Source organism: Lotus japonicus, chromosome 5, assembly GCF_012489685.1.
Source record: "Lotus japonicus ecotype B-129 chromosome 5, LjGifu_v1.2".
NCBI lineage: Eukaryota > Viridiplantae > Streptophyta > Magnoliopsida > Fabales > Fabaceae > Lotus > Lotus japonicus.
The window spans coordinates 972,928-1,033,875 of record NC_080045.1 but is presented as its reverse complement, the minus strand read 5'-3'; the positions used below and the strand labels follow the sequence as shown (position 1 = coordinate 1,033,875).

The window sequence follows — 60,948 nt, the reverse complement described above, 5'->3', positions numbered from 1 at the left end:
AATTAATTTAATGTTAATTATTAAAATTAAAATTAACATTAAATAATATATATAATTATAATTTATAATTGTATAAAGTTATACAGTTGGTAATTAGAGGCATTAAGTTTACCCATTTTAAAATTTGATGGAATGAAATTAAAGATGATATATTTTATCTGAAAAAATTATTTAAAAAAATTATTAGAAAAATTTTAAATTACAACAATTTTAATTTTATCATAATTAAAACCATTCTTAAACATATTAGTCAAACATATATAATAATAAATATTATTCAAAGATATAATTTGAATTCCACTTTTAACTTGTGGGGCCGATATTAGTTGGTAAGATCATGTAAAGCTTAATACTAGAGAATTAGAAAAAAGTTATAAAAAAAAGGAATCTTCTGTTTAATTCTCTTCGGCCTTTCTACAAAAGGATTTTGATTTTTGACCATTGATTTAGATTTTAAATGGTAATGATTATTTTAAGTAAAAATAGATAATTATTATAAAAATACTTTATTCGTTTATACCCGGTTGAATTATCTCTCACCAATTCCCTCTAGCATTTCTACAGCTTATTTCTCATGAGTCGGGATCCTCTCAAGTGTAAAAAAACTTGAGAGTGTCAAGTTTTACCATCTCACCATTAACTTTTGTGTAGATATTAAATGAAAAATAAAATAAAATAAAATTAATGGTGAGATGATGAAACTTGACACTCTCAAGTTTTTTTACACATGAGAGGATCCAAACCCGGTTACTATAACTTTTTTTAATTTATTTTCTTTACTTGAACAAATGGATATATAAGAACAAAGTATTTGCTTATAAATAGACAAAGTTGTAAGAAAATCATTAGGGAAGTGAAAATGGATCACTTATTGTCGGAGAGAACGTTAGTGACAGTTGTTTTGGTTTTCTTTGCTAATAGAGTTCGCAATGCAGAAGCTGTTAATGCCACATATCCTGCATTGTTTGCATTTGGAGACTCAATTCTTGATACAGGAAATAACAACGGTCTTGGGACCTTTTCTAAGTGCAATTTTCCTCCATATGGAGGAGACTTTGGAGAACCTACAGGAAGGTTTTGCAATGGAAAAATTCCAACAGATTTGATAGGTAACTATAACTGTACCGATCATATTGGATATACAATTTTGAATTAAAATAAATAAATATTTTTTATCTCCACTCTAACCAGAGACCATTTCTATCGTTATTAATTTAAATATGAATTGTTTTATGCAGCGGGAGATTTGGGAATCAAGCAAACTGTTCCAGCATATCTATCTGACAATTTATCGGTTGACGACCTTCTAACGGGTGTAAGCTTTGCTTCAGGTGGCTCAGGAAATGATAACCTCACAGCTACCACTTTGGTACGTAGCAGTTCATATACAATATTATTATTGAGTACCTCATCAATTTAGTGTTTTTACAAGATCAATTTAAATATAAAGATATTAAATTAATCGCTTTTTCGTATTTGAGAAATAATAAAATAGTTTTTTATTAGACACTGACGTAAGTAGATGCTCCGATATCTTTCTGTAATTAACCAAAATGATGGGTTACTTTATTATCACTCTCTATTTTTCTATACTCTCTCAAATATTTATATTTCGAATGCTAGTCCGTCATTTAATTTCTTATGTGTTGTTGTCTTTATCAGCAAGTTTTAACATTATCGGACCAACTACAAAATTTCAAAGATTACATACAAAAGTTGAATGCGTCTGTTGGACCACAAAAAGCAGCTTCCATCGTGTCCAACGGCTTGTACCTTTTTTCAGCAGGGAACAATGATATTGCACTTACCTACACTTTGAACTTTGCCGGTAGCACGTCGCAAAATTTCACTAGCTATGCTGATAGCTTAGTTGGCTGGGGTTCAAATTTCCTCAATGTTAGTGAGTAATAGTATCATTCAATTAATTAATCAGTTAATTTTTATCATTCATATTTAGTTTTCATGGAATTAATAATTGATCTTAATTGTTAATCACAACGTGAAGAATTTGTATCAACTCGGAGCACGACATGTGTGGGTTTTAAGCACATTGCCCCTAGGATGCTTGCCCGGACCTAGATCTGTAAAAGGTGGACTTTTTAGAGTGTGCTCAAATGACATCAATGATGAAGCGCAATTCTTCAATACCAAGTTAAAGGAAGAGGTTTCCACATTGAAAAATCAACCCAACCTTCCGAATTTCGATGTTACGTTCATTGATGTCTATAATCCTATGATGAACCTCATACAAAATCCTTCAAGTCAAGGTCATTTTCATTTTTTAATTCTCCATTACTTTAATTTTAATTAAAATAGTTAACAAAGATATTGGTGATTAATATGTTATTTTTGTAATAATTTTCAGGGTTTACAAACATAGACAGCGGGTGTTGTGGGACTGGGTTATTGGAAACCGCATTGCTATGTAACGCGTTGAGCGTTTTATGTCAAAATACATCAGAATACTTATTCTGGGATTCTGCCCATCCAACTCAGAGAGCTTATGAGCTTATTGTCGATGATATACTAAAAGCAAACAATATTCCAAGGTTCTTGGCTGATTCTCGTGCAAATTCTACCTAGCAAGTGGATGCTTTTCGTTTCAAATAAAGCATTGATGCTTTTGTGACTTTTACTAGATGAAAATTTTCCTTCTGTTTGGTGCACTATTTATTACAAAGTGGAAAATCAGGGTAAGGGAACATTATGATAGACAATCAAAATAGTTTAGAGAAGTTACTTTTGTCTATTGTGATTTTGATTTTGACGTGATTTTAAACCATGCATTAACATGCATATATGTTAATGCATGTATTCCTTGTACTAGTCGTTTATAAACACACAAAGTCACAAATAAATAATATTTTTTATGACCTTTTCTAGATGTGTTTTTCTTTCCTTTCATTCTTCTCTCTTATATCTTATCTCTTGTTATAATCTGAGCTAAGTTTTAATCTGAACTTCTTATTTTCTCTCTTATATCTTGTTATCACTTGATTCTAATTCTCAAAAAGGGAAATCTTGAATAGTACATTTAATTGATAAACGCTCCCCATGAGAAATCATGAATAAACTATACTAGCATGTGACTAGTGAATCATGAAGAAGAAAGACCATAATAAATGAACAAACCATAAACCTGTACACACATTATCTCTTTATAGTCTAAGCATTCTTCCATAAGTAATAGATTAAGTTAATACATAATTTCTTCTTTATAAAGAAGAGAGGTGAAATTTCTTTTAGTTTTAATATGATAGGGATATAATAGGGGTTTGCATTCTATAGATTTGTCTCCACTTGAGGATTTTGGATCAAGAAAAAAGATGTTATAGAGTACATCTAAGTATCCAATGGAAATGTGCATACTCTTATATAGCGTTTAGTAGACACATCTGAACAGGAACGAGACATATGAGTTACATTCCACGTTTGTCATGTTTTTTAGATAGAACAAAACATGACAAAAAGCTTATGGAACGGGACACTTTGATTCTGTAGAAAAAAGTGGAACGAAAGAGAACAAAACGGAACACCTTATTAAATATTTTAGAAAGACAAAATTACCTTGAAATATTATCCTATTTCCTTATCTTTACCCTTCCCTCTTCTCTTCTCTGTTACTCATCAAGCCATCTCTTACGTCTGTTTTCCTTTTTTTTCTTATGTATTCTAAAATAGTATGCTCAATGTATTATTTTTTCTGACAAAAACAAATCACATTTTTGTACATCAGATCTCAGAATCTCTCTATCTTCCATTTTTTCCTAAATACTCCATTGTTGTGAATTTGTTCAATCATGGGCACAATCAAAATTCATGGATACCCAGTTACGGGGCATCGAAGCAGACAAAAGAGGGATGAGAGAGAAAGACGAAGAAAGAGACAAGAGAGAGGGACGAGAGGTGGAGGAAGAGATCTAGAGGGGCAGCAGTGACACGCTAATTCACGATGTGGCTCCGTTCGCGGTGGCCTGTGTGAGATTTCCTCTAAGTACATCACCTCTGGGATGCTTGGCTGGAAGAACAATAGCGAGTGGACCTTTTAGGTTGTATTCAAATAAAGTCAATGGAGAAGCGCAAGTGTTCAATACAAAGTTAAAAACAAGGGTTTATACTTTGAAAAATCAAACCAATCTTCCCAATTTTAATGTTACACTCATTGATGTCTATAATCTTATGCTTATACTCATACAAAATCCTTCAAATTCAGGTTAGTTTCATTTTTCAATGCTCTATTACTTTAATTTAAATGCTAGTGTAAGAAGATTAATTAATAGAGAAAATTATTGATTTTTTTAAAAAATTTCAGAGTTTATAAACGTGGCAAACAGGTGTTGTGGTACTGGTTTGATCGAAATTGGAGCGTTATGTAACGTGTTTAGTGGCTTATGTCCAGATGCTTTAAAGTTCATTTTTTGGGATTCTGGTCATCCAACTCAGAAAGCTTATGGGCTCATTGTCGATGTTATAGAAACATAAAACAATATTACAGGCTCTTTTGTTGATTCTCCTGCAAATTCTACCTAAAATTGTAATGAATATGACCTTTACAAAATGCAAGAATTGTTGAAAAATTCTGATTGGACAAATTACAACTTCGTTAAGACTCTTGCATCATGTCATTTTGTTGTAGCGAAGAAACTCTTCTCTTGTTATCACCATCTTATGGTGGTTGTAGAAGTGGAGAAATAACAGCGTGTTTGATTCTCGTGTATGACACTTGAACTTTACCTTGCGACATATCCTTTGTATTGTGTGAGGGTGGACTTGTTGGGTCGCAACACCTAGTAGTTGTGTGCATGCTACCATGGTGGCCCAAGCAGTGACTTGATGGAGGAAATGGTTGAAATCTATGTTGATCATAGTTGAATACGAGGTCAGGATATCATAGGTGTTGGAGGCGTTATTCGTGACCTTACGAGAAGGTGGTTGTATGGATTCTCTGACTGCTTCGGCAAGGGGGATTCCTTTCACGTGGAGCTACTTGCCATAGAGAGATATCTCCCTCTTGCGTTGGAGTTGAGATACATGAAAGTTGTTTGCGCTTTTGATTATAAGCTAATGATATCGTGGATATCATGAGTGATAGTATACAAATAACCATTGGTTGAGAAATGCTACATTCAAGCATATTCCTAGTGATCACAACACAGTGGCAGGTGTTTTAGCTTGCCAGGCTTCACAGGACGGATATGCTATGCAGATTTGGAAGTTTGGATCTTCTTTTATCATTTATTTTATGTGTCAAGACTTACTTAGATATCTCGCGTCTTGGTTTTAAAAGTGTAACAAAAATGATCAAAATCAAATTGCAAAGACCTATTTCCATTTTTTAAAAGAAAAACAAATGAAATCCAAAATTCATTGTGAGAGAGAAGAAATAATAAGTACTAGGTTTATGTCACTTGGTTTGGGTTAGCTGAGTGGTAAAAGGGGGAGAAATAAATAAACAGGTTAACAAAACAGTAACAGAAAGGGAGGAGGGAGAGATCGCAGTTTTTGTGCTGGGAGGAGTCGTTTCTTCCCAAACTAAGATCCGTGTTGTACCCAGAGAAACCCCAAATTCATATTCATAATTATTATTCCATGTTTTTAATTTACTGATTTCTTTATATTTATTTTTTCATGTCTTTGGTTCTATACTGATCCTTCTCTGCAGTTTGTTTCTCACTAGAAAGTAGAAACCCTAATTATCAATGATTACCGCTGCTAAATCTTCCTCCAATCATCACTCGCCAACCACTGCTCCGTCACCGGTGCCGTCTGGGCCGCGAAAAAACCTTCCCTCCCCGTGGGCTCAGGTCGTTCGCGGCGGCGACACGGACTTCACTGCCGCCGTCGGCATTCATGAATCGCCACCATCGTCATCGTCCTCTTCCTCGTCCCTTGCTACCGGCGCTGCTGAACAAGCGCCTGCCGCCTCTGAACCAGCGCAGTCATCATCCCCGAAGGTGGTTCCTGCCTCGCCGCCGCCAGTGCATAATTCTAATACCATCGCTGTTGTAGATAGCTCTGATACTGGTGATGGCAATGCGGTTTGTTCTAAGAAGCCAGTGTGGAACAAGCCCTCAAATGGCGTCGTTGAGGTCGGTCCTGTGATGGGTGCTGAATCATGGCCAGCTTTGTCTAAACCCACCAAAGCTTCTGGTAAATTGCCAGCTGAATCCTCTTCCAAGACTGCTGTTGATGGATCACTCTCCACTTCCATGGTTTGGTTCAGATACATTCCCTAATTATCTTATTAGTGTTTTTATTTTAATTTTTAGAGGTAGATTTTCTGTTCAGTTAATATTTTTTCATAATTAACTAGAAAGTATGAAAGGGTCGTAAGATGAGTCCCCTGTTATCTGCTATTACTCAATCCAGGAACATTGTAGTCAGTGTGCTATTGCAAAATGTGTTTCTGTAGACTTGGGTTTACGTTAAATCCCGTTCATTGTAACATATTATGGAGTGTGTTTATGATTAAATTACATATATGAATATGATATATGACAATATTATGCTATCCAGTTTGTGCATAAAGTGGTATTTATTTATGTCCAGCATTATGCAATTATCGAACAGGGGAGATCATTATAAGGAAGGATTTGTATTTTTTTTTTAATAAGCGGGTGAATCTTATCTCGTTGTTTGACTTTTGCGTTATTTTGTAGGGGCCTCGAACTTTGCACTCCCCTCAGAAACAAGGGGCGAGCAATATAAAACCTAATTCTGCCACAAATCACAATGTGCCTAATAGACAAAGACCGATGAGGCGGACGGGGGGCAGCAACATTGGATCTGGCCCTGATCAGAGCAGCTACTCCAACCCTCCCCCACCACCGCCACCACCTCCATTTCCTGTATATCAGCTCCCTCCAGTTAGTTATGCTAATATGGTACCAAGTATCCCTGACCCTTCTCGGCGAGATCATTACCGGAACAATAACTGGGATGCAAGACCATTAGTTGGGGGTTTTGTTCCAAGGATGAATGAACAGCGGGGATCCTCTCGCAGGGGTAATTTTGGGGCCCATCCACGAGGGGACAGTTCCTATCATAATAATCATGGTGGCAGGCGTGATCAGGATCGTGAAAGTTATGTGAATCCTAGAGATGCTCATGTACCTCAGCCAAGGATGCCTCCAAGAGGATTATTAAGGCACCCACCACCTAGTACTGCTGCATTTGGGGGTCCTCAGCCCATTGCGCCTTTTCCAAATCCCATTGGTTTTCCTGGTTAGTTTATTTCTCTTTTTCCCCAATTGTGTTTCTATGAAATAAAATATAATTAATGCTTCTTCTTTTCGATTTTTAGAGTTTTATTACTTTCCAGCAGTGCCATTGGAGCACTTTAGGGGTATGCCATTCTTCTCCCAAAACCCTTCTCCTGCAACATTTTTCCCAGCTTCAGAACCTCCTCTTCCCAATATGATAGTCAAGCAAATTGATTATTATTTTAGGTAAACTTAATTTGTTGCATGTTATTTTGTTAGTTAACGAATCTTTGACAATTGAATTCGCTATTTATTCCTTATTTGTTTTTTGACAGTGATCTTAATTTAGTGAAAGATGAGTATTTAAGGTCCAACATGGATGAACAGGGTTGGGTTCCAATTACGTTGATAGCAAACTTTCCTCGGGTGAGTTAATTGTTCTTTGATTAAGCAAACTTTTCTGTTGTACCTTTGATTATGTTATACTTTTCTGTTGTACCTTTGATTATGTTATACTTCTTTGTTGCTTTTATTTAATCGTGGATTGTGCTAATCACTTACTTGCAGTGCATATATATAATATATAGATAGTTGCTATTGAGGATTTTCATTTACATAGCTGACCCTAAAGCTTATGTAGAAGTAGTTATAGTCAAGATTGTCAAATTTGAGATTTTAAGAAAAGTCCGGAGTGTCCAAAAACTCGACTAGTAAACTCATAAAAGTTTAAATCATGCAAAAACAATATTTAGAAAACCACAATAATAGATCACAGTATTTTACCATGATAGATTGTTGTAAATCTCATGCTTAAAGCTTTGAAATTTGTTGTTTAACTTGCAACACTTTTCTAATCATGCTGTGCAAAATTTCGGTTTTTAAGTTTTTTCATTATCCATTGCTTCAGTGAGATTTAGACAGTGTTTAAGATTGTTCCGCGTCAAAGTCTTTTTTTTCAGGATTACTTTGTTCTTGTAGTTTTTCTCCTCACTGTCACAATTTCATTGTCATTGACCTTGAAATCTTCATATTCAATATATGGATTGCTGACACTATGGATTGCAGAAAGCCTGAAAGGAACTGGTCCAGAATGGTTATGTGCTTGAGTGAGCTTTAGATATTGTGTTTGTTTTGCAATTTATTCGTGGAGATCTTTTACACTCCTTGTGATGTTCAATTCAAATGCATTGGACTTGTGCTATAAGAATTTATGCTACTTTGAACTTGCAACACCACATGGATAGTCTAGTGCAACTATTCCCAGTGATGTGATGATGGCTGTAGCAAAATAGTGAGCACAGTTGTTACAAACATGCACACACAATATTAATGTTACTAGAACTCTGGCTTGACTGCACTTTTTTTAGTAGAACTGAAATAATGTAGTTATTATTCTTCTACTCCCATTCAAAACATCATGGTATGTGTACACCATTATATCATTGTTTCAATGCGCAACTGTATTTATGATTTAGTCTCTACTTGTCTATTTGTGTGCTTAACCAAACCTCCCCGCACCTCACCATGCATGCACCAAAAAAAATATGGTACCTTTGATCAACATCTAATTTATTGCCAATGCTCCGCATAAAATAGTTATAAGAGTACACTATGAGTTGTAAAGTGTTATTGACCATTTTCTACTGATTTTGCTCTTGTAATCCATCAATAGTCAGATTTTTCTATAGGGATGACATTTGTATATTTATAACTCCTGAGCACCTAAGTTTGTTGTTTTCTTTATAATATCTTTTTGCAGGTTAGGAGTTTGACAAGCAACATCCAGTTAATATTGGATTCGTTAAGAACTTCTACTGTTGTGGAAGTGCAGGTTAGTTCTCATATGACAGTATTTTTCATGGATCAATCTTTCATATCTTACACTTCGCACGCTTTCTGTACATGTCTTACACTTCGCACGCTTTCTGTACATGAATCACATCACATCAGTTCCATGGCATGTTGTGAAATAGCAATGATACATTGGCTAAGTTTGAAGTCTGAAAACTAATGCTAATATTTCTTACTTTGCTGCTGGCCGCAGGGTGACCTGTTGAGGAGGCGTAATGACTGGATGAGATGGCTTCCCTCTGCTCAGCTTCGGGCTGATTCTAGTTCTTTAGCTCCGGGTAGATCAAGATATGCTAACTTGGAAGCTGATTTCCAAACTCTCTCCGTGGAAGAAACAACTAATGATGAAGGTCCAAAGACTTTTAGTCAGTCTCAACTCCCAAATGGCAGTGATGCTGCAGGGAACAACAACTAAAACTCTACTGACATAATCTTCTCCCTGAATTTACTTAGCCTTGTCTAGTGTTCAGTATTTGGCCCTGCGTGATTCATAATTTTGAGAGTTTTTCTTCCCTCTTTTTTGGAGGTGATGGGGTGATGGGAATAGAGGCTGTGTGGAAGTTCCTTCTTTCTACAGTCATGAGCTCAATTTTGATAGTAATTGAGTCAAGTAGTGCAAACAAATAAGAATTTTTTGCTATTATTTTGGTCTACAAATAGGAGAAATTAACAACAAAATTTCGGAATTTTGGTTGAAATGGATTTTTTTGAGATTATTGGTTTGTATAGCTTATTTTTTTGCTCTTGGTGAATTTTCTTTTGATGGTTTGTGGTGGCATGTGGTTGTTATTGAATAATTGGCTATATATAAAGGTTCTAGGTTATATTATTGATAGTGTTGTTTCTACTTTTGACCTTGTGTTTGGAGTACTCCTGGTCTCAGTTCTGTGCAGGCAACAATTCAAAAAAAAAAATTGCAAATTCAAGGTTTGTCAGCAACCATGAGAACATGCAAGAAAACTTGCAAAATTCAAGGTACCCATCCACGTCAGATCGTATACGTCCAAAACTACCCCATTTTGCTACATAAAATTTTTTTTCACCCCTTTTTGCTAATTAATTTTTTTAACATTATTTAGAAAAAAACCTAAATATGTTTGAGGTCCCTTCATTTTAGGGCACTTTTGGTTTAGGCCTGCAGAAGTATTTTTTTTTACATTCTTAAATGAAAAATAATAGTATGCTTTTAGTCCCTGTCGTCAAAGTCCGTTGGAAAAAATTTGACTCAACAAACGGAGGTTGACGTGAACACTTGACACCTCATCAGGTGGGTCCACTAGGTGCTCACATGGAAATGTGAAGAGAAATTTGAAAATGTCCAAAATTAGTTTTGTTACGGAATATGGACGGAAATCCAAAACTGCAAAAGACAATAAATATGAGACTAAAATTGGGATTTTCAAAGTTTTGGGACCTCATTTAAACAATCACGTAAAGTGGGGTACCAAAAGTGAAATTAAGCAAATTATGAACGTATATGGGCGGGGTTAAGCTTTGGCCGGGAGTTTTTAGAGTTTTTGGATATTTTGTATTTGATGTATCCTCAGTTCCTCACCTATGGCTGAGATGTTTTTCTCATGTTCATTGTTGAATGAAATTGTTGAGTTTCAAAAAAAAATGTATAATTTATTTTAATTATTTTCAAATATAAATAAGAGGCATTTTCTTTTCATGTGAAGATCTTATAACAGTGTTTTGTTCCGTTCTCTTGTGTTCCATGCATCTTTTTTTCACGGAACCAAAGTGTATCATTCAAAGAGTCTTAACTTGTTATTATGTGTCATGTTCCAACCTTTCTGCCAAACAATACATAATACCTAAGTTATAATACAAGTCATGTCTGATTGCATCATTGGGTATTTGAGGGTCTTTTTCGATTTATTTACACATTAGTTTCTCTTTCATCTCATTCTTAATTTTTATATTTATCATGTCTTTTTATATCACATCATCTTTATATTTTTCATTTTTATACTTTTTCTTCTTATCTCTCAAATTAAAGTGTGGATGGAAATTGATGAGTGAATAACAATTTATTGTTTTTTTTTTTGGTCAAAACAATTTATTGTTTGAAGATATCATATTTGTTTTCACATAGGACGTGTACGGTAGAGAGGATAATAATATCTTAATTTAAAATATTTTTGTCTTGTGAATTCAAATATTGCAAAACGTCCATTCATACCGAGTTATATTCTATTATAAAAAAACCTCATTGACTGTGTGTTCATACTTCATACTCCACACTTCACACCCATAGAAAAATAAAGAAGACCTAGAAATCACATAAAACAAAACAACAATGCCTTGAAATTTCTGGAGTGACTTTGACCGATCGAGTAGGACCAGCAACTTCAAGTCTTCAACAACCTAAAAATGTTGTGTGTGTCATGATAAAAACTAAAAAGTAAGGATATATATAGGGAGGGGAGATCCTGGATAAAGTAACCAATTTTCAACAACTTCAAGTAGCCAATTTTGAATTATATATTGCTACATAAGAAACCATTTATAACTTCTCATTTTAAATATATTTCATATTTAAATTTCTATAAGGTCTATTGACTAAGTTTTTTGTACTTCACTTTTCAACAACTACTGGGTAGTTAGCGCCTAGCGGTATAGTCTGGAGACATACACAAATCAACCTTTTATACCCTCTTATACACTATGTTTGATAGAGAAGAGAGAGTAGAGAAAAAAGACGAAGAGTAAAGAGAAATAAATTAATATAGTAGTAGTTTTTATAAGTTGTTTGGTATGATATAAAGACAAGAGAGATAATGATTATGAATCTCTCTCTTCTCATTTGATTGAATAGAGAATGAAAATAGAGAAGATTGATTTTGTGCAAAAATAAAATTTTACCCACACATATATAGATATTTGTACTGTTAATAATAGGGGTATCATGGAAAATGTTAAAAAGTTGATGCACCGGCTGACTTTCTTCTCAATTTAGAGATGATTCAATAAAGTAGTGGGACCCATATTTTAAGTTTTATGTCTCATCTATAGTGTTTACGAATTGGGTCGTTAAATGAGACTTTTTTATCTAGATGGTGTAATTTGGAAAATTTATTACTAAAATGGAGCAACTTTTTTTTATTTACAGGTTTAGTGTAAATCGTCAATCTCATTGGTGATATCATCTTTTTTTTCTTTTGCTTTTTGTGAAATCGCCACTACCAGTGGCGACACCCTATAATTTTTTTATTTTTTTTTACTTTATTTGTTAGTGACGGAATTGTATCCGTCACAAAATCCTAATATAATATAAAAGGTATTGGTGACCCAATGTGAAGAGAGATAGCATTCGTCACAAAATGTCTAGCGACGGAATTCTATTTGCGACGAAGTATATTTCGTCTCAAAATCCCAGTGAATAATGAAAAAGAAGTTAGCGACGAAAATTGAAGTGTGAATACATCCGCTGCAAAAGTTTTAGCGACGGAATTTGTGACGGACACATTTCCGTCACTAATAAACAAAGTCAAAAAAAAAAATTTGGTGTCGCCACTGGTATTGGCGATTTCATAAAAAAAAATTAAAAAAAAAAGAGATATCGCCACTTCAAGTGGCGATTTACACTACTTTTGTAATTAAAACAAAAGTTGCACTAGTTTGGTAATTTTCTTTGAAAATTGTACTAACCATGTAAAAAAGTCGTTAAATGATTTAAGGCACCCGAGCATCTCCAATGCTAGTTCTTAATTGTTAGTTCTTAGCACTATTTATGTGAGCCCGTATTGCCACATGTGCTTAAGTAATTCTCAAACAATTTTGCTTCAACCATGAGTTCTTAGTTCTTAGTTTTTACCATTATTCATTTGGTCTCACCAACCACATTATTTATAGTTTTTATTTTCATAAAGTAATAAAACAAAATTCATAAAGTAATAAAGTAATTTAGATGAGAGAGAAAAAATAATTTTTCATGCTAAGAACTAAAAAAGTAAAACTCCTTATATAAGAACTGAGTTCTTATTTAAGAACTAAGAACTTCATGTCAGCACCTCCAATGGTTAAGAACTCAGTTCTTAGTTCTTAACTCAAAAATAAGAACTAAGAACATTGCATTGTAGATGCTTTAAGGTCCTGATGCACATTTCATTCCAATGGTTTGGGATCTTAGGTCGGACCCACAATAGCCAATATATTTATATTATTTATTTTTACATAATATTAAATTAAATTTAGTTATTAATTCAATACAACTTAATTAATATTTAAAAAGATATAATATAATTAAAAAGAAAAAAACAATTAAATGGACCCAATAGGGACAAAAATCTGGAAAAAAATGCTGTTTTTTTGGGGAAAAAAGACCCAAATGGGCAAAAAACAACTGGCTCAGCCAGTCACACAAGGCCCAACAGTCTGGTCTGTTACCGGCTGAGCCGGTCAAAGTAAATAAATATATATGGGTCCTTCACCAAAACCGGACAAACCCATCATTCTTCTCTTTCTCTCTTCCTTCACCCTCTGATACTTTCTCTCATCTTCACACACAAACCTTAAATTCCAAACGACACCTCCTTCAAAACCGGCGCCGCCGCCCCACTCCTCTACCACCGCACCTCCACTCTTTATGCTCCCTTCCTCTTCCCCTTCCTCTGTTCACCCAAAACGCAATTCGCACTATGTTCCTCTCTCCACCGCGACCTCTTCTCCTCCACCATCGTACATCCACCTCTGATCTCCGACGATGAAGCCACAGTGAGGATACGGTGAAGCCAGCCAGTCAGCCACAGTGAGGAGAAGATGGCATACACAGTGAGGATAGATCTAGGGTTCAATTTTAATTTTAATTTTTAGGGTTTTTTTTTTCATTTCCTAATCTTTGTAATCTGATCTTTGTAATATGATGTTTGTAATTTGTATATCATTCTTTGTTAATGAAATTGATTCAGTTTCTTTCCCTCCCTATTTTTCACTTTGATTCTGGTATTGAAGGAGAGAGAAAAAATATTATTATATTTAAGATCTCATATTTGAGAGTACCTGAGCTAAGGCACGATTCTTAGCTTTTGTTAAGATCTCATGTCATGTAGGATAGCTCCAATGGTGGGATCTTACAAGATCCGGATCTTATTTTAAGTTTTCAAAATAAGGACTCCATTGTAGATGCTCTAACAAACACTGCGATAGTGTGGAAGTGAGAACTACCATTCTATTTATAATAAAAAGGCTTAAATAAGATTTTTCATCCTGCACGTTACATCATATTTGGTTTTAGTCCTTCGTCGAGTAAATGTGGGGACCCTAATGTTTGAGAACATGGTTGCTTTTAGTCCCTGTCACCGGCATGATTAACGCTGGAGCTCCGTTGATCCCATTGTGTATGCCACATCAATTAATGAGCCCAGTTGGAATTTTTAGCTTAAATTAGTTTTTTGTCCCTATATTGTACAAAAACATTGGTTTTCGTCTTCTCGTTTTTAATCACCTTTAGGTCATGTAAAATTATTTTAGTTGGCCTGCTATAATATTTTTTTGGTTTAAATATGTTAATGTACTTACATAAAGGTCAAATTCAAATAGGTTACATAAAGGTCAAATTCAAATAGGATTTTAGAAGAAAAAAAAAATCTGTTCTTAGCAATTTTATTAAGAATAAGTGAGTTATGGTGCTTATAGATCCACGTAGATTTTCAACATAATTTTTGATATTTTTCCTCCCACAACCACTATCCAAAGCGCAAGATGTTGTGAGAGGCAATGACATTTCAATGGTGGGTGAGTGATCAGGATGACCAAGCTACCCGGTGAGAAGGGGTAGCAGAGAGAAGCGGGGGACTAGTGAGTCGGCGAGCTGGACGTTCCCGGGAGGGGCTCCTGCAAGAGACTCCTATGCTAAAGTAAGTAGAGGTATGAGGAATGACTAAGTGAAGAAGTGAAGAGAATGAGTTACCTTAACATGGAGGAGGAGCCCTCCTTATATATATGAAGGGAAATTAGGGTTGGAGCCATGCAACGTCAAGCATGGCCCGTACTTGGTTCCTCCTGGGTCGTTGGATCCTCTGTTGCTCCCTGCCGCAAAGCAGTGATCCAATGGTCTAGGGTTCCTTGAGATTCGTGCCTCCAACCACTGGTACCGTAGGGTGGTTGAGATAGGTCAACCCTTACATGGTGGGCCCGGTGATTGTCTTGTACTCAAAATGGAAGTCTCCCACGTCCCAAGCGGGCTGGGAGGAGGTAGCGATCGTTTAGTGGGTGATCGTCCCATTAGGTCCACTCTGGTCGTCTGTGCCAGAGTTTCCTAGAGTGGTGATCGTCCACAGGCGGTGGTGGCCGTTCCAATAGGTTTTCGCCTTGGGCCCGCTCTGGTCGTCCGTGCTAGGGCTTCCTAGAACAGTAGTCCCCCAGCTCTGGTCCACTGCCACAGTGGAGCATGAGCTTTAAGGGCGGCGTTCTCGCGGAGGAGTTACTGGGGTTCCTGGAACAGTCATACATGTCCTGTACGCGGGTGGCTCCCAGTCGTTTGATCCTCTGTCATTCTTGCGGCGCCAGTGAGATCTCACGGTCCAGGATTCCCCGTGTGGTAGGTTCAGTCCCTTGCTTTCCAGGGTGGTTGAGGGAATTCAACTCCTATGTCCTGGGTCCTACCGTTGTCCTTTGTGGGAGTGTGAGACCGGACCTAGGTATTTCCCAAGTTCCTAGAACACTAGTCCCCCAGCTCTTGCCCAATGATTCAGTGGGGCATGAGCTTAAGGGTGATCTTCCCACCCGATCTCCCTACAACTTGTGATGTGGGTCTATGGGTGGACGGTTGTGCGGTATGCGCGCTCCTTCCCTCCCCTTCCTTCTGGTCTAGACCAGGTCATAGAAATAGGGAGCGTAGAGTTAGAAGACGACTTCCTTTAGATTCGATCCCGTTTTAGGGCGGTGCCTTTGTGGAGCTTGAGCTACGAGATTGGGCTGATCGTCCTCGGGGGACAGTCAGTATTGGAGGCTCCCAGAACAGTAGTCCCCTAGCTCTGGTCCACAAGGGTTGTGGAGCTTGAGCTACAAGAGTTTAGAGGTCAGGAAAGGAGTTGGCGCCTGATACGAGGGTGGTGTGACCCGATTGCAGATTCAGGGCTGAACTCGGTTGGCCTTCAACCTGATCGCTCGTGCGGTATGGAGTGGGAATAATGTGATTGCTTAGGCGGTCAGGGTTGATCGTCCTTAGTCTTGGTCGGGTGAGGAGACAGTGTGATCGACCCAGGGAGTGATCGGCTGGAGCATCTCCCAGAACAGTGTTGTGTAGTCCCCTAGCTCTGGTCCACAAGGGTTGTGGGGCTTTGAGCTATGAGAATCTAGAGTTCAGGTTACGAGGGCGGTGTGACCCGATTGCGGATACATGGCTGAACCCGGTTGGACCCCAACCCGATCGCTCGTGCGGTATGGAGCGGAAATGCTTTGACACTCGATTGTTTCGAGATAGTTGAGTTTCTGAATCTTTTGGGACCCGACCTAAATGCTTGGTTTTAGTGGGATGATCGGTCTCGGCTAAGCACTTTGACACTTAGGGTTTTTAGTATTTTCGTTATCCGCTCGATGAGGAATTTGAGTCTTCAGGGATTCTCCCTATCTTTTCTTCGTCTTCGTTGTCTTCTCCTTCTTAGTTCCTTTTTATCCGCTCGACGAGGCATTCGCGTGCTCAGAGGGATTTCTCGGCAATCATCCTCGGCTAAGCGTTTTGAAGCTTAGGGGTTATGTTCGTCCTCAAGTAAGTGTCCGAACACTTGGAAATTTGTCTTTGTTTCCGTTCTTGCCGAGTATTAAGACACTCGAGGGGGATTTAACTTCATGTTCTCTCCCTCTGTGCATTGACACACTCGAGGGGATTTGGTCTTCACATCCTCCCCCGCCAAATGTTGAGACATTCGGGGGAGGGATTTTGTCTTCATCCAATCCGCTCTCGTCGAGCGTTAGAACACTCGAGGGGATCTTATCTTCATATCCTTTCTCACTGACGTTGAGACGCTCGGGGGGATTTTATCTTCATATCCCTCTCGCCAAGCATTGAGATGCTCGGAGAGGATTTCTTCTTCATCTCCCTGTCGCCGAGCATTGCGATGCTCGGGGATGATTTTTTCTTCATCACCCTCTCATCGAGCAATGCGACGCTCGAGGGAATTTCTTCTTCATCTACCCTTCGTCGAGCGTTGCGATGCTCGGGGATGATTTTTTCTTTGTCTCCCTCTCGTCGAGCAATGCGATGCTCGGGGGAATCTCTTCTTCATATCCCCTTCGACGAGCGTTGCGATGCTCGGGGAAGATTGCTTCTTTATTTCCCTTTCATCGAGCGTTGAGGCACTCGGAGGGGACTTTCAACTCTCTGTTGCCTCAACTAGTTTATTAGTCTCAATAGGTCTCTTCGTGCCCGACCTGGTTTATGCTCGGCAAGACTTTTAGTTCTTCGGTCCCTCAACCAATTAATTAGTTTGAAGAGGTCTTTATCGTGTCCGGTTGGGTCTTTTATTTCTTCGGTGCCTCAACCAATTAATTGGTTTGAAGAGGTCTTTATCGTGCCCGGTTGGGTCTTTTATTTCTTCGGTGCCTCAACCAATTAATTGGTTTGAAGAGTTCTTTATCGTGCCCGGTTGGCTCTTTTTTTTCTTCAGTGCCTCAACCAATTAATTGGTTTGAAGAGGTCTTTATCGTGCCCGGTTGGGTCTTTTATTTCTTTGGTGCTTCTTCGGTTGATCAAGTTGTTGTTAAAAATCTCCAGATCTGATGCTCCATCTTCTTCTTTCACCCGATCCGCATAGTCTCCTCGATGGTTGCTTTTGTTGTGAAGCTGTCTTGCTGCCAGCGGAGTGGTAGTGAGCTTTTTCCAAAATGTGGTGAAGGAGAAGTTTTAACGGTCCCCACAGACGGCGCCAATTGATCAGGATGACCAAGCTACCCGGTGAGAAGGGGTAGCGGAGAGAAGCGGGGGACTAGTGAGTCGGCGAGCTGGACGTTCCCGGGAGGGGCTCCTGCAAGAGACTCCTATGCTAAAGTAAGTAGAGGTATGAGGAATGACTAAGTGAAGAAGTGAAGAGAATGAGTTACCTTAACATGGAGGAGGAGCCCTCCTTATATATATGAAGGGAAATTAGGGTTGGAGCCATGCAACGTCAAGCATGGCCCGTACTTGGTTCCTCCTGGGTCGTTGGATCCTCTGTTGCTCCCTGCCGCAAAGCAGTGATCCAATGGTCCAGGGTTCCTTGGGATCCGTGCCTCCAACCACTAGTACCGTAGGGTGGTTGAGATAGGTCAACCCCTACATGGTGGGCCCGGTGATTGTCTTGTACTCAAAATTGAAGTCTCCCCCGTCCCAAGCGGGCCAGGAGGTGGTAGCGATCGTTTAGTAGGTGATCGTCCCATTAGGTCCACTCTGGTCGTCCGTGCCAGAGTTTCCTAGAGTGGTGATCGTCCACAGGCGGTGGTGGCCGTTCCAATAGGTTTCCGCCCTGGGCCCGCTCTGGTCGTCCGTGCCGGGGTTTCCCAGTGAGAAGTGAGAACATCCATCATAAAAAGAAATAAGAAAAATCCTTTTTTAATCTGCAGAGTCAGGATTCCTACTTATTTTTAATTTCTTTGTATTTTATTATGCAATTGGCTCGTTTGCAGTGAAGAAGTCACTTTAATTTTAAAAAATAAAGTATGTCACCGATCACGTACCAAACTCTGTCTATAAATATGAAGGTTCATAACTCACTTTGCTCCAACCCAGCCTAATCCTACATATCGAGAAATTGTTGTTTGTGCAATAACTATTCTATCAGCCACTCTGCATCATGGCTCAGACTACACCAAATCACACACAAACCGTGTCTGGTTGGGCAGCTCATGATACTTCTGGCAAGATTACTCCATTCACATTCAAAAGAAGGTAATATATAATTTGAAATTTCTTCTTTCTTCTTTGATAAAATGCAAACAATGATGTTTTTATAACCACACTATCTTTGATGGACACATATGCAGGGAGAACGGGGTTAACGATGTGACCTTCAAGATCTTGTACTGTGGGATTTGCCACACTGACCTCCACTATGCCAAAAATGAATGGGGTATCACTAATTACCCTGTTGTACCCGGGTAAGTAGTTAGCATAGATTAAATTGCACAACCAAGTCATATTAATATATAGAAATGTGCAATTAAGTATTTATCTTGATTAATGTATTTCTGTACATGTGTGTAGGCACGAGATGATTGGGGTGATAACCAAGGTGGGAAGTGCTGTGAAGGGGTTCAAGGAAGGAGACAGAGTAGGGGTGGGGTGTTTGGCAGCAACTTGTTTGGATTGTGAGCACTGCAACGATGACCAAGAGAATTACTGTGAAAAGTTGCAGTTTAGTTACAATGGAGTTTTCTGGGATGGCAGCATCACCTATGGTGGTTACTCCTCCATGATGGTTGCAGATTACAGGTTCAATTCATTATTCATCATTTCAATATATCAATTGAAGTAATACCTATAAAGAAGATAGTGAGTCAAATTAAAGTAATACCTATGAAGAAGATGTGGTCCCTGGTCCATGTGATGTCTGAAGCATATTAAAGTCCTTGTTTTTCTTTTGTCCACACATATATTGAAGTCATCTTCAATGCACCAACACATGTTGTGCAAAAATATGAAAAATAATGAAGGGTCATTCTCAGAGTGAAAGCAGTGTTAGATAGTGGAAATTTATGACAAGCAATACTATAATTCACAGTTTGTCTAATTTACTGTAATTCATATTTGGTGAACCAATGTCCAATACTATTAAAATGACAAACCTAGTGCTATAAAGCTGAAGTAACGTGGTTCATGGAGGGGCTGAACCCACTTTGTGATCGCAATTTCACTTGGTAGGAACCTTACTGTTACTCCGAGGCTCACTCACACCCTCGGTGAACCAACAGTATAATCAATAAAAAATCATGTAAAAATTTAATGTAAAAATTTAATTAGTGTGATTTTTTAGTTCCACTTTTGGGTGTTTTTAAGATCTCTTTTCCCCTCTAAAGATTACTATTTTTGATGTGAAGGTATGTGGTACACATTCCGGAAAACCTGCCAATGGACGCAGCAGCTCCTCTACTGTGCGCAGGAATAACAGTGTTTAGTCCCTTGAAAGACCATGACTTGGTATCATCACCAGGGAAAAAGATTGGGGTGGTTGGTTTGGGAGGCCTTGGACACATAGCCGTCAAATTTGGAAAAGCATTTGGCCACCATGTTACTGTCATCAGCACTTCTCCTTCCAAAGAAGCTGAAGCTAAGCAGCGTTTGGGTGCTGATGATTTCATACTCAGCACCAACCAACAACACTTGCAGGTTCCAATCTTATGCCCAATGCATCTACATAGTTTTAGGCTAAGGTTTTTTTTCCGTTGTCATTATATAATTGATTGATTTGTAGGGGTGTAACTGTACCCGGCCCAGTCCATTAATTCATTCTGGTCCAACTCCATTAAACCGCACTTTTTCGGGATTATTCGGATCTAGAGATAACTTCTGGTTTAAAAAATTGTCCCGATCAATATTTAGGATAGACTGAAAACAAGCGTAACTTATTCCACAAACACCCTAAATTGATCTTTGTGTCTCCTACTTCAGTCCACTGAAATATTTGTTGATGCATTTCGACTTTGTCTAATGGGCCAGAAATATTTGGACCAAATTAAGCTCATTTAGTTAATTTCCTTGTTGACAGAGTGCAAGGAGAAGCCTTGATTTCGTTTTGGACACTGTATCAGCAGAGCATTCTCTGTTGCCTCTATTGGAATTGCTCAAAGTGAACGGGACTTTGTTTATTGTGGGTGCACCGGACAAGCCACTTCAGTTACCTGCTTTCCCATTGATATTTGGTAACATTTTCTAATTAATCAATCAATCACCTTTGGTTTGTCAAGTTAGAAGATTAATTAATTACCAAGAAAAAAAAAGAAGAATAAATTTAGTGACGGTATAGTTGATTGACATTTGTGAGTGATAATTAACAGGGAAGAGATCAGTGAAAGGTGGCATCATCGGAGGAATTAAAGAGACGCAGGAAATGTTGGATGTTTGTGGGAAGCACAATATAACATGTGACATTGAGTTGATCACACCAGATAGAATCAATGAGGCTATGGAGCGTCTTGCTAAGAATGATGTCCGCTACCGTTTTGTCATTGACATTGCCGGCAGCTCAAATAATTGATAAGACTAGTTGTCCCACCCCTACCAATGTTTACGGTTTTAGACTAGCTACTAGTTTTGTTGTTGAGAATGTGAATCTAATCTTTGTTAGAGTTTATATGGTTTAGTGCATGTTTGGGATTCCGTTGGAAACGTGGTGTTTGAATTAACGTGATTTCAGGCAACGTGATTTTAGTATTAATGTGTTTGAATAAACATGATTTATGTTTGGATGATTTGTAACAAACGTGATTGTGAAAAAATGAATATTGTTTGGATGAATGAATCAAATTCACGTTTGGAATTATAATAAGAAAAGAAATTAATGAATGTCAAAATTAATGAATTTTGTCATATGTTTTAACAAAAAAACAAATAGCAACAGCTTTTTCAAAAACAAAACAATAAAAGAGAATAAAAGAGGAAAACAAATTTTACCAGAATTGTTTAAAAAAATAAATTACTAGAACGAACAGAGAAACTGAGAAAGGATCCATTTAATAAAAAAAAAAAATCAGCATGCGAGATCTGAGGAGAAACAAAGGTGAGCGAGGTGCGAACAAAGGAAATCAACACCAGAGGTTCCCCAATGGCAGGGACACCAGCTCCATGGGAAAGGAGGAGCAAGAACGGTAGTCCAGTAGAAGGTTGAGCGCGAACGGCAGAGCTGAACGGCGGACGGAGTGGCACAGATCTGACCAGAGGCCCGTCAACGGCGTGAGTAGCAGCCGCCAAAGCACGGATCTGATGAGATGAGAGGTAAAATGGTGAGAGCGAAAATCAACCCCAAACGCTCAACGCCCAACGCAAAAGCTCAAATTTATCAATTCTAGAAAAACGCGATTATCATGCATATGAGCGTTGGTGCGTTTGAAAAAACGCTGATCCAAACGGTGAACCAAAGCAGATAATTCACGTTGATTGCAACGCAACGCACGTTTGGCCTCCGAAACGCCAATCCAAACAGGCCCTTAATGGTAGAATTCCTACAATTATGAAGCAGTTTTTTTTTTGAAATGATTATGAGCATTGTTTTTTTAGCCATGTTAGTGGTAATAGTGGAGAGGTATGAGCTGTTATATTTTCTTTTGGTGCCTGCTGTTGGTACCTTAATTTAAATGAGGGTATGATACTTTAAATGATGGAAAACCTCTTTATCTCCAATTTTTTTAACTTCAAAAATCTCTAGCACCATCGTTCATGAGCATTTTAGTAGATTATCTCATTATCTTGTCGTTTGCCAGACACCAATTTCCATATCTCACCTTTACTGTGGTCAATAACTCTCTTGTTCTTACATCGCATACATTTCCACTTCCACCACTAGATTCTGGCTTAAAAAGAGATGCAACAACTGGCATGACGTCTAAGATTCCAAGAAAAGTTAAAAGGTCTAATATTCTCTGTTTCTCTGCCCTTCAATTTCACAATTTTATCTAGTCGGGGTACCGTACCCAAAAAAAATTCAGGGTACCACAGAATTTGCCTTTTCTTTTTAGTATTTACCTTTGTTATAGAATTTTAATAAATTGTCAGTTATCATGAGTTTCATGTATTTAAGTGATTTGTATCAATAAAAAAATTGAGTTTCAATTCACCTCTCTCAATTTCCAACATATATCATTTATGATATGTGTAATAAGAGTATTTTCATCTTAGTATCTTAAGCTTAAGTTCTTAATATGTGGGTCCAAACTCCAAAGTGCCACATAAAGTTTAAGCAACGCAAATAATTGATGCAAGTTTTGCTTCAATCTCGAGTTCTTATTTTAATTTCTTTGCACTATTCTTCTGGTCCCAGAACATCACATATATTTATATTTTTCATTTGCATGTAATTTTGATTTAAATTTAACTACTGTTAAATCTCTAAAGCAGAGGAAAAAATGATTTTAATCTAAGACCTAAATAAAGTAAAACGCCTTGTGGAAGAAATTGTATCTTAATTTCAGGAATTAAGAGCTCCACATTAGCCTTCTCTAATAGGTTAAAAACCCAAGATCTTGTTTTTAACTTAAGAATCAAACCTAAGAACCTGGGTTTGAGATGCTCTAACACTATTTGGTTTTTTTTATTTAGTCCCTAATTTTTTAGAAACAACCTAGTTTTAGTCTCTGTCGGAAAAATGAACTCAGGTGACCTAGCCAAGAGTAGGATGGTGTTGATGGGCACGCCGCGTATTTTGATGAGTGAGGGACCTAATCTAAATTTCTTAATTAAAAAAATTGAAAAAATTTCTTAAACTAAAATTCTTAATCCAAAATTCTTAATCCCTAATCCCCGATCCCGCTTCATCTCCATCTTCATTTTCATCATCATCATCATAAACACATAAATTGATCTCATCCCAACATCATCTTCTTCATCTAAGGACTTTGCCTTCATGGCATTTTGCCATCACTTCCAGGCTTCCAACACTAATCTTGTACATAGAAACCACAAGCTCCAAGCACCTTCACCAACTTGTTACTTGTCACACTCCCTTTTCACAAAGCTCGAAGCACCCTACGATCCCGTCACCATCTCCATGCAGCCTTTCCTTTTCCCCGTGTCCTTCCCATTCCCACAAAATCCTACATCCAAAATTCCTCAAAGATGCATCCTTTTCCCTTCCCCCTCTCTTCATGAAGCTTCCATTTTCACAAGAACGGAGAATACAAAGAATAAGGAGCGCTTATGCTGGTGCTGCAGGAACTTCAAAAATCGGGATTGCTCCGAACATGGACAATGTGACCGAAGCGTTGTCTAGGCAGTACTAGGTAAGTTTTGTCTATTGGTGAAATACACTACTACAACTGTTGTTATTTTTTATAATTAATTGAAATTAAGTTGTGAAATAAGAAATTTTTGAGTAGGGGAAGATGAGTTTCAATATGCAGAAGAAACTGGCAGGAGTGTAAGGGAAATAAATTTTGAAGTTAGTAGTGAAGAACCTAAGATTCTGAGTAGATCATACCAACATTTAGTGGCTGTGGAACAAGCATATGAGGCACATATTTTATTTGCTCAACTTTCCTTATAAGCTTCTCTCTACCAAAGCTACATTTTCACAAACCCTACCTTTCTGTATTCTCTTACTCTGCCATCTCCCTCCCCATCCGCTCCTCCACTCAACCCTCATGTGTCGTGTCGCGACTCACCACCACCCCAATCACTACTGCCACTTCTCCCCAAACCCTCCTCCGTCGTGCCTCACCATTACCATCGCTCCTCCCCCAAACCTTCCTCTGTCGGGCCACCCTACCCTTACTGTCGCTTCTCCCTGAACCCTCTTATGCTGCCATGAGCTGCAGACGTCCCTCTTTCTTCTCCATTGTCACCCTCCCTTTGCCGCCATCGCTCGTCCTCCTCCAACACCCTTACCCCTCCCTTGGTCACCAAATCCGACTTTCGCGACATCTCCTTCTCTGGTCGCATCACCCCTGTTACTCCATTACTGTGTCGCCGCCCCAATATCGTCACTCCATTGTCGCACTTTTACTGGATGTACTACATTGTACCGTATTTTATGTTTATGCTATTATGATCTGATTTGTTGTGTATCATATTTGTGTGTTTTGATTTGCTGACTTTTCTTAGTTATATTTTGCTAAACAAAACTCACAAATGAGATTAAAATACCACCATACATGTTCTAAGTCTCTCTTGTTGTCTCCTTTTTGATCCTGAATTTCATTTTGTCAAACCAATTTATAGCATATTCTATTCGATACATCTATCTATTGTAAACAGACACAACCTAGTGAATAAAACACATAACTGGTTCTTTTTCCTTTCTTGTGTATTGGGTTGAAATACCCCTCATATTTCCTTTTCAATGCATAATTATTTGGCATGCCCAAAATAATAAGTCTATAAAAAATAAGTGAAAATGAAATGGAAGAGAAAGTAAAGTATGAATAAATTAAAACCGTTTAATATAAAGAATCTTTTCAATGAATTCGTGGCCTGTGTTCAATTTAGAAGAATCTTTCTCCTGGATCAAATTAGCACGGGACATCTGTAATCATTAAGCAGTCCTACGTGGAAAGACATATCTATCAATTGGGTAGTGTAGGACACCACGTTAATATCTTCCATTAGTGCCATCTGTGTTTCATATCTTACACACAAACGCGTTCGTTATCAATTATTAATTAATACATGATATTTTGACATTTATCCACAATCCAATAATCTAGGGAAGCATAACCCTCCTTCAAAGATCAATCCCTGCGTGCATGAAACATTGGAGGAGTATTAAGCAATATTCATTTTTGTTTTTATGCTAATAAATGTATATAATTATAACAAGTAGGCCTTAATTAGCCGTAATTTGAGTAATTTCAGGTATTTTGCATTTGATCCTCTTAAATCATCGAATCTATGATAAATTTTAGGTAACAATGTCGACAGAAATTTGACTAGATACAATGCCCATTCGTTCTCAGAGTCCAATTTGAAAACGGAGGTCCACTCCAAAGCTCTTGAGTCTTGACATAAAAAATAAAAATAAAATCTTATTCCATATGAATCAACATTTTTTGTAATTTTCGGGGCAAAAGCCCATGAATCAATATATATTACAAGAGGTAGTAATTTTTCATATTAATACATTTTTCAACATTATAATTGAATTAACTAATGATATCAAATGGAGTAATATGGTAGAAGAGTGGTAATGATTAAATTCCCTAGTTATATATATATAATTTCATGGTACCATATTATATTGAGGTTAATTAAGGGAGGAGGTGAGTGGTGTCGATGTGGGAGTACACACCGTGTCAGGTACGCTAACGTGGGAGCAAAGCTACTACATTAAGCTTTTGTGGCTATGCTAACTGCCAACTCGGATTTCTTGTCTTTCTCTTGTGGACTTCTCCCAAAGCTAGCTAGAAACACACAACATAAATCCCTCTCTCTCTAGTCTCTTTCTCTCCAATCTCTCTCTATATATATCGGTTCGATTATTCCTTCATCCATTTAATCAGACTTCGTGCCCAAGAAAGAAACAAAAAAAAAAAATCAGATATCATTGTCTTCAACCTTTTCCATGAGATCCATGACATGCACCGGGTGGTTTTGTTCTCTGAGAAGACCAGGCGAGTTTATTTCTACAACTCTTCTCCTAACTATGTGTTTAGATACTAATTGAATCCATATGAAAAGTTGTTTTCACTTATTTTAATTTAATAGATGATGAATAGCATTCATTAATTTTGTTTTGTGCAAATAAACAAGGTGCAGGTAGATCACAGAAAGAATGTGACGTGGAAAGGAAGCTAAACGTGAACGAAGAATATCGTGAAGCATTCAGAACAAAGTCTTACATCGAAATATGCAACAAAGCACAAGGCCAGTTAGGGAATACAAGTACCAAAATACCCTCTTCCTCAACACCTTCTTCTTCAGTTCCTTTATGCACGACGCATCTCACTGAGTTTTTGCTTGAACCTCGACAAGAGATTATAACAAACATGAAGGTGCACCGTCTTGTGGTGGACTACTTCGAAGCAAGCTTAGAAGCATGTCGTTGTTGTGACACCATTCTTGAAGCAATCCAATCGACGCGACAAGCTTATCGAAGTCTCACACGTGTTGTTAAGCTAAGCAAAGGAGCCCACCTCGATTGCAAAGCCCAGAAGAATGATGATCATGATATTGATATTGATATCTATAAAGATATTGCTTCCTTTGCCTTGCAAAACAATCCTCTGTCCAACGTTGTTAGCGCCGTGCAGTTCCGTGAAATCCGTGACGGACACATGGCGCTCATGCATAGGCTGATATTGAAAAGAGGGAGAATCAGAAGAAGGTTAAATGTGAAGAGAGTTGGGAAAAACGTTGGAGGAATCGTTCTTGTGACATCACATGGCGTTGTTCTGATTATTCTCTTAGTATTTTGTTTCCACAGCGTGGTTGGGTTGGTGGTCGCACCGAGCATCGTGTGTGGATTAGTTGGTTTGTTCATGAAGAGAATTAGTAAAGCACGTGGTAATAATGAAAAAGTAATTACCACGCGCTCTTCTAATTCTAATTCTGATGAGAGGTTGTGCGAGCAACTTGATGTTGCTGCGAAAGGGGTTTATATTGTGATCAATGATTTGGACACTATGAGCAGGATGGTGAAGAGGTTGCATGATGAGGTGGAGCATAGGAAAACAGTTGCTGGTGTTTGTGTGAGGAATAATGGGAAGTGGGAGATTTTGAAGCGGGTGGTGTGTGAGTTTCGTGACCGGGAGTCTAGCTTTTTGGAGCAGCTGGGAGAGCTTGAGGAACATGTTTACTTGTGCTTTCTCACCATCAACAGGTCCAGGAGGCTCGTTATGCAAGAAATTACGGACACGAAACTCTAAGAGTTATTCAAGTTTTTAATTTTCCTTCCTAGAAAATCTTTCTCGGGCGGGCATGAGTTAAGTTTCATGTGAAGCTTCTGAGAAGTCCAGGGTGGATGGCTTAATTAATTTTCTTCTTTCTATATATGGCTAGCTAGGTGCTTTTGATGAGTGCTCATTATTTCAAATTAAATTGTTTCTGGTTCTTCAATTTTCATACTGTAAAAAGAGATAGGATAAAGTACAAATTTTTTTTTTATTTTTTTTGGTACATTAGAAAGATAAATTACACCCGTCAGGAATTAAATCATGGACTTTCTTCTACCCAACCCATATGTCTCTCAACTATACTACTTAAGCTATTATGACGTCAATTTTTTATTATTCTATTAATAACTTATTTCTTGATCTCCTGCTTAATCATATAATGTGTGAAAATCTTAGTAGTTAAAGAGGAGTGTTATATATTTTTATAATATTTCTGTACGAGCCTATTAGAAAAATGGACTCGGCCATCATGTGTTTATTTTCACCTACGCATCAACACTTTTATGAATTTAAGTACACTTTCGCTTGCTTATTATTTATATATATGAATGATCTTAATGATTTAACATATCAGCATGCAGTCTATTTAGTATGATGATGTTCTTTTTTTATCTCCATCAATAACTTACTAGGAAGGATTATGTTTTGCTACGACTTCGGCCTCAAAACAGATGTATGTTAGGCAAGAGTAGCAAAAATTAGGGTGGTATCTATTGGGCCGAAAAGTGGAGATGATTTTAAAATTCGGGATAAAACTCCACATTTGAGTAAAGAGCAAATTACAAGTGAGTTGGACATTACATCATTCACCCAAAACCTTAAGATATTAGGTGTATGTGTCATCTCACTTATAAACCAATCAAAGTTATCATTATTTTCCAATGTGGGGTTACTCACACCCAATGTGGGGTTACTCACACTTGATATCATAACAATCTTCCCCTCAAATGTGAGTCTATCTCAAATGAAAGCCCAAATACTTGGGTCTCTAAATACTTGCACTGTCATTGACTGATCAACGGGACTCGCCGCATGGTCATAACATAGCCAGGAAGACTTCCGACACAAGGAGTCGATCACCATGGTCAAACAACCATCGACTCTGATACCCCTGTTGGACCAAACAAAGGAGTTGATTTTAAAACTCGAGGATAAAACTCCACATTTGGTTAAAGAGCAAACCACAAGAGAGTTGAACACCACATCTTTCACCCAAAACCTTAAGGCATTAGGTGTATGAGTCATCTCACTTATAAGTCGTTCAAAGTTATCTTTATCTTCCAATGTAAGACTTACTCACACTTGATATCACAATAAAGGTATCCTCATCCAGGAAGATTCGCACGAACCAACACAATATCATTTCACCCCACACTACTACAAAAACACTGTTTTGGGACGGACGAATCCGTCGCACAACAGTTGAAATTTCCGTCCCTAAATAATTTTGGGACGGAATGTGCGACTAAAATATTTCGTCGCAATTTGGCTCGTCGCAAAGCTTTTGGGACGGAATTTATTATTCCGTCTCGCTTTTGGGACGGAAATAAGGACGGAATATAATAAATGCGTGATGGAATTGGCGACGGAAGAAATAAACTTTTTGGGACGGATCATATTAATCCGTCCCAAGTTTGGGACGGAATATAATTACTTATATTTTTTTAATAATAATTTCGTGACAGAGTTGGTGACAAAAATAATGATTTTTATTATGACGGAAATAAAAATAACAAATCTGTCCCAAATTTTGCGACGGTTTTGGTTTTGGTGACGGAAATATTAATTTTTGTTACGACAGAAATGAAAATAAGATAGTCCGTCCCAAATATTGCGACGGATATATTCCGTCACTGATTTGTGACGATTTGAAAAAAAATTCTGGTACTAGTTGGGGACGAAATTGCTCCAACGCAAATGTATAATTTTGGTACGGAAATCTCAAATGAGATTTCATTACAAATATATTTACAAATTCCAATGAATATCATAAATTTTAAAACAAAAATGAGCTGAACCATAAAACAATTATCATATTCAAATAATTTCATCAATAGATACAATATCCAACTTAAACATATCTATCTTGTCATAAGTATAATTAAGTATCAAAATGATTTAAAATATAAAATAATTCATCAATACATAAACCATGATCTATAATAATATCTATCCATTTAGCCATCAAATTTGTTCATCACTTCCTGGAACATCATGAGGAGTAGATGAAACAAAAACCTGCTATCGTGTTGATATGACATATGAGCACTTTAACAAAGGCATTTGCAGAGGAGCAGACGAAATACTATCTACAGGCAAGTTGTATGCTCAGTGCACCTTAAGTGTAATGGTATAGTAGTGAAACAAAGCTCTGGTCATGGTTGGAAATCTATCAGATCTAATAACGACGATGGTCTCTACATATGTTAAAAATTTGTCAAGTATGTGTAAAAGATAAATTTGGTAATATGATCATGGTTGTCACTCAACATCATTTGCTGGATAGTGGAAACACAGACTTCTAGCCTTCTGTATGTTGTTTTACTAAGGTTGTGGAAGGATGCATATGGAGTGTATAAGTGTATAACTAGTGGAATTGTGCATTCTAGGATCCTGTAAGAATAAAATCTTGTCTTGGTCAAGCCACTTGCAAAAAACCATGAAATACATTTGATTTCTAAAAAAGAACTAATGAAGAGCATGTATCAGGAAGCATACTAGTGATAATGAAACTAGCTTAGAAAAGGTACCACTATCTACCCTTAGATATTATCTATCAATAGACAGTTAAAAATATTAGCAAAATTCAAATTCGAAACCGAAGTACAAAGCCTACAAATCAACCTGTATTCCTTCTCCAATGTAACACCCCTAGCTTGAAACCTCACTAGACATAATGTTGCTTATTAGTGAAACAATAGCCTTATTCTATCCAGTTCAAAATTTGACCTTTCATCCAAAATGTGGGAGGAAAGCTAAGAATCCTATGATATACCAAAAAATAATCAATTCGTGACATCAAGAAAATACAAGTCAGATCCCTCCAACTGATTTACAACATTTTTAGCAGTTCTTGATTTTTGCTCTGAGCCACAACCAAGACTTAAATTATCATAGCAAGGGATAAATTCACTATTTGATTTTGATTTTGTGTTTATATCAGTGCTATATATTTCGTTGAGGAAGGAGAAAAGAAAAAAGAAAAGACAAACCTGACGAGAGAGAACGAATTGAGATTAAGGAACCAGGAAATAAAGCACCGCCTCAGTGAGGGACAGGGTGTGCTCCACAAAGAGGTCTTCAGCCTTTCTTTTGAATTTGGGGTGTTCCTTCAACTGAAGCACAAACACGATATCCCCAGTAATTGGATCTGGTGCTTCATCAGCTTCACCAGGGAATGTAATCTTCTACCCGTTCTGCATTCCCTTCTCCACGAAAACTTAAAGTACTTTCTTCTCTTGGGAAACCTTACCACCCTTGCACTGTGGGCAGCGGTCCCTATCATTTATAGTTTCACCAGTACCCTTACATTCATTGCAAGGATGCTGCATCATTTGCTGAATCATTGATGGACCAAGGTGTCTTATAGAAACCTTCATGCCAGATCCTTGACAACACAACACAACACTACAGCACCACACTACTCCAAACCCCACCACGAAAAATTGGATTTTTCGACAAATTTCAACCCTAAATCGATGAAAAACATCCAATTTTGTTATAGACAAGCTAAATTAACCAAAGAAAACCCAAAATCAAACAATTCAGAATTACAAAACGAGGTGAGTAAAGTAATTAATCATTCCTACAACTAAAAATAATCAAAAACGAAGAAAATTAAGAAAAGGAAAACATGAGAAAGCAACCTTTTCAGGATCACCACCCTTATCGGTGTGATTCTTAATGGCGGCTTTCTTGTAAGCTTTCTTCAAATCATCTTGCGAAGCGGTCTTGGAGACACCTAAGATGTCATATTACCTGGTGATGTCGCTCTTCTTCGGCGGCGCTCTGCCACCAAACATCTTTTTCGTCGCCGCACGGATTGATGATCGGAAACCCTAGTTATTCGAATAGAAGAGTTACGTTCTATTTTTTTTAAGGGAATTTTTGTTTCCCATTTGCTCGGAGAGAAAGAAGGGGGTTTGGGGGTTAAGGAAATAAGGGAATTTTTGTTTAGGAGCCTAAGAGTTCCTTTTTTTATATTTTATGTTGTTAAGAGATTTTTTTTAAAGCTCATAAAGAAAAAAGAAAACAAGAGAATCGAAAACTAAGGCCTCAAGGACGCGACTCCTGACACATCAGCAAGCAACAACAAGCTCATGCCATCTAGAGGAGCCTCCACTCACTTGAACGCTTCATCTTGAAGGTTCCTCAACCAGACCTCTGCATTCTCACCACAAAACAGGGGACTACTGATGTCAAACCCGCGGCACTGCCAAATGGCCCTGGCCTGAGCGTAGTCGCGGAGGCTGTGATAGATTGATTCAGGACCATCATGACAGATAACGCACTCTCCCGACGAAGCCACGCCGAAATCGGAGATCATTCGTCGCCACTCGATTCACTATGATCCACTCATACCCAGAAGCCGTAGAATAAACACTAGAGAAGTTCCCTTCCATCTGTACCCATCTTGAACGCGATCATTGTGGCGAGCCTTAAAGAACACCATGAATCCCAATAAGGTTAGATGAGTCTCTAAAATCAACACGAAATATAATTAGGGCAAACAAACCTTCAAGGTCAACATGAAGCTTTATTGGGCCTGATGGTTATTGGATATCAACTAGATATCTCATCTTAATTGAGCTTGAAATAAAAATCTGATCAAATAAGATAGAACATTTTGAGAAATAAAAAAAGTTATCTTATTTTTCTGGATCAAAATAGTAAAGTATGAGCTTATATTTATTGATCAAATACATATTTATTTGTGGACCGACCCGAGGCCCATATACCCACCTATAATAAAATGTGCAGTATATTGATTATAAAATAATTAAGTTTAGTAAATAACATTTTAAATAAAAATCACCAAAATGATTATTTTATTTTTCAATAGCATATGTGATGAAAAATTATTGCTATGCCCGTCAGAATTCGGTACCGAATAATTTTATAATTTCATCCTAATGTTTGCGCAATGATTCTCTTCAATTATAAATGTTCAAGTGGGGACGAAATATCAAATTTCGTCCCAATACTGCAACGGATAATTTCAAACCGTCCCTAAATTGTGACAAAATGTACATTTTGTCCTAAATTAGTACATATATAGTTAAATAACCCTTATGACGGAATCCTATTGCAAATGTTGTCACAAGTTGGGACGAAATAATTACGAAACTCTGTCACAAAATTTAGCGCCATGATTCCCACAAAAAATTAATAAAACAATTGGGACGGTATTTATATTCCATCCCTGAATCGCGACAAACAGTATATTTCCGTCCCAAGATTTCGACATAATTAAAATTTCGTCCCGCAATAACAAATATATTTTAAATATTATTTGTGACAGAATGTAATCATTTATTCCGTCACACATTGGGACGGAATAATTAAACAATTTCGTCCCTAATGTTGGCGCCTAGGTTTCCCACCAAAGCTAAATATTCAAATTGGGACGGAAAATAAATGTCGTCTCAACATTGTGAAGGTTTCTCTAAATTTCGTCCCGCAAAAAAATATATTTTTTAAATATCATTTGTGACGGAAATTATTGCTAACTCTGTCACAAATTGGGATGAAATAACTAAATTATTGCGTCCCTAAAGTTGGCGCCTTGCTTCCCTCCAAAAAAAATACTCCAATTGGGACGGAAATGTATTGTCCGTCGCAAATTTGCGACGAGTTACAAAATTCTGTCCCTAAATTGTGACGAAATTTATATTTTGTCCCAAAATGTTAAATTAATGTTTTAAAAGATCTTAGCGACAAGAAAATGTCGCTAAATCCGTCACGAATTAATTATTTTGGGACGGAATTTGTTTCCGTCGCAAAATTCCGTCGTAATTTGAGTATTTTCTAGTAGTGCCACCACAGGAAATCACAGCCATGAGGACTTGAGCATCTGGCACCTTTAAAACCTTTGTCCAAACATAATGAGCAAGGGAATTATACGTAGAGGATGAAGACGAAGGTACCAACATTTGGGTAACATATTTTATCAACATTTCTCTATCTGCTCGTGAAAGAGCCTGCTTCCTCCATCCAATTTTGAGTCATTGATTTACCAGTAATGATAGGCAGACCGAAATAATTATTATAATTTTCTAATGTCGTAGCACCAAAAAGCTCAATCAACTCATCAATTCAGAAACTAAGCGCATTTCGACTTGTCAATGAAACATTTTTTTATTTGCTCACATTTATGTTGTCTTCGATTATTAATAGGTTTGTTTAAATGACTCATGTGGGTTACTACGCCACAACTCAATGAATCAATATGATTTTTTATAAATAAAATATAGAAATTCTAACTCACTTATCTTCAATATGATTCAACGATGAGTTATTTAACTCAAATTTTCTCATTGATCATTTAGACAACCCTTATGAATAACAAAACGATAGAAAAAATTCTTTTTCATTAAATGGAACATGAAGAGAGTGACAATTATACAACAATTATAAGCATGTCAATTAATTACAACAATCAAATAACTGAAATAAGTACACTTTCAAGTTTTAACCCATTGTGGAATTGTAAGAAAAGATGATATGTAACACTTATACACACACTTTGATAAGGATCATCAATCATCTAACGAATTTACAGTCGAGCCTGATCTCTCCTCCTCCACCGTTGACGATGCTGCTCATCTTGATCATGGACGTAACAAAGGCTCTGTTAAATTCCTCTTGGGAATGAGCAAACTTGGAAACCAATGCTTTCGTGTGAGGATGAGTGAGCAGTGCCTGATCAGAAGAGAATATGCTTTTTCCTTGGAGGAGTTGCTTGAAATAAGCATTGTCAAAGCAACTGGAGCTAGAATCCAAAGGGGACCCTGCATTTCTTACATTGTTGTGAGAGGGACATATTTTTCGGAGGCTGTTTGCGAATGATGGGTTCATGGATGGGTCAATGCTCTGTTTGGTGCTGAACTTGTGTATTCTGTTCTGAAAGGATGAACAGTGAGCGAACCCAAGTGTGTGACCCCCTGCACATAGCATAATATAACTGTTGGGAATTCAAGTGTGAGTAAAGAAGTCCCACATTGGAAGATTAGAAGAGTGAGGAACACTTTATAAGTGAGAGGACTCATATACCTAGGCCCAGTTTGGAAGAGCTTATTTGAGCTTATCTGACAGCATAAGCTCTTATGCCAGTGTTTGGGAGGGCTTATGCAAACAGCTTATGGCCTGCCATAAGCTATTTTCAGCTTATTTTCATAAGCTACTCAGGATAGCTTATGAAAAACAGTTTATCCTTATATACAGCTTATTTTTAATTTATTTCAATAAATTTTTAAAAATAGCTTATGAATAAGCGCTTATGTCATAAGCGCTTATGACCATAAGTGCTTAATTAAGCTGTTTTTTCCAAACGGGGCTAATGCCTTAAGGTTTTGGGTGAAAGATGTAGTGTCCAATCCACTTTGGTGTGCTCATGTAAGCCCAATGTGATGATTCCCGGTTTATCCTCTTGCGGCCCAACAATAACATGAATCAAATTAATACCAATTACATAACTATTGACTGCCATTTTATATAGTTCAATGATTAGTGATTTGATTTGAATTTAGTTTTGCTCCAAAAATACTAACATTGATCATCAGCACCTATTTTCTCAGCAGCTCTCTGCTGCACAAGTTCTTAACCCTTGATTTTTATATTAAATAGTTCAATTGATTGGTAAAAAATTGAATTGGTAAAAAAATTTAAACATTTGTCAATTTGCTGCAGATACAGCTGCAGAGTATAGCAAGTTAGCAACACAATTAATGATAGTATATTATTTAAATAGTACTTTCAATAATTGTTCAATTTTGGAAAAGGTCAATTTAAAGGAGTAGTACCTGAGAGGGCTACGAGATCTTCCAAGGAAAGGCCTCTTTGAGAAAAGCTTTGTTGCAATTGGGAGATGTTGAAAGTAGGAGCTGGCAATTGTCTGGTTTCAGTGGCCTTTGATATTCTACCATCCTTTCTTCCTTTTGGTACTTCCCAAGTGGGCCCTCCAGACTAAAGCCACCCATAGCCAAGCAAAAAAGTTTAGTTAATTAAATTCTTATAATTTGTTATACCCAAAATCAGAAGTATCAAATTACCCACTAATTGGAATTAAAAAAAAATGTTGCCAGATTGGGTATCTACTATCAGCAGCCATGACTAATTTTCTTATCGTGAATACTTAACTAAGCGGTAAACATGATTGGTCACAAAATATATGGGAAAAAAAAATTCTGAATCTAATTTGACCCAATTCAAAATGGACAGGCTTATATTTGACAGGTTTGATGTCACTATTTTGTGACTACTGACCAGTGTAACAGCGTCCCTAGCAGCAAGAGCCACAATATCAGCACAAGATACAACACCAGGGCAAACAGCTTCTACTGCTTTCTTAGCATTGTCAATGACATAGAATGCATGCAAAGAAATGTTAGGAGGCCCATCTTTTTCTGCTTTGTTCTTTCCCTTTGATTCCAGCAGAACAGAGGCATCACAACCCTTCAAATTCAGGACCAAATATATATATGATCAGTTAGTAATAACAAAAGATTATAAGAATTAAGAAGGAATAACAAACAAAATGCATATATTCATACCCTTATGAAGCAATCATGAAAATGCATGCGAAGCAGAGCAGCAGGGACAGTTTTGTCATTGGTGGTTGCTTTATGTACAGCACTGGAGACGATGGAGTCTACATGAGGGCACGTGTGGTCATAGTAATTCGAACTTAGTCCACTCGCTAGAGAAGTGAAGGACACAGTACTTATGATTAGCATGATCATCACTGTAGCAATAGCTTCCATGTTTCAAAACTCAAAACTTTAATTTGCTTCTGAATTGTGAGAAGCATTAACAAGAATTATGGTATTTATAGATGACGCAGGGAAGGAACTAGGAGTTGTTAAACTTAAACACATTTGGTGATCTTCTACCCTGTTTGTGGAGCAGAGCTTCAAGGCATCTTCTATTAAATAAACAAAAGTTGCATTTGGTACAGTTGCTTTTAAAAGCAAACATTATTTGGAAAGCAAACATACATATAGACTCAAATTTTCGTTACTAATTCCACTTTGTGTTTGATTTTAAAAATGTTTTTCTTTTGGTAAACATGATGAAGAGAATATGAAAAAATACATGACAAAGGAATAAGTTCTAAGGAGAGGATTACTTTTAAACTTTTGGACTTTATCATCGTATTATTTAGGGCAACCAGCTTCAACATTTTTACCTGCCTTTAAATTAAACTCTTCCTCTTTCCTCTAATCTCTCTAATTAAAGTTTACAACTAAAAAATATAACAAAAAGTAAGGGCAGTAGAGATGTTAATTAAAGATTGAGATGTTTATTTTTTCTATTTTTAAGTTGGAGTAGGTTCGACTCTCATATGTATATGTATATGATAATTAAAAATAACATTCTTTTATTTGTTTTCTTCCTTTATTTTTATTTGTTCATGTTGTGAAAAAGGTTTAGGGACCAAATCTCGAATCCCCTCTAAAATTATGATTCTTAGCCTAGTTGTCTCTCTTTGTATTCAAGTGAACATCCAATTATAACAAAGACTTTCCCATTTTATATGGGCGCATAACCTTAACCCTAATCTGATGTCACGTCTTACACGTGTCTAATACAAGTAGTGTTTTATAGAGGGAAAATGGTGGGCTTAGTCTCTATGTATCTCATATATGGGCCTCCATACTAAGATTCTCATGTACAAAGTGAATCCCTCATATGAAGTTGCAAAATTTGTCCTCTAGCCATGAGGCCTCAATATGATCGACATAAGGCTTTAGTTACCATTAGTCGCCTAATACTCCTCCGCGTGAGGGCCCAACGGAGGTGACCAACATACTGGATCGCCCTAGTATGAAAACTAGCTTGGGTGACCCTTAGGCTGTCACCTCGATCCAGTTCACTATTGGTGATGACTAAAGTTATATTCTTATTAAAAAGAAAGAAAATAACTGCATTTTTTCTCTTATGTTATTACTACTTAACTGATTCCCTCTCATAGTTATAAATAATTCTTTTTTCTTGGGTTAAATATCTTTTTAGCCCTTGTAATATAAGGGTGAGCGTAAATTGTTCCATAACATGTCACTATCCGTAACTAAATGACGAATAGTGTCGAAGGGCACATGGTGATGCTGTTTCAAACTATCAACACTCAACAGTAGTCACATTGGCGAATAATATTTAGTTGACATGTCAATTTCACCTCCATCTTGTGAGATTAAGTAGAAATGAGAGAGAAATGAATGATATGATTTGTGATGCATGTGACAGGAAATATAGAGAGATAGGAAGAAAAATATGTGGAAATAAGATGGAAGAGAAAGTGAAGTGTGTATATATCATTACTCATGACAGTAATGATACAATTTCAACAAATGTAGCTAAGAGCTAGCCAATGTTTTTATAATTTGTGATTTGGAAAACTTAATTGTAAGGTTTGCTAAATTTATAGAAATTTCGATGAAATCTATATACTTTATAAAATAAAATCGTTATCCACTATTTTATAACACATGTCACTCTAAGAATTACTCCCCTCAAATTCATCTCTCTGGCTGACAAGTGTCACAGCCAGAGAGCATTTCGCACATTTAATTCACACATTAATATACCCATTTAATAATTTCTAGAGAAAACAATTTCAAAAAATTAAAATGTCAGATTTGAAAATTGAGATGGAACATGAAAAATTAGTAATGAATGCTTGACTATATGAAATTACGTTACTATTGTTTTGCTGCTTGACATTTTTAAGTTACTATTGTTTTGGTAACAAATTCTTGACTTCACAATTCCATTCGGCCCATTCACTTGATTGACATAATTTTTTCCTAACATTCAATGGACAATTCCATTCGGCCCATTCAATGCCAGAAGTTATGTATGACTTTTTAAGAAACTATGTATGAATTCAAGTTAAATGCTTTTGTATGAATTCAAGTTAAATGATATATTAATATTTCAACCATAAATGCTTGATTTGGTCCAAACATAACTTTTAATAAATGCTTGACTTCACAATTCCATTCGGCCCATTTACTTGATTGACATAATTTTTGCCTAACATGCAATGGACAATTCCATTCGACCCATTCAATGCCAGAAATTATGAGTGATGACGAGGCTATAATTCCATTCACTCATATATTTCCATTCACGAGGCTATAATTTCATATAATTTTTTAGAGTGATGACGAGGCTATGACAATTCAATTCGGCCCATTCAATTGCGTATCATGTCATAATAGGAAATTATTTGACCCGTGCGTTTAATACTGATCAATCATAGGGAAATAATTCAATTTCATAAACCCTTCATTCAGACTATATATACACCCCTCATGTGACATTTCTCCTCCATCATTCCCAACATTTTCCATCATTCCTTGCATATTTCAACTTAACCTCCTTTTTGATGGCTTCAAGGATCGACGATCTGGCAAAGGTGGATGCCTCCAAAGAAACCTGGACAATTGTTGCCAAAGTCAGTCATCTATGGCTTAGTCCGAGCCTATATGGCTCAAAGCTACCCTTTTCAATGGACGTGATACTGATGGATGACAAGGTATACTATTTTTTGATTATTTAAACTTTTTTCCCCTATTTTTCTTATGCATACCTAAATTGCTTAGTTTGTTTATTTTTGAAATGTCAGGGCTACAAGATTCATGCTACTGTTAGGAAGACTTTGATATATCGATTTCAGTCTTCGCTAACTGAGGGAAAAGTATACCAGATTTCCTACTTTGGTGTGGGCGAGAGCGGACGTGATTTTCGCCCGACCGATCATCCATTCAAGATCAACTTTGATATTCAGACTTCTGTACGACTACTACCTAACAAGGCTATCAACATAACGCCGTACTCTTTCGTTCCACTTGCTGACATTATGTATAAGGACCTTGATACATCATTCCTTATAGGTATTTACTCTTCTGCAACATCTTGATCTTTTCAAAAAAAGTAATTAATTTCTCTTACAATTCTTTAATACTTTTTTTCACCAGATGTAATTGGAATTCTGACGGGCGCAAGTGGAGAACAGGAGTTCGAAAAAGATGGTACTAAACAGAAGAGGATAACTATAGAACTTGATCAAGATGGGTACACCTCATGTTCTTTATTTATTCAAAAGATCGATCCTAATTTTACCATAATGAAAGTTAAATGAGTAAACTATTTTTGTGATTAGGGTTCGTGTTGAATGTACTTTTTTCGGGAAATATGTTTCTGAGGTCATTGGTTATCTTTCATCAGTTGATGCAACCAATACTGTCGTGGTTGTACAGTGTTGTAAGATCAAGCCATTCAAAGGTATTAATTAATTTTTCAGATTTTTCTAAGATTTGAATTATTTAAACGTGGTTTATTTTTAATTTTAATTACTTTTTTACAGGTAAGACTAGCATTCAAAACGTTTATGGTGCTACTAGGGTTCTTTTTAATCCTCAGATTCAAGAAGCTGCCCCTCTCCGTGCTAGGTAAATTATATTCTGAAATAGTTATCACAAATATTGTTGATTTATTTTAACAATTTTTTTTATAGTTAAGTTATCACAAGATATAATTAAGTGTTATCTCCAATTTGCATTGGAATTACTATTTTGAAATAAACTGGGCATCGATTTTAAAATGGTCAGAATTGAATTATGGCCGAAAGTTAAGTCTAACTTTTAATTTCAAACTTAATGTTGTTGATTTTTTTAACCCTAAAACAAGAAACATTAACTACACATTTCTTTTCAATATGTCTTGGTAATGAAACGACTTAATAAACTTTACCAATATGTCTTGGTAATGAAATTGAAATTAACTATTATATTTGTGCTTTCATTCAGATCTGCATATAGATGATGAAGAATTAAAGAACCTATGTTTGATAGAGATTGAATTTTTTTTTCAAGGAAATGTAAGGTCACTGAAGGAATTTCCATGTTTGCCATATCCTAAATTTACTGAAGCACATAATTTTGAAAATAGATTCGTTGCAGATGAGTTGAAGTACAATAAAGATGAAATGCTTAAGATTCATGAAGAATTGGTTTGTTGCCTTACTTCAGAGCAAGAGGGAGTTTATAAAAATGTTTTGAATGCTGTATTATCTAATAATGGGGGGTTTTTTTTCTATATGGTTTTGGAGGAACTGGGAAAACATATGTTTCGAACACCTTATCTGCTGCTTTGCGTTCAAGGGGCCTTATTGTGTTAAATGTCGCATCCAGCGGAATTGCATCGCTGTTGTTACCCGGAGGTAGAACTGCTCATTCCAGGTTCTCTATTCCTATTTCAATAAATGAGATATCAACATGTAATCTCCGTCAAGGTTCCCCAAAAGCTGAATTATTGAAAAAAGCAAGCCTAATTATTTGGGATGAGACACCTATGTTGAACAAACATTGCTTTGAAGCTTTGGACATATCTCTAAATGACATTATGAAAACTAGATCTACTTATGGTCATGACATTCCATTCGGAGGGAAAGTTGTGGTACTAGGAGGCGACTTTAGACAAATACTCCTAGTTATTTCCAAAGGAAGCCGTTCGGAGATTGTGGGTTCTGCTATCAATTCTTCATATCTATGGAAGCATTGCAAGGTAATGAAGTTGACTGTTAATATGAGATTGCAGAATGCTAACTCATCTTCTTCAGCAGCAGAAATTAAAGAGTTTGCTGATGAAGCCGAATCACTCATTGAGATTCCTCCAGATCTTCTTATTGAACCGTGTAAGGATCCATTACTTGAAATAGTAAATTTTTCATATCCGAAACTTTTGATGAATTTGGAAAAAAATTCATTATTCCAAGAAAGAGCAATCCTTGCACCAACACTTGAAAGTGTAGAGGAAATAAACAACTTTATGTTAGCTATGATTCCTGGGGAGGAAACTGTAAGACCCAAGTTTTTAAGATTAGAAATAAGTGGAAGAGATTTCCATTTACGATTAGGCTTGATGTATCGTGAAGGGAAACCTGAACAAAAGTTTATTAGATGAAATATATTTATGAAGGAGAAAGTTCAGGAAAAGTCTGAGGATCGTATCGAAGTCGATAAAAGTTATAGCACGATCGTTATACGCTTAAACCTAGGTCAGAAACCCTAATATATAGCTAATTTTCATTTATAGGCACGATGGAAGTTAATTCCAAAAATCTTCAGAGAAATGTTAGAACTTCTCTTTTTCCATATATCACAATCGTTTCAAGGCGAAACTCTAGGATCTACGAACGTCCGATTCCAATCATCGGAAGTTTGCCGAAACCGAATCCCTGGTATTTCAAAACCCTAGAATCAACCGACAATGAAGACTTTTCTATTCAGAGCTTCAAATGAATATTCTACACGCGTACACCCATTTCTCTTGATGATTTCAATCTTTCTTCAGAAGGAAGTTTTCCATTCCGACATTCGATGCAAAAAGCAACTTATCGGGTAAAATAGTTTTACACCGACTTTGCACCGACTTTGCATTAGTTGCCAAAAATACAAGGAGACATCTTCTTAGCTTAGGAATTCCTTTGCCAAAACCTATCTTAGAATTCATGGAGAATGATGCCGGAAAAATCAGATTCGCGAAACTTTCATTTGACCGCGAATTTCCACCTTCTATATATAGCAAATAAAGGAAGAAAAAACACAATTTTCCTCCATTTTCTCTCCTCTAAACCGCGGCCAAGAACAAGGAAGAAGGAAGAAGAGTTTTTCTTCATCGTTTGCTTGATCGTTGATCCGTTAGTTGCTACTTCAAGGTTTCGAGGTATAGTCGCTAATCCTTACCTCTGATCGCTTTTTCCATAGCTTTTCTGTAGAGTTTTCTGAGGGGATAGTTTATGGGTTTTTGCAAAACTATCCTGAATCTTTCATTTCTGATTCTAAACCTCTTCTATATGTGCCCAAGATCACTTCTGCCGGATTAGATTTTCCGTTATGTCGCCGGAATTCCGCCGGAATCAATTCTAGCCTAAAATACCCATTTATGTAGTTTTTGAGTAAAGTTCCAACCTTTAGGCTGAAAACTATCGCCTTAGCTTAGTGCTAGTAGGATTAGTTGTCATAAACGCCATTGGTGACGTCCCTGCAAAATTTTATTTTTGGGATTTCAGTTTTGAAAATCCTAAGTTAAAAATCATGACCAAAATACCCCTGCGACAGTTTTTGATCCGATAATTTTTCCGAGTTCAGAATACCCTTAGTTACGGCTTATGAAAGCATAGGAACCAAGTTTGATCGAAGAAAAATCGAGCCCCTTAATTGTGAAAAGTGGCCGAGCCCTATTAAGGGGGAGGAAGAAATTTCCTTTTTCCGAAAACTTGTCTTTCGCGCTAGATTATCGTACCTTAGAGTATAGATTACTTCGAGTAACCTTAGTAAGTATCGATAGCTTAGTTTTCGATAGATTCTTATAGTATTCTGTGATTTTGTTGTAAAGGTGCTTTTGAGGATTTCTCTGAGGACCAACACTTTGAGTACGAGGAAGCTCTAGGCAATCATTCTGGAGAACCTTCAGGTGAGGGCTTCCCACTGAATCTCTAGTTAATGCTTAGGGTCGATGTTTCGACATTGTTTACTGTTTATGCACTGGATTGTGTGTGATTGAAAATGTTTTCTGAGGCTTCGGCTGACAATGTAGATGATTCATCTACTGAATGTTTTTGAAGATTGACTTACATGCTTTGTGCTATGTGGGTAATCTAGGATGTGTGGTGCATGCTTTATATGCTAAGTGCTAAGTGTTAATGTTGAGATTTCTTGATATATGACATGTTGTTGATTGGGATGATTTAAATATGCTTTACACTGGAATCTGAGATTCTGAATGGTGAGAATAGCGGGCAGGTCATGCCGATTTTATTTTGAGAGTTTTGAGAAAGTTTGATAGGACGAACGAGGTTCGGGCCTTGATTTTTGTTTAGTGGATCGAGACATCCTCTGGAAGCGACTTGGGATTGGTAGATCCTGCAAATGTATAAGACTTGCGATAAGACAAAATGGAATCTATTTTATAAAGAAAATTCATAAGACCTTAAATAACCTCTAAATCTTAAAGTAATGATAACAACCTCGAAGGAAGGCATTGGAAGTGAAATCTTAATTCTGGAAAACGAGGAGTGTCGTCGGATCCAAGTGTTGAGTATGTCGTTGTTGTGCTGTTGGAGCAGCGTTTGACGTCGTGCTGTTGGAGCAGCGTTTGTTGTTGTGCTGTTGGAGCAGCTATTGTGGTTGTGCTGTTGGAGCAGCTATGTTGTTGGGCGTATCTTCGACTTTGCGGCGCGAATCCGTATATTCAATCCGATGGATTGGATCGATTCGGCGGCAGTCACTCAGGCTCGCGTGAATCCGTATGTTCAATCCGAGGGATTGGATCGATTCAGCGATAACCTTTTCGACTCGCGTGAATCCGTATGTTCAATCCGAGGGATTGGATCGATTCAGCGACAACTTTTCGACACGCGCGAATCCGTATATTCAATCCGATGGATTGGATCGATTCGGCGGTAGTCACTCAGGCACGCGTGAATCCGTATGTTCAATCCGAGGGATTGGATCGATTCAGCGATAACCTTTCGACTCGCGCGGATCCGTATGTTCAATCCGATGGATTGGATCGATTCGGCGATAGTCATTGGACACGCGCAATGTCCGTATGTTCGACTCTTTTGAGTGAACCGACTTGGCGTTGTCATCTGTTGCGTGTGCGAGTCCGTATGTTCAACCCAGGGGGTTGGATCGACTTGACATGCCTAATTGTTGGGCTATCCTGGGGATAAGTCCGGGAAACCGGGAGTTTCCGAGTATGTGATACTCTTTGCTCGTTGAGCAGTTGTGACCATCGGATTGAGATGAGTCGGATGATCCGGAGATCATCACGAGTTACTATGTGGATGTGAAGAAGTGTCTTTTGTCGCAGAATCGACTTTACCTTAGGGTAAGCTTTTAGAGACTTTAATTTACCTAGAACACGTGGCGACGTGTCGAGAGAGAGTCGGAGACGTTGTTTGACTAATCATCCTGCATTCATGCATACTGATTTAGTTGTCGAGTGTGATTGTTATTTGTTAATCCTATTTGGAACATGTTAATTGTTATTATTGCTGTTAAGTTCATTATGGAAAATGCAACCCTAGGATGTTATCCCTAGCTATAAGCCTAAGTGGCTATTCTCTTATCTATATCTATTGGTGCTATTATTTATGTAATTCTTTGGAGTTGACCCTCGCGTCTTCTGTGTGTGCTTTGGCGGACAAACACCCTTTGTCAGATGTCTTTGGCGGGCCGGTTCATGACGGTTCACCCTTCGGGGGAGACTAGAGTGGAGAAGCTGGAACAGGAGCGCATCGCGGTAGCGAGAGGAGGACGGATGGTGTACATAGACTAGGTCGTTCTGGATTCAGATTCGGGCGACGATCATGCTAGTATGTAGGTTTTAGTGTTGGTGTGAGCTCCTCGAGATGGGATTAGTGTAGGAGTAGAGTCTTAGCTCTGAACATCATTTGTTTTCTTTGGGGACAGGGTAGTTTCCCACCTATAGCTTTTTGTGTGGTTCTTTACGAGAATCACAGAGAGTTGGTTGGACTTAGGAGGTCTTGCTTCAGGCCGATGGGCCAGCTTATTCTCAGTTATGAGGGATAGTGTTGCGGACACTTACCTTTAGATTTGGTTTGTACATTTTGCCTTCGGGCGTTACAGTTTTCTTTCCGTCACTGGAGGTTTACTCGTGACGAGGTTACTTACAGCGGAGGCTGTTTATATATTGTATATTAGTTCTGATTATTGTTATTGTTGGGTTTTATTTAATTCAGTCTTGTCTTAGTTATTATCAAAAAAAAAATATTCACGTTTTCCGCATTAAGTTTACTTTTGGTTACTAAAGTGACGCCACCGAAATCGGGGTGTCACAGAAACAGAGTACTTGAGTTGTGATACTCCATGCAAGTCCGATGAAGATTCGGGTGTCAATGCGGAATGGTTTACATCTGAATTCTTAAATGATTACAAATGCTCCGAAATCCCAAACCATCAGATTAAACTAAAAGTCGGTGTTCCTATCATGCTCATTCGAAACATTGACCAAGCTGCAGGATTGTGTAATGGCACTCGAATGATAGTCAACGCTTTGACTAAATATATAATTGTTGCTACTGTTCTAAACGGAAACACGATGGGAGAAACAGCCTTTATTCCAGGGATGAGCTTAACTCCATCTAATTCTGATATTCCATTCAAATTCCAGCGCAGATAATTCTCTGTTACTTTATGTTTTGCAATGGCTATAAATAAAAGTCAAGGACAGTCTTTATCTCATGTTGGACTGTATTTGCCAAGGCCTGTCTTTACTCATGGACAATTATATGTTGCACTATCAAGGGTTAAATCTAGAAAATGTTTGAAGATACTAATCCTAGATGACCAAGGAGTAGTTTCTAACACTACCCGCAATGTTGTCTACCAAGAAGTCTTTGAAAATATTTGATATGTAAGTGCTGTTTTTTACTATAATTTTGTTGGGTTTATATTTTTTTAAATACCAAATCTGATAGTGTATTTGTTTTAATTGTTGACAGTAAAAATAAAAGTAAAGCAGCTTATTGACCATCTAACTTGAAGGATAATTCATTTGCTACAAGGTTTGTTTTTTATTTTCAAATGATATATCAAGTTCATCTTTGTATTGCTTACTAATTATTATTGGTATATCTACTTTTTCCATTGTAGGTTATGTTGTTCAAATATTGAATTGGTTGCAAAATGGAACATCTAGGACGAAGTCATTATCACTGAACATGGTCAGCAAGTTCTATTAAGCGATCATGATGTTGACATTTTTGTCATTTGTTAATTTGTTAGATTTTGCAACGCATTCTGTAAAAACCTGGATTTATAATATTGTTGTTTTCCTGTTAGCCGTTTGCTGTTTTCTGCGATTGCTGTTGCTGTTGTAGATTCCTGCTTTGTTGTTGCTGAAGCTGCTGTTGCTGTTCCTCTGGTCCGGTTTGCTGTTTTGCTGTCTGTTGGTTGCTGTTTGGGTTTGCTGGATGCTGTTTTGCGGATTGTTGTTGCTGCTGTTTCGTATGGTTGCTGTTTCTATTAGCTGTTTTGATGATACATAGATTGGAATATTGTTGTTTTTACTGTACACGAATTTCCAGTTGCTTTTTGGGCTATTTCTCATGTTTTATAGTTGCATGGTGGCTTTCCCAAGTTGGTGGTACTCTTTTTCCTTGCTGGATTTTTTTCCCAATGAGTTTTTCTCAGTAAGGTTTTAACGAGGCTCCTTCTTGGGAACATGTTAGAAGCCATCATGCGGGTTGGTGGTGGGTTTGGTGCACTGTTAAGCACTTGGTTTTGTCATGAATCATTATGTTTCAGATTGTACGTTACTCTTGCCTTAAGTTATTTTGCCTCAAGCATTTTCTTACTAATATTCATTTCGCTTTAAAAAAAAATATTGTTCATGTGTTGACATCGGTAGGTCATACAACGAAGTCTATTTAAAATTTTTACGTTGGTCTATTCACATACATGATTAAACCTACTCTCTGTTATTTGGTATTCTACAAATATATCTACAAAATAAACTTAATCGTCGTGCAACGCACGAGTGAAAATGACTAGTTAAGTACAGAATAACAATTATTTAATTTTGATGTTCTCCTCTAAACATGTGTCGCTGTCTCGATACAATACAATTTATGTGAGGCTTCAGCTAAGAATGTGTCAATTAAAGATCGCTACTCGCTCGTGACTCTCACTTTCTTAACTCATGTTATGTTTGGAGTTGTCTTCTAACTTACACCAAATCTCAAAGAAAACTTAATTAAGTGTATTAAAATTTGCATTCACTTCTAGATCATGTTGTATACTTGATCTTCTATTAAACAATAAAACTAGTAGATTCCATGCAAGCTATGAGAAGAGCATCTATATCCAAGTTAAGCGATGTCTTGCAACATCATGTAATTTTTCTGGTTTCAAAAGCTTGATGGAATTAATAATACCCAAATTTGACAACACTATATTGGAAATTTGAGGGAATTATTATTTTCCTAACTCCCGGGATACAACTACAACAATAGTATTCAATTCATATCATTACAATAATATATAGTGTAAATATAAATTAACTGAAAAAGATGCATATATAATTATTTCTACATATCCTTGAGCTTGAGCTTCCGAAAAATATTGTAATTGATAACAAACAAAGTATCAATAATGCATGCCGTGTGGAGTTGATGAGTTTGGTCCCCCAGAAGATTGTCCAAACCAGAGTAGGGGTGGCGGGCTGCTCCAGTAATAAAATAAGAAAGCACGCCTCAGCCGTACGTTCTGGTCATGGCAAAATCTAAAATCCAAAACCCAAAGCCCATAACTCCAACTTATGGGCTTAATTAGAATTGGACTTTGCTAGAGAAAGTCTGGCCAAAAGCCCAGTTTCCTGGAACAACATCTGGGAAGACTCTGGTTTCTCCATCAGTGGTTGTGATCCTGAATGACAAAGATTGGCCATTCAAGAAAGCATTGGATTGCCAATTTGCACCCCAGTTTCTTGACATGGACAGCCACCCAGTCTTGGAGCCTTTGATGGACACAGATTGGATGGATCCAGCACCAGCCACATTGCTGATCATAACAAGCTCAAAGTAGTCTCTCCCATTCACACTGAACCTCACCCCTCCATGCTTTTTGCATGGAACCCTGCATCAATATTGAAATAATCAATCTCATTGGTCAATGATATTGATCTCATGTATGATACCAAGATCCATTACACAACAAATTCAGTGTACATCTGGAACAGCGTTTTGTCACTATATAAAATTGATTTTATTAAAATTGAGTTAATAGTTAAATGATTTATGTTTAGATATATACATTATTAAAAAGTGATTTATGCTGGATGGGGTTAATGTCATGTAATTCTGCAACCACATATTCGAGTTGTGAAATTAATTTCTTACAAAATTACAAGTAATGTTGCCTTCGATTTATAGCACCCGTTTGCATTTTTAATGTGTGAAGTTCAGTTGTAAAATTTCACAATTTATTATATTCGACACAAACTTTCTCTAACTTCAATCAAGATTTATTTTATCCAAAATGACTGAAACATTAATATTTTCATTAAAAATTGAAAATCTTTCTTGTATTTTAAAGTCAAAATCATTTCTTATAATGTGAGTAGCATTTTGTGTGCAGGAATTGATTATGTGGAATGAGAAATTGATACAGAGAAGCTATCAAACCTTTGGAACAACACAGGCACTATTCCTCCTCTGTAAATTCCAATCTTCTCCCATGCGGGTTGAGCCATGTCAAAATGCTTGAGAGGTGGGTTGCACCATCCTCCGTTGTTGTTGGGAAGAGCAAAATTGGGAGGGCAGAAGTTCGTGGCGGTTATGGTAATAGATCTTCCTTTTATGCACCATCTGGCGTCAGTTTTATAGTCACATATGATTTTGTAGCACTCTCCACATGAAGCTCCATCATTGAATAAGGCAGTGCTCAAAGCTGCAGTTCTAGTCCCATACCCTGTTGAATACAGATTCCCATACCCACAAGCTCCTCCTGCACTCATAGTCATTCATACATACATGAAAATCCAATCTTTGCACTAGTAAGGTAGGGAAAGGTAAAGGAGCTATAATGTCAAAAGCTACAACTGCATATTTGGAAATCCTTTTGCAAAGTTTATTCTATTGAAAAAATTAATTCTATGAGTAGCTTCTGAGTTTTAAATAAATTCTGAAGAAAAAACTGATCCAAACATATTATAATTACGAACATGTTTTGAAATCTTCAACAAGAAAAATCAACTATGCGGAAAACTTTGATGTGTTAGAATTAATTTGATACAAACATGATATTTGCTTACCCATTGTTCCTGAGGCATCGCTACCCCCATAAAAGGTGGCATGGCCATTGGTCCATCCAGAAGGAGTGAAGGCATAGGTATTGATTGTGAAGCAGCATAATCCAATGAGGCTTGCCAAAACAAACATAACTCTGGCCATTATGTTGTGAATACCCAAGTGAAGAGAAGATCCAAAATAATGAGAGTGAATTAGGATCATACAAGACCAGAATTTGTATTTACAAGTGTTGTCATTTCCAAGCACAAAGCTATGTATTTAAATAAGGTACTGAACTGGCTAAGCCAAGGTTGGCACATGTGAGGTTCTGCAAGATGAGAGAGCTCAAGAAACAAATTTTTATTATTTTTATTAAAATTAAAATTTGATCTGTGCAAAGTCTGCAGAGATGTGAAACTCATTCAATTATTCCCACGTTCTCTCTTCAGACCCACATGCCCATCCCAACGTAAGAGCCGTGAATGTATCATAACCCACAACCCCATTTGGTGTTCTATATAATTATTTTAATTTTAAGTCCATCCAAATCCCAATGTGTACTTGTTTCGTCCCATATGATTTGAAATTATTTTATGTGTGGATGGATAAAATGACAGAGGATAGTTTTATCATATGAGATGGAACAAACGGCGTAGATCACGGTCACATGGAAATGCTTGGCAATGTCGTTTTTTGTGAGCTACATCCACATGTCCCATTTTAGCTACATACATTGTCATTTGTCTGTTTGCAAGCAACTCTTAAATAACCACCGATTATTTCAATCTTAGATCACATGGCATATGCATATTTGACATCCAAATTTTCCCGAGTAATAAATTGCCCAATTGGAAAATTCATTTATTTATTTTTCATGTTGTTCTTGTTTATTAAATGAAGTATTCGTAACATTGAAGCCTCCATTCTATGCTGTGATAGCACCGTCAAGGAAACTGAAATCACAAGGAAGTTCACCAAGCAATGTTTGATTTGTCAGTGTGCCTCACTATATATATATATAATGATCTACTTTCCTCACAATATAACTGTAAAAAGAAAGCTCTAGAATCTCACTCAACAAATCTCGTGCGTCACAAGAAAGGAGCGGTGCATAAAATTATTCCTGTACCCATATTTGTTATGTATATTAATATTTTTATTACCTGAAAACATCACGAATATATCTGATAACCAGTCACAATAAAATGGGTGCCTTAACCATACATTGGGATGAAAATTTGATGATTTACAGTCATGTATAAACCAATATTTCTCAAATTACGGGTATAGATGAAGTAACTGTTGATAGAACCCAACTGACAGAACAACAAAGAACAGTGTTGAGAACCTCAACAAAGGAAACCAAAGAAATGCACAGATTGAACTAAAAATGTATTTGATTGCTTATTAATGGATTTGGGAACTACAGAAAGGGAGTAATATCTCCTGAATCTGACCAGAGCTAGGCTCCTATAGGAAGCTCAAAGCTTCCTATTCATTTCTATGCACTAGATTACATAAGATACTCTCTCTACCTTATACTCTGGGATTACAATCAGCTCTCACCCTCTCTCTCAACAGCTGGCTGTTAGTTAGTTATCCCTTAGCCCTATTTCCCCCTTTACCCCTTCTAGAATATACTCTCCATATCTTGGGTCCACTCCCCTCTTGAGCCAGTGATTCCCTTGGGCCTGCGATTGGGTCATCGGTCCTAACAATGCCACCTTCTGAAACCACAACCTTGTCCTCAAGGTTGAAGTGAGGGAATTGACTTTGAATGGTGATCGCATCCTCCCAAGTAGCATCCTCAGCAGACTTCCCTTGCCACTTAATCAGTAGCTGCTGTACAGAATCGTCATGGAGCTTCACCACGCGAGCCGCTAAGATTGTTTCCGGTTGCACCATCTCAGGGCCCTCTCCTTCCAATTGATCAGGAAGAGTCGCATCCTCTGAGTAATTTCCCACAGCCTTCTTGAGGAGCGACACATGAAAGACCGGGTGAACGCGCGAGCCTTCTGGTAATTGCAGCTTATAGGCCACTGCACCGATTCGTGCCACGATGGGGAAAGGGCCAAAGTAACGGGCCGCGAGCTTGGCATGAATACGAGTGACCACCGATTGTTGACGGTGTGCGCGAAGCTTGACAAAAACCCATTCTCCCACAGCGAAAGACTTCTCCACTCTCTTGGCATCAGCCATAGTTTTCATTCGATCCTGGGCACGCAACAATTGTTCCTTAAGTTGTCGGAGTGTTTCATCTCTGTCACTCAATTCTCTTTGCACAGCCTCAACCCGCGTTTCCCCAAGTCCCCAACGAGTTATCACAGGAGGTTTGCGACCGTAGACCACCTCGAAAGGGGTTCGATTTGTGGCAGAGTGAAATGTCGTGTTGAACCAATATTCAGCCCAATGTACCCAAGTGACCCACGTTTTGGGCTGATCGGAGGAAAAACAACGCAAGTAAGTCTCCAAACAGCGGTTGACTACTTCCGTTTGCCCATCTGACTCCGGGTGATAAGCCGAACTCATTTTCAGTTGAGTACCTTGCAATCTGAAAAGCTCCTTCCAAAAGTGACTCATAAACACGGGATCTCGGTCACTTACAATCGATGAAGGAATGCCGTGCAAGCGAATCACTTCCTTGGTAAACAATTCTGCTATGCTCTTCGCGGTGTAGGGATGTTTCAGCGGAACAAAGTGGCAATACTTTGACAACCGATCGACTACCACCAGAACTGCTTCGTATCCCTTAGACTTAGGCAACCCCGTGATGAAGTCAATTGACAAATCTTCCCACACTTGCTCAGGTATGGGTAACGGCTGCAAAAGGCCCGCCGGAGAAGATGCTAAGTATTTCTGCCGCTGACAAGTGTCGCAGCTGCAGACAAATTCCTGTACCGCACTCTTCATTCCTGGCCAATATAGGTTAGCTGCTAGGCGACGGTACGTCCGGAGGAACCCGGAATGCCCACCGTGTGGTGTCGTGTGAAACTCATGAAGCATTCGGGGAATTAAGGAAGAATTATGGGTCAGGACTAGCCTACCTTGATATAACAGTACCCCTTGGTGATAACTGTAGTCGGGATGTGTTGCCGGGTCAGCTTGCAGGTCTGCAATCAATTGCTGGAGCTTCTCATCTCTCTGGTTTTCCTCTGCCACCAATTTATGTTCTGCCCACAGAGGATAAGTAACCATAGCCCGATTTTCGCCATATTCTTCCAGCCGCGATAGAGCATCTGCCCCCTTGTTCAACTTACCCGGTTTGTAAATTATATCAAAATTATACCCCAATAACTTAGCAGCCCAGTTCTGTTGATCACCAGTTACAATCTTCTGGTGAAGTAATTCCTTAAGGCTTTTCTGGTCAGTAGACACAAGGAATTTCCGACCCAACAAGTAAGGTCTCCAATGTTGAATTGCTAATGCGACCGCCATCAATTCTTTCTCATAAGCGGATTTAGCCAAGTTTCGTGTTCCTAGAGCCTTGCTAAAATAAGCTATTGGATTCTTGCCTTGCATAAGGATGGCTCCCAACCCACTCCCCGAAGCATCACACTCTATCAGAAACTCTTTACCAAAATCTGGTAAGGCTAAAACAAGGGTTGTTGTTAGCTTCTCCTTCAATGCCTCAAAAGCTTGTTGAGCAGCAGGTCCCCACTGAAATGCTTCCTTCTTGGTGAGCTCTGTGAGAGGTTTTGCGATTTTACCATAGTCTCGGATGAACTTCCTGTAATAACCCGTTAAACCGAGGAAACCCCTCACGCCTTTAACATTCTTTGGTACTGGCCATTTCGTGACACTAACCACCTTATTTGGGTCCACTGCTACTCCCCGTTCAGATATTATATGCCCCAAATATTCCACCGACCGCTGTGCAAATTGACATTTTTTCCGATTAGCCGTCAAACTCTGCTGTTGTAGGAGCTGCAGCACCTTATCCAAGTGAGCCAAGTGTGTTTCCCAATTGTTGCTATAGACAAGTATATCATCGAAGAAGACTAAAACTCCTTTCCTCAACATGGATCGAAATACCTCGTTCATCAAGCTTTGAAACGTTGACGGGGCATTCATGAGTCCGAATGGCATTACCATGAATTCGTAATGCCCTTCGTGTGTTCTGAATGCAGTCTTATGCACATCCTCCGCCTTCACACGAACTTGGTGGTACCCTGATTTCAAATCAAGTTTTGAGAAATATCTTGCACCGTTCAATTCATCTAGGAGCTCCTCAATGACCGGGATCGGAAACTTGTCTGGAATCCTTGCCTTGTTCAGAGCGCGATAGTCTACACACATGCGCCAGGTCTGATCCTTTTTCTTTACTAAAATCACCGGGCTGGAATACGCACTGGAGCTGTGACGAATAATTCCCGTTGCCAACATCTCTTGCACTTGCTTTTCAATCTCGTTTTTGTGCAAGTGGGGATAGCGATACGGTCTTACATTCACTGGCCCATAACCCTCCTTAATGTTGATGCAGTGTTCCTTGTCCCTGCTTGGTGGAAGACCCTGTTTGGATTCAAATACCTCAGCATATTTACTTAGCATATTCTGTAATTCTTCTTGTTGCGTAGCCGACAACTGTGGTAGGTCAATTTCAGTAGGGTGTGCTTGACCTATGGATCTCAGCGCTCCGGAACCCATCCTCCCAGTCTTGCTTAACATACTCTGCAAAGCTACCGTGGGGTCTTTACCAGAACTCACCCCTTGTAGCCTGACCCACTGTATGCCGCTCCAGAAACTCAAGGTATGCTTGCTCCAATTTGCAATGGTATCCCCAAGAGTTTTGAGCCATTCTATTCCCAGCACAACGTCTGGCCCTCCTAAATCAAAGAGGTGAGGAGAGCAAATGAGCCGATATTCTCCCATCTCGAGCTCGATCCGCTTGCAGCGTCCTCTGGTGTGGGACTGGAAACCATCTCCTAACTTGATTGACAAGCGGGGTGTGTCTTCCACCTCCCACCCCATCCTCTGAACCACCTTCTGATCAATGAAGTTGTGAGTGGCCCCACTATCGACCAAGACTAGGACGGGGACACCATTAATCTTCCCCTGCAACCTCATTGTTTGTGGTTGCTCACGGTTTCCGTCGGCGAGGTTGTACAGACACATCACACTCAGCTCGCCGTCGATCTCCTCTTCTTCCTCGTTCATCTCAACAGCAAGAATGTTCCCTTCTGAAGCGTCTTCGTCACCGTCTTCTACCAGCAACACCCTAAGTTGCTTGTCCGGACATTGATGCATTGGATGGTATGAGCCACCGCATTTGAAGCATTGGCCCTTTTTCTTCCGTTCCAATAATTCTTGGTAAGTGAGGTGTGAAAAACCCCGGTCTCGTGGGCCCGAGCGTCTTTGTTCCGCTGCTGGTTTTTGGTCTGGCTTTGGGCTATTAAAAACAGGCTTGTTGTTTAGCGGCCCATTATCCTTCATGCCTTTCACCATGACCCAATCGGTGCCTCCGGGTCGACCCGAACCTCCAGCCCCAGATCTGAAACCTGTTCCACCAAAACGGGAACTCCGAGCGTAGCCCGACCCGCTATCTCCTTTCACCTCCTTCTCAACAGCTCGAGCGATCAAGAGCAACTTCGATCGGGTTACTCCGCCCATCGCCGCCAAGCTCCGCACCTTTCCCCTTATCTCTTCCCTCAACCCATGCAGGAAGTATCCCTGAAATTGCTTATCGGGCAATTTAGGGATTTGGGCTGTGAGGTACTCGAATTCAGTAATATATTCCTCAACCGTGCCCTTTTGACGCAGCGCCGTCAGTTGCTAGTATACGTCACCATCGCCATGACCGCCGTAGCGTTCCAACAAGGCACCGCAGAGCTTCTCCCAAGTCAGTGGGTCTTCAGCTTCGAACAAGGCATTGAAGAAGTGGATGGTGGATCCCTCCATGCTTAGTTGTGCCAAGCTCACCCTCACTTCTGGTGACGTCTCCTGTACCCTGAAGTACACCTCCGCACGCGAGATCCAACCAGCTGGATCACGACCATCGAAGAGTGGCAGCTCCACCTTCTTCACCGATTGGCGGAACTCAGTCAGTGCGTCTCCGTGCAAGTGGTGATTCCTCCGTTCACTCACAGTTTCCCCTGTCGTTGCCGGAGTTCCTCCTCCGGAGCCTTCTCCTTTTTCCTGGTTACCACTCGCTCCCTCCATTTGTAAGGATTTTCCCAAGGATCGTTCCAGCATCGCCACAAGTGACGTTGGAAGATCTTTGACTGCCGTCGTCACCGCTGCTAAAGACGAACGCATCACCGCGAGCTCTCCCTCTAGTGCATCGATCTTCGCCTCCATCTGAATCGTCGTGTGTTTGGATTTTCTGGGTGGCATTCACTGGTTCACCGGCGTAGCGATCCGGCAGGTCGGACCAATTTTGTTGAGAACCTTAACAAAGGAAACCAAAGAAATGCACAGATTGAACTAAAAATGTATTTGATTGCTTATTAATGGATTTGGGAACTACAGAAAGGGAGTAATATCTCCTGAATCTGACCAGAGCTAGGCTCCTATAGGAAGCTCAAAGCTTCCTATTCATTTCTATGCACTAGATTACATAAGATACTCTCTCTACCTTCCTCAACGTCCCTTATACTCTGGGATTACAATCAGCTCTCACCCTCTCTCTCAACAGCTGGCTGTTAGTTAGTTATCCCTTAGCCCTATTTCCCCCTTTACCCCTTCTAGAATATACTCTCCATATCTTGGGTCCACTCCCCTCTTGAGCCAGTGATTCCCTTGGGCCTGCGATTGGGTCATCGGTCCTAACAAACAGAGAAATAGAGTATTATATTAATGAATCACTGAGAATACTCAGCTCAGGTTTTAGGGAAAATACAAGAAAACTGGGAAAGAAAAGGTACAAGGGAAAAGAAAAGATTCCAGCAATTTCGAGGATGCTGCTAGCCTCCAATATCCAATACTGATCTTGCCTACCTACTCATTCTCTGACCCTTCTTTAATAGCCAGATTCCTCACCTCACACTCTCTCTAACACCTCTAACACCTCAGCACCAAAAGTGAGCACTAGTGAGAATTCTCACTAATTCCCTTCTTGCCCCTTCTAGAGTATACTTGTACTATCTTGGGCCTTAAGTTACCAGGGCTTTTGGGTGGGTTCTCATCATCTCTACCCCCTTCAAAAAGCTCCTTGCCCTCAAGGAGGATATCTGGAAAATGCTCTTCCACCCAAGTCACTGGTTCCAAGAATTCTCAAAGTCTGGTAGGGTCTTCCATTTGATGAACACCTCTTGGCCCCCTGCAGGAGATTCTCTTACTGCTAGGACTTGTTCTGGTTCCTGCTGAAGTTCCCACTCCTCACTCATGCAGGCTGGCAAGGATTGGGTTAGGGTTTTAGCTTTCATGGATTTCTTAAGTAGAGAAATGTGGAACACAGGGTGAACCTTGCTCTCTTCACGGAGTAATAGTTTGTAAGCCACATGACTGATTTTCTCTATAATCTCAAAGGGCCCATAGAACCTTGGGCTTAGCTTTTGGTTAACCCTCTTTGCTAAGTTCTTTAGTTTGTAGGGTTGGATCTTCAGGTAAACCTTGTCCCCTATCTCAAATTGGATGTCCCTCCTTCTCTTGTCTGCTTGCTGCTTCATTCTGTTATGAGCTTGAGCCAATTGGGCCTGTAATTCCTCAATCAGCTGGTTCCTCTCAGCAGTAAGCCTGCTAGGTCAGACTTGAGAAATCTATCATCGGGGCAAGAATTCTCAAATTTTGACATGAGAGCTCCCGGATGCACCTTGGCATAGGGAAACCATTTGGGCAACGGGGTGTGCCATGGTAAACCAAGCCTCCGTTCCAACTTGATACGTTCCCTTGAAAACTCATTTTCCACCCAAATTTGCATAGGTTAGCCTTGGGAAGATCATCCTTGGGGCAAGAATTCTCAAATTTTGACATGGGAGCTCACAAGAGAACCTTGGCATAGGGAAACCATTTGAGCAACGAGGTATGCCATGGCAAACCAAGTCTCTCTTCCAACTTAATATTTTCCTGTAAAAACTCATTTTCCACCCAAATTTGCATAGGTTAGCCTTGAGAAATCCATCATCGGGGCAAGAATTCTCAAATTTTAACATGGGAGCTAATGGGGGCACCTTGGCATAGGGAAACCATTTGGGCAACGAGGCATGCCATGAAAAACAAAGTTTCCCTTCTAAATTGAGATTTTCCCTTGAAAACTCATTTTCCACCCAAATTTGCATAGGTTAGCCTTTGGAAATCCATCCTCGGGGGAAGAATTCTCAAATTATGACATGGGAGCTCACGGGGGCACCTTGACATAAAGAAACCATTTGGGCAACGAGGCATGCAGTGACAAACCATGTTTCCCTTCCAACTTGAGATTTTCCCTTGAAAACTCATTTTCCACCCAAATTCGCATAAGTTAGCCTTGGGCTAGGAAGCACAGACACTTCAAAACAGAGGCATGTCCGCGTGTCCGACTGGCGGACGACACGGACACGCCACCGACATGTGACCGACACGTGTCGGACACGTCAGGGGCGTGTCTGAAAAAAAAATTTATTTCTTGGCTCGGACACTGCTTGGACACGGCGTGGACACGGCTTATATACCAAGCCGACACACCGTTATGGCTGGACTCACATAGGTGACACTTGTACTATTTTTTTTATTATATTCTGACTGAAAAAAAAAATTAAAAATAAAACAACCTTATCTAATTAAACAACAAACAAACGTAATCAAAACAGAATCTGTGGCTCATAACGCACAAACATGACGCTGTGAATTCTTTCTTCCCTTGCTTTTCTCGGTTCTTTGCTTTTCCTATTTGTAACAGGGTTTCCACCCCTTGAGTACCATTCATTTATTCAATACCATTTTATTGCATGATTCAATCCCAAATATACAGATATAATATCCTAAATTAGTTTCTTAAGGTTTCTCCTATTCGATTATATTATATATACATATACACTACCATAAATATGTAAGACTTTCTGAAATTTTTGATTACCATACAGTCAAACTAGTGGTTGAATTATGTTTTAGTTCAAATTCTCCCAATCTTTGGTAAAATGTAGACTGATATTGATAAATAGTAAAAATTTCAAGCTTCTGTAGCTTCTATTAAGCTGCATTGTTACTGACTTAATTATGTATGTTATTGTATTGAATTGATCAACATATTATAGTACGATGTTCTATTAATTTTGTAAATAAATTATCATGTTTATTTTTTTAATAAGTCGTGTGCCCGTATCCTATTTTCTGGAGTTTAGCCGTGTCGGCGTTCCCGCCCGTGTCCGTGTCCGAGTCTGTATTTCATAGGCCTTGGGAAATCCATCGTCGGGGCAATAATTCTCAAATTTTGACATGGAAGCTCATGGGGGCACCTTGGCATATGGAAACCATTTGGGCAACAAGGTATGCAATGGCAAACCAAGTCCCCCTTCCAACTGGAGAATTTCCCTTAAATAATCATTTTCCACCCAAATTGTCATAGGATAGCCTTAGGAAATCCGTCCATATGGTAAAAATTCTCAAATTTTGACATGTGAGCTCATAGGGGCACCTTGGCATAGGGAAACCATTTGGGCAACGAGGCATGCCATGGAAAACTGAGTTTGCCTTCAAACTTGAGATTTTTCCCTTGAAAACTCATTTCCACCCAAATTCGTATAGGTTAGCCTTGGGAAATCCATGACCGGGCAAAAATCGTCAAATTTTGACATGAGAACTCACGGGGGCACCATGTCATAGGGAAACCATTTGGGCAACGAGGCAAGCCATGACAAACAAGAAGTCCCTTCCAACTTGATATTTTCCCTTGAAAACTCATTTTCCACCCAAATTCGCATAGGTTAACCTTGTGAAATCCATCATCAGGGCAAAAATTCTCAAATATTGACATGGGAGCTCACGGGGGCAGCTTGGCATAAGGAAACCATTTGGGCAACAATGCAAGCCATGGCAAACAAAGAGTCCCTTCCAACTTGAGATTTTCCCTTGAAAAGTCATTTTTCACCCAAATTCGCATAGGTTAGACTTGGGAAATATATCATCGGGGTAAGAATTCTCAAATTTTGACATTGGTGCTCACAAGGGAACCTTGGAATAGGGAAACCATTTGGGAAACGAGGTAAGCCATGGCAAACCAAGAGTCCCTTCCAACTTGAGAGTTTCCCTTGAAAACTCATTTTCCACCCAAATTCGCATAAGTTAGCCTTTGGAAATCCATTATCGGGAAAATAATTCTCAACTTTTGACATTGGAGCACACGGGGGCACCTTGGCATAGGGAACCCATTTGGGAAACGAGGCATGCCATGGCAAACATAGCCTCCCTTCCAACTTGATATGTTCCCTTGAAAACTCATTTTCCACCCAAATTTGCATAGGTTAGCCTTGGGAAATGTATCATCGGGGCAAGAATACTCAAATTTTGACATGGGAGCACAAAGAGGCACCTTGGCAGAGGCAAACCATTGGGCAACGAGGCATGCCATGACAAACCAAGTTCCCCTTACGACTTGATATTTTCCCTTGAAAACTCATTTTCCACCCAAATTCGTATAGGTTAGCTTGTGAAATCCATCATCGGGCAAGAATTCTCAAATTTTGACTTTGAAGCACACGGAGACACCTTGGCATAGGAAAACCATTTGGTCAACGAGGCCAGCCATGGCAATCCAAGAGTCCCTTTCAACTTGAGATTTTCCCTTGAAAACTGATTTTCCACCAAATTCGTATAGGTTAGACTTGGGAAATCCATCATCGGGGCAAGAATTGTCAAATTTTGACATGAGAGCTCACGGGGGCACCATGTCATAGGGAAACCATTTGGGCAACGAGGCAAGCCATGGCAAACTAAGAGTCCCTTCCAACTTGATATTTTCCCTTGAAAACTCATTTTCCACCCAAATTCGCATAGGTTAACCTTGTGAAATCCATCATCGGGGCAAAAATTCTCAAATATTGACATGGGAGCTCACGGGGGCAGCTTGGCATAAGGAAACCATTTGGGCAACAATGCAAGCCACGACAAACAAAGAGTCCCTTCCAACTTGAGATTTTCCCTTGAAAAGTCATTTTTCACCCAAATTCGCATATGTTAGCCTTGGGAAATCTATCATCGGGGTAAGAATTCTCAAATTTTGACATTGGTGCTCACAAGGGCACCTTGGATTAGGGAAACCATTTGGGAAACGAGGTAAGCCATGACAAACCAAGAGTCCCTTCCAACTTCAGATTTTCCCTTGAAAACTCATTTTCCACCGAAATTCGCATAAGTTAGCCTTTGGAAATCCATTATCGGGAAAATAATTCTCAACTTTTGACATTGGAGCGCACGGGGGAACCTTGG

General features: G+C 38.5%; 6 protein-coding genes and 1 long non-coding RNA gene across 9 annotated transcripts; 4 read left to right on the top strand and 3 right to left on the bottom strand.

Annotated features, from left to right (window-relative positions):
- The first annotated feature begins 859 nt into the window (after positions 1-859).
- On the top strand, positions 860-2,583 carry LOC130717335 (GDSL esterase/lipase At5g42170-like). The gene is made up of 5 exons (XM_057567536.1): positions 860-1,109; positions 1,239-1,369; positions 1,663-1,896; positions 2,006-2,267; positions 2,366-2,583. The coding sequence occupies exons 1-5, from the start codon at positions 860-862 to the stop codon at positions 2,581-2,583; spliced, it is 1,095 nt and encodes a 364-aa protein (XP_057423519.1).
- A 2,836-nt stretch (positions 2,584-5,419) lies between these two features.
- LOC130716706 (la-related protein 1C-like) lies at positions 5,420-9,769 on the top strand. 2 transcript variants are annotated; one of them, XM_057566709.1, is made up of 6 exons: positions 5,420-6,212; positions 6,660-7,224; positions 7,325-7,448; positions 7,538-7,628; positions 8,962-9,033; positions 9,247-9,769. In XM_057566709.1, the coding sequence occupies exons 1-6, from the start codon at positions 5,700-5,702 to the stop codon at positions 9,466-9,468; spliced, it is 1,587 nt and encodes a 528-aa protein (XP_057422692.1). In that variant the 5' UTR covers positions 5,420-5,699; the 3' UTR covers positions 9,469-9,769. The 2 variants fall into 2 exon arrangements, with proteins under 2 accessions (XP_057422692.1, XP_057422691.1); XM_057566708.1 differs by having other exon boundaries at positions 5,421-6,212; positions 7,304-7,448.
- Positions 9,770-18,741: 8,972 nt separating this feature from the next.
- On the top strand, positions 18,742-21,495 carry LOC130720800 (probable cinnamyl alcohol dehydrogenase 6). The gene is made up of 6 exons (XM_057571499.1): positions 18,742-18,921; positions 19,017-19,130; positions 19,237-19,464; positions 20,070-20,358; positions 20,738-20,891; positions 21,027-21,495. Exons 1-6 carry the CDS (start codon positions 18,827-18,829, stop codon positions 21,224-21,226), a joined length of 1,080 nt encoding a protein of 359 aa, XP_057427482.1. The 5' UTR covers positions 18,742-18,826; the 3' UTR covers positions 21,227-21,495.
- Positions 21,496-26,016: 4,521 nt separating this feature from the next.
- Positions 26,017-28,034, top strand: LOC130718437 (UPF0496 protein At1g20180-like). The gene is made up of 2 exons (XM_057569027.1): positions 26,017-26,288; positions 26,434-28,034. The coding sequence occupies exons 1-2, from the start codon at positions 26,240-26,242 to the stop codon at positions 27,540-27,542; spliced, it is 1,158 nt and encodes a 385-aa protein (XP_057425010.1). The 5' UTR covers positions 26,017-26,239; the 3' UTR covers positions 27,543-28,034.
- A 1,548-nt stretch (positions 28,035-29,582) lies between these two features.
- Positions 29,583-31,728, bottom strand: LOC130716621 (uncharacterized). Of its 2 annotated transcripts, XR_009012099.1 has the most exons (3): positions 31,436-31,728; positions 30,782-31,259; positions 29,583-30,182 (listed from the first exon to the last, which is right to left on the bottom strand). It is a non-coding gene; the product is annotated as an uncharacterized LOC130716621 (long non-coding RNA). The 2 variants fall into 2 exon arrangements; XR_009012098.1 differs by having other exon boundaries at positions 29,583-31,259.
- Positions 31,729-34,142: 2,414 nt separating this feature from the next.
- On the bottom strand, positions 34,143-36,612 carry LOC130721249 (peroxidase 64-like). Its single transcript, XM_057572014.1, has 4 exons — positions 36,341-36,612; positions 36,054-36,242; positions 35,591-35,753; positions 34,143-34,732 (listed from the first exon to the last, which is right to left on the bottom strand). The coding sequence occupies exons 1-4, from the start codon at positions 36,548-36,550 to the stop codon at positions 34,332-34,334; spliced, it is 963 nt and encodes a 320-aa protein (XP_057427997.1). The 5' UTR covers positions 36,551-36,612; the 3' UTR covers positions 34,143-34,331.
- Positions 36,613-47,777: 11,165 nt separating this feature from the next.
- Positions 47,778-49,922, bottom strand: LOC130718518 (expansin-A11). The gene is made up of 3 exons (XM_057569117.1): positions 49,635-49,922; positions 49,006-49,327; positions 47,778-48,457 (listed from the first exon to the last, which is right to left on the bottom strand). The coding sequence occupies exons 1-3, from the start codon at positions 49,831-49,833 to the stop codon at positions 48,151-48,153; spliced, it is 828 nt and encodes a 275-aa protein (XP_057425100.1). The 5' UTR covers positions 49,834-49,922; the 3' UTR covers positions 47,778-48,150.
- Between the last annotated feature and the right edge of the window lie 11,026 nt (positions 49,923-60,948).

What these genes read in the sequence shown, in the direction of transcription:
- LOC130716706 (XM_057566708.1), top strand. Translation starts at nt 5,700, where the DNA reads ATGATTACCGCTGCTAAATCTTCCTCCAATCATCACTCGCCAACCACT. An exon ending in AAATCCCATTGGTTTTCCTG is followed by an intron (nt 7,225 to 7,303) that starts GTTAGTTTATTT and finishes TTCGATTTTTAG; the next exon opens with AGTTTTATTACTTTCCAGCA. An exon ending in TGATAGCAAACTTTCCTCGG is followed by an intron (nt 7,629 to 8,961) that starts GTGAGTTAATTG and finishes ATCTTTTTGCAG; the next exon opens with GTTAGGAGTTTGACAAGCAA.
- LOC130718518 (XM_057569117.1), bottom strand. Translation starts at nt 49,833, where the DNA reads ATGATCCTAATTCACTCTCATTATTTTGGATCTTCTCTTCACTTGGGT. An exon ending in CGATGCCTCAGGAACAATGG is followed by an intron (nt 49,328 to 49,634) that starts GTAAGCAAATAT and finishes CTATGAGTGCAG; the next exon opens with GAGGAGCTTGTGGGTATGGG. An exon ending in GTGCCTGTGTTGTTCCAAAG is followed by an intron (nt 48,458 to 49,005) that starts GTTTGATAGCTT and finishes ATATTGATGCAG; the next exon opens with GGTTCCATGCAAAAAGCATG.
- LOC130717335 (XM_057567536.1), top strand. Translation starts at nt 860, where the DNA reads ATGGATCACTTATTGTCGGAGAGAACGTTAGTGACAGTTGTTTTGGTT. An exon ending in AATTCCAACAGATTTGATAG is followed by an intron (nt 1,110 to 1,238) that starts GTAACTATAACT and finishes TGTTTTATGCAG; the next exon opens with CGGGAGATTTGGGAATCAAG. An exon ending in ACAAAATCCTTCAAGTCAAG is followed by an intron (nt 2,268 to 2,365) that starts GTCATTTTCATT and finishes AATAATTTTCAG; the next exon opens with GGTTTACAAACATAGACAGC.
- LOC130718437 (XM_057569027.1), top strand. Translation starts at nt 26,240, where the DNA reads ATGAGATCCATGACATGCACCGGGTGGTTTTGTTCTCTGAGAAGACCA. An exon ending in TTGTTCTCTGAGAAGACCAG is followed by an intron (nt 26,289 to 26,433) that starts GCGAGTTTATTT and finishes AACAAGGTGCAG; the next exon opens with GTAGATCACAGAAAGAATGT.
- LOC130721249 (XM_057572014.1), bottom strand. Translation starts at nt 36,550, where the DNA reads ATGGAAGCTATTGCTACAGTGATGATCATGCTAATCATAAGTACTGTG. An exon ending in TTCATGATTGCTTCATAAGG is followed by an intron (nt 36,243 to 36,340) that starts GTATGAATATAT and finishes CTGAATTTGAAG; the next exon opens with GGTTGTGATGCCTCTGTTCT. An exon ending in CTAGGGACGCTGTTACACTG is followed by an intron (nt 35,754 to 36,053) that starts GTCAGTAGTCAC and finishes GGGTGGCTTTAG; the next exon opens with TCTGGAGGGCCCACTTGGGA.
- LOC130720800 (XM_057571499.1), top strand. Translation starts at nt 18,827, where the DNA reads ATGGCTCAGACTACACCAAATCACACACAAACCGTGTCTGGTTGGGCA. An exon ending in CCATTCACATTCAAAAGAAG is followed by an intron (nt 18,922 to 19,016) that starts GTAATATATAAT and finishes ACACATATGCAG; the next exon opens with GGAGAACGGGGTTAACGATG. An exon ending in CCAACCAACAACACTTGCAG is followed by an intron (nt 20,359 to 20,737) that starts GTTCCAATCTTA and finishes CCTTGTTGACAG; the next exon opens with AGTGCAAGGAGAAGCCTTGA.